General features: G+C 34.5%; 1 protein-coding gene and 1 long non-coding RNA gene across 2 annotated transcripts; both read left to right on the top strand.

Annotated features, from left to right (window-relative positions):
• The first annotated feature begins 4,913 nt into the window (after positions 1–4,913).
• LOC125682139 (uncharacterized) lies at positions 4,914–9,113 on the top strand. The gene is made up of 3 exons (XR_007372452.2): positions 4,914–5,244; positions 6,111–6,177; positions 8,780–9,113. It is a non-coding gene; the product is annotated as an uncharacterized LOC125682139 (long non-coding RNA).
• Positions 9,114–30,095: 20,982 nt separating this feature from the next.
• LOC125682107 (zinc finger protein sens-like) lies at positions 30,096–65,970 on the top strand. The gene is made up of 4 exons (XM_048922530.2): positions 30,096–30,317; positions 48,719–48,769; positions 63,998–64,495; positions 64,971–65,970. The coding sequence occupies exons 1-4, from the start codon at positions 30,224–30,226 to the stop codon at positions 65,147–65,149; spliced, it is 822 nt and encodes a 273-aa protein (XP_048778487.1). The 5' UTR covers positions 30,096–30,223; the 3' UTR covers positions 65,150–65,970.
• The last annotated feature ends 6,119 nt before the right edge of the window (positions 65,971–72,089 follow it).

The raw sequence follows: 72,089 nt of genomic DNA, 5'->3' as shown, positions 1-72,089 counted from the left end.
TGAATTTCAAACTTTTTTCTTTCAAATTGAAACCTATTTCGGTTTACTATATCTCGTTCTAATTCTCAAAAAATGTTGACCCCACCGGAAGTTGAATCTTCAACTTCCGGTTATATCAAAGAAAGCCTATTCATTCTCTCATTTTTCAGTGCCATAAATGTCGGTCATGAAACTAGTTAATGAGTTGAGTTTTACATATATTATAGTCACTATAAATGTCTAGAGTAACGTCAACTATTTTTGTATAATTTACTTCCGGTCGGCAAATACGACTTATTAGCTGTTTTCGTTGTCCAGGGTTTTTCTCAGAAACGGTAAAAGTCACCAAATTTTCAGAGTTAAAAGATCTCACTTTGTAGGCGTGCAGTAGGGGGTTAAGAATGTCGGCCGTCACTTCTGGTCGTCACCGGAGGTGATTAATGAATCATAAATTTCAAACATTTTTCTTTCCAATTGAAACCTATATCGGTTTACTAGGTCTCGTTCTAATTCTTAAAAAATGTTGACCCCACCGGAAGTTGAATCTCCAACTTCCGGTTATATCAAAGAATGACTATTCATTCTCTCATTTTTCAGTGGCATAAATCTCGGTCATAAAACAAGTTAATGATTTGAATTTCACATATATTATAGACACTATAAATGTCTAGAGTAAATTTAAATATTTTTGTAAAATTCACTTCCGGTCGTGAGATATGGGGTGGACATATTCAAACCTTGTTTTTTCAGTTTCTCAATAATGAATATAGATAGACGCTTGAAACTTGTAGAGTTGATCAACTACCATTAGTCCATTGTACACATACATTCAATTTTTTCGTCCGTCATTTCCGGTCTATACCGGAAGTATTTGAAAAAATGTCGATTTTCCAATTTCTTCGAGTGATTTCTCAGAGAAGGCTGGATATATTTTCTTGAAATTTTCAGGAATAATATCTTATGAAATGTCCTTCGTATAATTATTTTTGTTTTTACAAAATTCACTTCCGGTCGGAAAATATGGCCGATTTTCTGTTTCTCAAAAGGAATTTTCTCCAGTATTTTTCTTGGTAAAGGTAAAATATAGGTTCATCAAATATTCAGGGATGATCAATCTCCGTTTCTAAGCGTGCAGTAGGGAGTCGACCGTCACTTCCTGTCGTCACCGGAAGTGATGGAAAGAATCGCAAATTTCAAACTTTTTTCTTTAAATTGAAACCTAGACTAGTTTATTAAGTCTCTTTCAAAGTGTCAAAAGAATATTGACTCTGTCGGTAGTGAAAACGACTACTTCCGGTTTCTTGATAAAATACCTTTTTACTTTTCGTCTCTTTGTCCCCATAAATCTCGCTTATATTTGAAGTCTTTCATATGATTTTCACATGTCTTAATAAAAGTATCAACTTCTAGAGTTCTGATAATTTTGTTTTTCAAAATTGACTTCCGGTCGGTAGTAACCTACTACTTTTTCTTTCTTTAGTTTACTTCTTTTTGTTGAGAACTCTTTCAGATAGAGACGTGAAATTTTCAGAGAATATAGACAGTAAAGAGTCGCTGTTATTTATAGGAAAACGCATCTGAATAATACTTCCGGTCGTCACCGGAAGTTACGAGAAAGGAGTAAAAACTTCGATAATACATTTCTCATTCATTCTTAAGGCACATTTTCTGATACATTTAAATGATTTTCGTAGGAATAGAAAGCTCTTTACCGGAAGTGGTCTAACGGAAGACCTACTCATTACTAGTAATGAGTGTCTAGTTATTATTATTTTTTCCCCCTTTTTTGTCGGCACGATTTCTCAGAGATGGCTGGATGGATTTTCTTGAAATTTTCAGGGATGATAGAGAATGAAAATACTCCCAGGCATTTTTTTCATTTTTTCAAAATTTACTTCCGGTCGTTAGATATGTCCAATTTCCGTTTTTTTTAGAAGAGATTTTGTCCAGCGTTTTTCTCAGAAACGGTAAAAGATAGAGTCACCAAATTTTCAGAGTTGATAGATCTCACTTTGTATGCGTGCAGTTGGGGATTCAGAATGTCGGCCGTCACTTCCGGTCGTCACCGGAAGTGATAAGAAGAATCGAAAAATTAAAGTTGTAGTTGTTGAATCGAAACCTATACCACTTTATCAGGTATCTTTTGGAGTATTGAAAACCGTTGACCCCACCGGAAGTGGAAACGTCGACTTCCGGTAATTAAGGAAAAACTTTTCAAATTCTCCTTTTTCAATGCCTTAACACTTGTTTAGTAAACGAGATGTTTACTAAACAAGTGTTTGACTTGTATTTAACATATATTGTAGACACTATAAATGTCTAGAGTAACGTCAAATATTTTTTGAAAATTCACTTCCGGTCGTGAGATAGGGGGTGGACAAATTCAAACTTTGTTTTTTCAGTTTCTCAATAACGAAATATATAGACGCTTGAAACTTGTAGGGTTGATCAACTACCATTAGGCCATTGTACACATACTTTCAATTTTTTTGTCCGTCACTTCCGGTCTATACCGGAAGTATTTGAAAAAAATGACGATTTTCCGATTTCTTCGAGTGATTTCTCAGAGATGGCTGGATAGATTTTCTTGAAATTTTCAGGAATAATGTCTTATGAAATGACTTTGCTGTGATAATTTTTGTTTTTCTAAAATTCACTTCCGGTAGGAAAATATGGCCGATTTTCTGTTTCTCAAACGAGATTTTGTCCAGCATTTTTCTTGGAAAGGGTAAAAGATAGGTTCATCAAATATTCAGGGATGATCAATCTCTGTTTGTAAGCATGCAATAGGGTGTTGAGCATGTCGACTGTCACTTTCTGTCGTCACCGGAAGTGATTGAAATAATCGTAAATTTCAAACTTTTTCTTTTAAATTGAAACCTATACTAGTTTATTAAGTCTCCTTCAAAATGTCAAAAGAATATTGACCCTGTCGGTAGTCAAAACGACTACTTCCGGTTTTTTGATCAAATACTCTTTTACTTTTCGTCTCTTTGTCCCCACAAATCTCGCTTATATTTGAAGTGTTTGATATGATTTTCACATGTCTTAAGAATAGTATCAACTTTTAGAGTTTTGACAATTTCGTTTTTCAAAATTGACTTCCGGTCGGTAGTTACCTACTATTTTTTTCTCTTTAGTCTACTTCTTTTTGTTGAGAACTCTTCAGATAGAAACGTGAAATTTTCAGGGAATATAGACAGTAAAGAGTCACTGTCATTCATAGGAAAACACATCTGAATAGTACTTCCGGTCGTCACCGGAAGTTACAAGAAATGAGTAAAAAATTCGATAATACACTTCTCATTTATTGTTAAAGTACATTCTCTGATATATTTGAATGGTTTTTGTAGGATCAGAAAACTCTTTACCGGAAGTGAACAAACGGAAGACCTAGTTATTATTATTTTCTTCTTATTTTTCCTCTTCTTCAGTGAGAAATTTGTCCGCTCGATTATATGAAAGTGCTTCAACAGATTCACTTCAAACTGTGTGACCTGATAGGGGGTCATTAAGAGGGGTGCAATCAACTTTTCAAATTTTCAAAATGGCCGCCGTTTGAAAATGGCGGCGAAAAAACGTCAAAAACTCAAGGTTGTCCGATTTCAACCAAATTCTATTTCTATGGTAATTTGTTGACCCCGAGTCCATTTCCCACGTCAATTCTTTTTTTTTTTGCGCCGCCATTTTCAAAATGGCCGTCATATACCGAAATATTTCAAAGTGTTAAAATCTCTAGAACATTTGGGTTCTGGGGTAAATGGAGGGTCCAAAATTCATTTCTCGCATCAGTATTTCCTTCCAATCAAAATTCAAATGTTTCAAAATGGCCGCCATTAAAGAAAATGGCCGCCAAAAATCAAGTCCGTCGCATTTCAACCAAATTTAGTTTCTAGGTTTTTTTTTTAGGATCCTGAGTGCATATCTGCCATTAAAAAGCATTTCTGATATGGGGAGGTGTTCGGAGACATTTGTGTTGGCATCCCAACACAGTTATAGCTCGTTATTATTTTCTTATTCTTATTATTCCTCTTCTTTAGTGAGAAAATTGTCCGACCGATTTTGTGAAAGTGCTTCGACAGATCAACTTCAAACTTTGTGAACTGATAGGGGGTCATAAGGAGGGGTGCATTCAACTTTTCAAATTTTCAAAATGGCCGCCGTTTCAAGATGGCGGCCAGAAAACGTCAAAAACTCAAGGTTATCGGATTTCAACCAAATTCTATTTCTAGGGTAAGTTAGTGACCCCCAAGTCCATTTCCACCATGAAATTTTTTTGAGCCGCCATTTTCAAAATGGCCGCCATATACCGAAATATTTCAAAGTGTTAAGACTGATTCTATGTAACTATCAAAATTCAGTGGCCACGGTATGTCACAGATTTTGATGAAACTTTGTGTGTAACAATATTATGATAGATATAAAACAAAAAGGACATGCAAAGGTTTGACTTAGCAACGGTTGCCATGGAAACCGATCCTCTAACAACAGCTGGACAAGATATGTACATGTATGTTATATTTTGAATAATCAAAAATTAAACGCTATTGTTTATAAAAACAACAATTGTAAAAATTATTTTGAGCTAGGTTTTAGCTTTTAGAATTTTTTTTGTATTTATTTAATCCTTGAAAACAATAGAAATAATTATTTTTATGATGTATAATGGTTTGATATATGTAATTTTTAGAGAGGGATAAAATATATTTGCCCAGTCATTTGGTGTAAACTCACATGCTAGTAAAATGTATTGCATCTTACTTTAAAAAAGTACACAAACACATTTGTGGAGAAACCAAAGATAAACACATAAACCAGTAATTTCCTCTGGTGCACAAAGCAAAATACACCAGAAAGAGTTATTGCCCTTTGTAACACTCTCTTGTATTGGAGATATGAACAGCCTTCATTTGTTTTCAGTATGACAGGAGTTTTTATTCAATTTGTTCTTCAGAAGTTTATCAATATCAGATGCTCTTTGTTCACTTAATTCACTACCACCATCTTTATCTTCAATTGTGCTAAAGGATTCCGGTTTATTTCGTGGAATACAAATCCGTTTGATCTTTGCCATAGTCACCGGACGCGGACTCTAGCATCCAATCGTCTACGTATTCGTAGAAAAAGTAAATGTTGTGGAATTTAACGCTTTATTGAATCACATCCGACTAAAAAAAAATGCCCAGGGAAACAGAAGGCTGACAGACATATTCATAGAAAATATGAAAAAGCCCTGCCTGTTGCCGTGTTGGAACTTGTATTGACGTAAGTATTCTATTTGATTTAGAATCCAAATTCTAAAGTAAAGGCTGAATAAAATGTATTAGAAAATTTGGCTTATAGTAAACATATGAGAACCCCAATTTATTTTATACTGCCAGCCAGGCTAGTCAGCTATAGTGGTATACATGTAGACTGAACATTGTAAGTAGTCCTGTCATTTACTGCATGGGTGTACAATATAGAATACTAGTTAAGTATGTCCCCTACCTAACATTCACTCAGGGAGTTTCCTATCACATTTACACAGAGTTCAGGATCTATAAAAATTGGGGAATACTTATAAAATCATGTTTCATGTGGACATTTTCAAAAGGACTAGGCTTAATTTATGTAATCCTAAATGATGACCTCCCCCCCCCCCTCTCTCTCTCTCTCTCTCTCTCTCTGACTGTCAAGTTTACAATAAAAACAAAGATGTGAGTGTCCTGTGTGCATTCTAGATAAAGATTGTTAAAATCATATATATTGGTGAGCCAGGCTACCTTCAAGTTTGTTTACCTGTGGTAACCCCCACTAATATGTGATGGTTCTAATCTACAGAAGAAATCACACAAATACTATTATGATTTAAACTTTTCTCATCTCTGTAATTATGAACTTTAGGACACTTGATTTGGAAAAATTAAATGATGAAAAATTGATGATTTTGAATTGGGTCCTGTAACTGGGCCCTCAAATTTTAATACATGTAGGTCCTGTCAACTGAAGTAAATCAAAAAATATTAAATGTAAATTGTAAATATTCAAATACTTTTGAATTCTTACTTTTTCATCCAATAATCACATATTTTGGCCAAAGTACATGACCACTATTTTATGTAATTAACGTGTGCTTTTCTGTGTTTCAGCTGTATGAGCATCATACTGTGCAAATCACCTAAAGATGGAGTTGACCAAGTTGCTGACTTTGAGGAGGTAAATATTCAGCATTAATACATACACATTGAATACATAATTTGAAATTCAAATTTGTATCCCAGTATTATAAATCCTAAAACAAATTAATAGATGTGGGGAATGTGATACATTGGGTTTAGTTTCTTGGTTATAGAGCCTGCATGGAAACTGAATTCTCTAGAATAATCACATGAAACCATCCATTTTTTATTCGACATGATGACTTGAAACGTTTTCATCACAACTTCCTAAAAAAATTTATTACTTCACTTAATTAGCATACTCAAAAAGACTAGTTGTTTTGTTGCCAATGACGCACATATATATGTACACATGTGTATGAGCTCAGTATCATTTGTAAAAATGATTAATTCTAATTAGGTCAATGTTGAGAATCACTCAAGTGACCTACATGTTGCTATTTGTCTGCGTCAGTCATCATAAGACGTTAATTGAACATTAATATTTTTTCTTGATAACCACCCTTCCAATTCTTTTCAAATTTCTTTTAAGCATCTTTGGGACAAGGGGAATTAACATAGATTGTAAATCTAAGGACTCTGGATTGACGGTACTTTTTAAAATGCTCTATACCAAAATTGAGAATTTTGTTTTAGAACCAGGGTTTGATTTCTTCAATTTTATGGAGAAAACTTTTTAAGATATACACTTCGTCAAATTGTAGAGTTGGGGAGGGGGTGGTGGTTATAAGTGTATTTGACATTTATTTGTGTCCAAATTATGCAATTAATACTGAGGATTTCAGTAGTAGTCTGTTTTTAAAACAACAAACACCCAGAATTAAGAACACAATGAAAGCATACATGTGATAAGGAGGGGGAGGGGGGGGGTGTGACTTCATGATATTGCCTGAAAATTCTTGACAAGTAAATTTTTTTTTAAAAAATCCAAAGCTGAAGAAGGAAGGTGGCAAGGGTTGATCTTTCAGTTCTATTCATCTGTTAACTTTTAACATTCATGACAATGCTTTTTTTTTTTTTTAAAAGATGAGGGGAACAGCCTTATCTATAGATCGAACTATATGTAACCAACTTTGTAATAATAAAAGGGGGAAGATCCATTGTTCAAATGTTGTTATGTGCCTGCTGATTGTTTTTGTGCTCATTTGAGTTATTTAAGTGCAAGAAGAGCTGTAAGTTGATGTACACAAAATTTAACTTTCAAAATATTGAATCACATGCAAAACAAATATTTTAACAAAAATTGTACACTAGAGATGCCAATTCGAGATAATTAACATGCTTTGTTTATTGGCATCTGGTGTACATTTAGCAACAAGTAGTGTTGTTCATTGTGAAACGATAAACTGATAATGTACATGTATGTATTGGTTGTACATGTGTTTTAGGCATATTTTATTGCATGTTTTGTTGTGTTTGGTTGTCGAAAATATTGATAGAAATTAATAATGAAGAATTGCTGATATACTAAGGACATCATGATTCTGATCTAAAGAAATTGAGGACTATAGTTAATATTTACATACTTTGTTACATCATGACCATACATTGCTTGCAAGAAAAACACACAAGGGCCACATACATGTAATCAGTGACTAAGACATTTTGTTCAGTTATACTGTTTTCAAGTCATTACACTTAATTCTTAGAAAAATTCCTTAACTGGCAATTGATTGCAATCAGAAATTGCAAATTTTCTATTTATTCCTTACTTGACACCATCGAATGAGGACAGCAATGTGCTGCACGCTCCCTGTAATCAGGGGGAAATAACTCTTTTAGCATTGTGAAAATTTAGCTCATTGATTATTCATATACGTTTGAAATATTTTATGGTTATACAAGATTGTTTACAATAACTATTGAAAAAGACTCGAACACAATTTATGTTCATGTTATGCATAAATCTTATTAAATCATTGACTCCGCAAAATCTTATGACGTCACAGGAGGGTGGAACTACCTTAAATAAAGCTGAATGCTTATGACGGAAAAGCAGAAAGGGGTACCAAAATTGCGAATTTCAAAAACACAGGGTTGTGAATGTGGGTCCAAAAGAGTCATATAGTGTATAACATGGATTTCGTAGCCCTTAGAGCTATAGTGATACTTTGAATTTTTTTAAAATTTGATTAATACTCAGGTAACCAATAAGGTTTGTGGACATGTTGTTAATTTATGAGTATTAACACTATTAATAGCCCTTCAATACAGCATAAACACATGTATACAAACTGTATCAAAACATAACATCCTTTAGGCCAATTCAACTTAATTAGTAAGATTATCATCCAGGGTCACCAAAAAGTATGGGGCAAACTGTGGGAAGTTTTTATTTTTTAATATTTATTTTCTGAGAAATATTTTAATGACAAACAAGTTTTTGTCAACAGAAGTGCATAATTTAATGCCAGATATATAAATCTATGCTTATTTCACAGATTATTTTTGAGGGGCGGTCGGGCGGGCATGATAATCTATCAATTAAGTAATTAATTAAGTGGTAAAATTACTATTCTAGCATCATAAATGACCTTGTACATGTAAATTTAGTTTAATCAAATTGAATTAGGTGTGTACTGTATGAAAATGTGAAAAATAAGATGAACTTTTCAATATTTGTTCAACACATTTTTTAGAACTTGAAGAGCAGAATTATATGATATAGAAGACAAAGAAGAGCTCTTGAGAATGGAAAAAAAAACCTACGAGTTTTACAGTCAATGAACACACCTTACGACACAAGTCCATCCTGATTCAGTAAACTGGTAGTCTATTATTCTAAGGACACACCATGACTTAGTTAAGATCAAGTTTTGGTGTCAGAAGACTAATGTAACTAAAACATTGCAAAATTAACCTGCAAGTGTCTTATGTGAGCCTACTGAATAAGGATTCATTACTGAACAGTTGAAGGAAAATCACTATTATAATGATTTTAAAAAAAAAGATGATTCTGTTGTTTGGATAACATTGTGATCCATGTTTGTTGAATAAACAACTTTGCAAAAATGAGTTGTTCTTTGTTGATATTATAAATTTACTAATTACTGGTATGTCAACATAGATTACAGTAACACTGAACAAACTTCAATAAATTTTAAAGTTTCATGTGGTTTCTACAGTAGAAAATGACACATATTGATTTTCTGGTCCAAAGGTCACCGGGTGCAATACAAGAACCCTTTGATTGATAGTGATATTTCATACAGGGGTTGGTCACTGGTAGTATATGACCCCCATTGATTTTCAGGTCAAAAGATTAAAAATGGCAGGGGCCTCCGTGGCCGAGTGGTTGGAGCATAGCGTTCAAAATCACACGGCCTCAGTCGGCGTGGGTTCGAATCCCGCTCGCGCTGGTAAGTGAGAAAGTTTCCCAATTTACTTTCGGAAGGTCGGTGGTCTCTTCCCAGGTACATTGTATCTGGGTTCTCACTTTCACCAATAAACACAGGGCACCACCAGAAAACTGAAAAATTGTTGAGTGTGGCGGAAAATATCAATAAATCAATCAATTAAAAATGGCTAGGTGCAATGTAGCTAGTACTGTATGCAATGGTGTCCCCCCAATATCTTGGGCCTGTTGTTCAATTATGATATTTCATATGTTGGTTGGTTATGAATAGTAGATGACCCTAATGATTTCCAGGTCAAAGGTCAGCAAATACAAGGCAGTACAATGAACAATTTATTGGTATCTGCCCAATATCTTGAGAAGACTTTTTTTTATAGTTATTGATAATAGTTTACATGGCAATAGAGTACATGTAATATAGCTCGTTTATGGAAATGATTGCAAAATCTACTTGGTGTTTGGGGAGGGAGGGTACTACTGGATTACAGTTTATGTTTACATGGTTTTTTTTTAATCACTCTAATTTTTATTAATATGTTAAACTTCTCCATGTTTATTTTTTGAAATATCAATTGCTCATATTGTTCATTTTAACAATATTGCCCAAATCTACAGTTTTCGTACTACAATAGATCAATTGTATTACGTTTCACCATTAATCTTTTTATATACATTAGGAGTCTTTGATATGGACATCCTTTGATGACAGTTGATTATGCTGTATGTATTTTCCAAATTATCTAAATTCATCAACGAAATCCAACAAAAAATCCCTTTTTGGCAAAATGCCCAAATCTACAGTTTTCGTGCTACAATAGATCTATTGCACTACGTTTCACCATTAATCTTTTTATATACATTAGGAGTCTTTGATATGGACATCCTTTGATGACAGTTGATTATGCTGTATGTATTTTCCAAATTATCTAAATTCATCAACGAAATCCAACAAAAAATCCCTATTTGGCAAAATGCCCAAATCTACAGTTTTCGTGCTACAATAGATCTATTGCACTACGTTTCACCATTAATCTTTTTATATACATTAAGAGTCTTTGATATGGACATCCTTTAATGACAGTTGATTATGCTGTATGTATTTTCCAAATTATTTAAATTCATCAACGAAATCCAACAAAAAATCCCTTTTTGGCAAAATGCCCAAATCTACAGTTTTCGTGCTACAATAGATCTATTGCACTACGTTTCACCATTAATCTTTTTATATACATTAGGAGTCTTTGATATGGACATCCTTTGATGACAGTTGATTATGCTGTATGTATTTTCCAAATTATCTAAATTCATCAACGAAATCCAACAAAAAATCCCTATTTGGCAAAATGCCCAAATCTACAGTTTTCGTGCTACAATAGATCTATTGCACTACGTTTCACCATTAATCTTTTTATATACATTAAGAGTCTTTGATATGGACATCCTTTAATGACAGTTGATTATGCTGTATGTATTTTCCAAATTATCTAAATTCATCAACGAAATCCAACAAAAAATCCCTTTTTGGCAAAATGCCCAAATCTACAGTTTTCGTGCTACAATAGATCTATTGCACTACGTTTCACCATTAATCTTTTTATATACATTAGGAGTCTTTGATATGGATATCCTTTGATGACAGTTGATTATGCTGTATGTATTTTCCAAATTATTGAAATTCATCAACGAAATCCAACAAAAAATCCCTATTTGGCAAAATGCCCAAATCTACAGTTTTCGTGCTTCAATAGATCTATTGCACTGCGTTTCACCATTAATCTTTTTATATATATTAAAAGTCTTTGATATGGACATCCTTTGATGACAGTTGATTATGCTGCATGTATTTTCCAAATTATCTAAATTCATCAACGAAATCCAACAAAAAATCCCTTTTTGGCAAAATGTCCAAATCTACAGTTTTCGTGCTACTACAGATCAATTGCACTACGTTTCACCATTAATCTTTTTATATATATTAAGAGTCTTTGATATGGACATCCTTTGATGGCAGTTGATTATGCTGTATGTATTTTCGAAATTATCTAAATTCATCAATGAAATCCAACAAAAAATCACTTTTTGGCAAAGTGCCAAATTATAATACATTGGTACAGCGGTAAGTAACACGCTCTTTACCATAGGTGGATATAGATATCATAAATAAGGAGGGAATTTTATGGGGAATCGAGATTTATGGAGAAAATTAGTTGTCTTTTTTATTTTTTTATATACCACAAGGACAAAACATGGGCAAAACGGGCTGAATTTTGCAGTTCAATTAGCCCTCATTGACTGCTGTCGGTTTCCATGGCAACGGATGGTAGAAATTTGGTGGTGGGGTTGAAATTATGTAAGATGGTGCAAGTAAAGTCAATACTGTGAAAATCAAAGAAATCTGTGACATTGAGTGGCCAGACCCTATCTGATTTCTTTGATTTTTACATAGAATTGATCTAAAAAAAATCTTTACAGCATTTGGGTTCTGGGGTCAACTGAGGGTCCACAGTTCTTTTTTAGCATCGGTATTTCCTTCCAATCAATTTTCAAATGTTTCAAAATGGCCGCCATTAAACAAAATGGCGGCAAATGTCAAGTCCGTCGTATTTCAACCAAATTTTATTTCTAGGGTAATATTGTGACCCGCAGTCCATTTTCACGATCGAAATTTTTTTTTGAACCGCCATTTTCAAAATGGCCGCCATATACAGAAATATTTGAAAGTGTTAAAATCTCTACAGCATTTGGGTTCTGGGGTCAATTGAGGGTCCACAATTCTTTTCTAGCATCAGTGTTTCCTTCCTATCTATTTTCGAATGTTTCAAAATGGCCGCCATTGAACAAAATGGCGGCAAAAAATCAAGTCCGTCGCATTTCAACTTAATTTACTTCCTAGGGTTTTTGGAGGATTCTCAGTCCATATCTGGCATCAAAAACCATTTCTGACATGGGGAGGTGTTCGGAGACATTTGTGTTGGCATCCCAACACAGTTATATATCGTTATTAGGGCTTTTCGACTTTCGTCGGAAAGACCTATTGTTTTCGTCTTTTATTATTACGGTGAAATATAAGGATAAAGCTTTATAAGATTCGTGTAGATAAAATTACGGTGTAATGCAAATAAGTTTTTCGACTTCCGGATCTTTTACTTCCGGTTTCTACAAAGACTAAAAGCGTTTTTTATTGGGACCCGTTATCTTTGACAATTTTTATCACAGAATAACGAAACTTCAGATTTAGATTCACTACACTTTGAGCTAAAATAGTCATTACGAGTTTAAACTTGCAGCTCCTGTCGTTTTGGAGATATTAAGGTCTCCAGATTTTAAAAGGGGGGGGGGGTGTCAGTTTAAAAAAACTGCAAACAAATTTCAAAAAAATTTCAATGTCGTTCAGATTATTAACAGTGATATACTAAACATGTTTGCCAGGTTTCATCGAAATATATTGAGTACTTCCGGTTCTATGAATCTTTGAATTTCCCTATGAAAGTTTCAATGTTAAAGAATTCAAAACACCTGCTACGTTTTCTCAAAAACTTCTCAAGCAATTCTGGTGATATTTAACCCGAAATATGTCTATACCATGCTACACAGAGGAAAATATTTTGGAATGAATCCTGAAAGGAATTAGGGATTTTTAAGGGCCAAGGTAAGAAACAGTCTTTTATCCATAACTTTTTTATCTCGCTTCCGATTTCCAAACTCTTTCGTGATTGGAATTAAACAACAAAAGTGCAATCTAAAATTTACTAGCCGTGGGTCACTATTTTGACCCCTTAAGGGACTTTTTGAAGCTTATAAAAATTTTATTTTAAATAAAAGTTCTTAAGAGTTATCTCTCTTGATATTTTCAAAGAATATGTTGTATCCTTAAAAACATGTTCAGTTCTATTTATCATTGAAGTACTTCCGGTTCCTTTACTTCTGGTGTCAAAATCATGAAAGTGATTAAAAAATAATTTTAGAAAAAGTCCCAAAACGTTACTATTCTTCAATAAAAATGATTGAAACTTTTCAGTTATATTTGTTATGTATTGATGAACAAAAAAGTCATTGGTGACTTACTCCTGTTTCCAGTCCTTTCCGAGATACAGGGCGTCATAGATTAAGGGGGCTGATATTTACAAAAATTAGAAACAACAATTAGGACTTATTTCAGACATATTAGACTGTTAATCATGATAAATACAATCCGTTTTTCAAGTTTCAATTGAATATCTTCAGTGCTTTTGGTTTTATAAATCCTTGAATTTTGTCGATTGAGGTTTTCATCTGAAATTGTCAGAGCTTGTGTATTGAGTTATCTCTCTTTCACCATGGATAAAACGCCAGGTAGATATTTACTGTGATAAGTCTTCCGATTTCTTTTCTCATTTTATCTGTTCTTTTGCAAAATGTATTTGGACATTTTATGATTTACTCATCTAAATTCCGTGATTTTTGTTGTCGAAAAGCCCTTTGTTTTTGTTTTAACGACAAAATTTCTAGTTATTGTTCTTTTTCTTACCGATTTTGTGCACGCGATTTCTCTAAAACGGCTTGATAGATTTTCATGAAACTTTCAGGAAGGATGTAAAATAGAATTGTCTAGTAAAGCGTTTTTAGTTTTGCGGAAACCACTTCCGGTCGCAAGTTACGGATGAATTTCCGTTTTCCAAATGACATAAATGGATGATGGAATATTTGTAATCATGGTATCATTTTGAAGGGTCCTTCAAATAAAAATAATCCACCATAGGAATTTTCAAAATTTTGTTTACTGCCTGATTTATTTCACCTATAATTTAACATTGAAGTGTATGGGAAAATCATGTTTTATTACAATATTTTAAAAACAAATTATATTTTCATAATTATCTCTTGGTAGAAAGTTACATATACTTTCTTTCTAGGAAAATATGAAATAAAATTGATCATTGACCATACACATTTTTAGAAAATTAGATTTTTCTTATTTTTATAAAGGGCAGACAACTCTTCCAAAAAGTCTTAAGTACAAAACGGTCAACTTCTAATCATTTACCAGTCATGTGAATTTCATCTGCTTCACTTTCATAATTATTTAATAATAAATTTTATGTTGATCTAAATCCTTCATATTTGTTCATTATCCTTTCATTATACATGGAATACCTTAAATGGTTCATAAATAAACGAGATATACGAGGACAAAGAAAGACCGTTTCTTAAAAGTTTTTCTCTAAAAACCGGAAGTTGCTGGTTAAACTTCCGGTAAGTTTAACATTTTCTGAAACGCCGAAAGAGACCTAACTAATCTATACAAGTTTTGTTTCAAACGCATAATTTTCAAATTTGACGTTTCTTTTGTTCACTTCCGATGACGGCCGGAAGTGACGGATGGCAAAAATAATACCTTATTGCACAGCAACAAGTCACCGTCTATCATCCCTGAAAGTTTGAAGACTCAATCTTTAACCGTTTATGAGGAAACGCCCGGACAAAATGTCATTTGAAAAACGAAAAATCGGCCGTAACTTGCGACCAGAAGTGAATTTTAGAAAACTAAAAAAAGACCGTTCTAGACAATCATATGCTACATCTTTCCTGAAAGTTTCAAGAAAATCTCTCAAGCCATTTTTGAGAAATCGCGTGCACAAAATTGGTAAGAAAAAGAAAAATAATAATAACTAGACACTCATTACTAGTAATGAGTAGGTCTTCCGTTTGAACACTTCCGGTACACAGCTTTCTGTTCTTACAAGAATCATTCAAATATATCAGAGAATGTGCTTTTTCAAGACATGAGAGGTGTGTTAATGAAGTTTTAACCCAGTTCTCGTAACTTCCGGTGACGGCCGAAAGTAATATTCAGATGTGTTTTCCCATAAACCACAGCGACTCTCTATTGTCTATATTCCCTGAAAGTTTCACGTCTCTATTTGAAAGAGATCTCAAGAAAAAGAAGCAGACTAAAGAAAGAAAAAGTAGTGGCTTACTACCGACCGGAAGTGAATTTTGAAAAATAAAATTGTCTTAACTCTAGATGTTGATACTGTTCTTAAGATATTTGAAAATCATATCAAACACTTGAAATATAAACGAGATTTGTGGGGGGCACAAAGACGAAAGGTATAAGAGTATTTTATCGAGAAACTGGAAGTAGCCGTTTTGACTACCGATGGGGTCAACATTCTTTGAATACTTTGATAGAGACTTAATAAACTAGTGTAGGTTTCAATTTAAAAGAAAAAGTTTGAAATTAGTGATTCTTTCAATCACTTCCGGTTACGACCGGAAGTGATAACGAAAAACAAATTAATATGTGCATGCACTATACAATCGAGAGATCTATAATACCTGAAAGTTTCATTTGTTCCTCTTTAGTCGTTTTTGAGATTACCCCTGGACAAGATGATTTTTTGAAAAATGGAAATCGGACATATCTTACGAACGGAAGTAGATTTTGTAAAAATGAAAAATCGTGTCTAAGGGTACTACAATTCTCTATCATCTTCATAATTGGCAAGAAAATCCATTCATCCATCTCTGAGAAATCGTGTAGAAAAAATTTGAATATAGTAAATTTTTCAACCACTTCCTGTTGAAACCGGAAGTGACGTCTACTCATATACAAAATATGTTTAAAATGGACTATTGCTAATCTATAACCCCTGCAAGTTTCAAGTGTATATCTATACTCGTTCCGCAGATATCAGGGAAACAAAGTCTGAATTTGTCCACACCATATCTAACGACCGGAAGTGAATTTTACAAAAATATTTTACGTTACTCTAGACATATATAGTGACTATAACATCTGTAAAACTCAACTCATTAACTTCTTTCATGACGGAGATTTATGGCACTGAAAAATGAGAGAATGAATAGTCTTTCTTTGATATAACCGGAAGTTGGAGATTCAACTCCCGGTGGGGTCAACATTTTTTGAGAATTACAACGAAACCTAGTAAATTGATATAGGTTTCAATTTGAAAGAAAAAAGTTTGGAATTTATGATTCATTTAATCACTTCCGGTGACGACCGGAAGTGACGGCGACAAAAAATATTACGTGCATGCAGCATAGAGAAAATAGATCTATCATCCCTGAAAGTATCATTCGATTATCTTTAGTGGTTTTCAAGTTTACCCCCGGACAAAGTTGCTTTCAAAAACCGGAAAATCGGACGTATCTCACGAACGGAAGTGAATTTTGAAAAAATGAAAAAGTTCCTCGAGGTACCATCGTTGTCTATAATCTGTGAAAGTTTCAGGAAAATCCATCCAACCGTCTCGTAGACGAAAGGAAAAAAAAAAAAATAATAACTAGAATTTTTGTCGTTAAAACAAAAACAAAGGGCTTTTCGACAACAAAAATCACGGAATTTAGATGAGTAAATCATAAAATGTCCAAATACATTTTGCAAAAGAACAGATAAAACGTGAAAAGAAATCGGAAGACTTATCACGGTAAATATCTACCTGGCGTTTTATCCATGGTGAAAGAGAGATAACTCAATACACAAGCTCTGACAATTTCAGATGAAAACCTCAATCGACAAAATTCAAGGATTTGTAAAACCAAAAGCACTAAAGATATTCAATTGAAATTTGAAAGAGGGATTGTATTAATCATGATTAACAGTCTAACATGTCTGAAATAAATCCTAATCGTTGTTTCTAATTTTTGTAAATATCACCCTCCTTAATCTTTGACGCCCTGTATCTCGGAAAGAACTGGAAACAGGAGTAGGTCACCACTGACTTTTTTGTTCATCAAGACAAAATATATATAACTGAAAAGTTTCAATCATTTTTATGAAAGAATAGTAAGGTTTTGGGACTTTTTCTAAAATTATTTTTTAATCACTTTCGTGATTTTGACACCGGAAGTAAAGGAACCGGAAGTACTTCAATGATAAATAGAACTGAACATGTCTTTAAGGATACAACATATTCTTTGAATATATCAAGAGAGATAACTCTTAAGAACTTTTATTTAAAATAGCAATTTTTATAAGCTTTAAAAAGTCCCTTAACCGGTCAAAATAGTGACCCACGGCTATTAAGTTTTAGATTCCCTTTTGTTGTTTAATTCAAATCACTAAACAGTTTGGAAATCGGGAGAAAGATAAAAAAGTTATAGATAAAAGACTGTTTCTTACCTTGGCCCTTAGAAATCCCTAATTCCTTAGATAGAACCGGAAGTACTTAATATATATCAATGAAACTTGGCACACATGTTTGTTTTATCCATAGTAATGAGATGACCTAACAAGGTTTCTGAAATGCCAAGAGAGACAACTCTTAAGGATTGTTTTTCAAAGTGGCTTATTTTAAACTTTAAAAACTCCCTTAAGGGGTCAAAATAAGGACCAACGGCTATTAATTTTCAGATTGTCCTTTCGATATTAAACTCAAATCACGAAAGAGTTTTGAAATCCGAAGCTAAATAAACCAATTAGGGATAAAATACTGTTTTTTATTTTGGCCCCTACAGATCCCTAATCCCTTTCAGGATTCAATTCAAAATCATTTCCTCTGTGCAGCATGGTATAGGCATATCTCTTGTAAAATATCACAAGGATTGCTTGAGAGACTTTTGAGAAAACATAGCAGGTGTTTTGAATTCTTTAACATTGAAACTCTCATAGGGAAATATTCAAAGATTGATAGAACCGGAAGTACTTAATATATATCAATGAAACTTGGCACACATGTTTGTTTTATCCCTAGTAATGAGATGACCTAACAGGGTTTCTGAAATGTCAAGAGAAACAACTCTTAAGGATTTTTTTTTAAAAGTAGCATATTTTAAACTTTAAAAACCCCCTTAAGGGGTCAAAATAGGGACCCACGACTGGTAATTTTTAGATTGTACTTTCAATGTTAAACTCAAATCATGAAAGAGTTTGGAAATCGGAAGCCAAATAAAACAATTAGGGATAAAATACTGTTTTTTATTTTGGCCCCTACAGATCCCTAATCCCTCTCAGGATTCATTTCAAAATCCTTTCTTCTGTGCAGCATGGTATAGGCATATCCCTTGTAAAATATCACAAGGATTGCTTGAGAGGCTTGTGAGAAAACGTAGCAGGTGTTTTGAATTCTTTAACATTGAAACTCTCATAGGGAAATATTCAAAGATTGATAGAACCGGAAGTACTTAATATATATTAGTGAAACTTGGCACACATGTTTGTTTTATCCCTAGTAATGACATGTTTTAACACGGTTTCTGAAATATTAAGGGAGACAAGTCTTACGGACTTTTCTTCAAAGTAGCATATTTCAAGCTCCAAAAAATCCCTTAAGGGGTCAAAATATCAACCCACGGCTGGAATTTTTTAGATTGTTCTTTTGATATTGAACTCAAATCACAAAAGAGTTTGGAAATCCGAAGCCAAATAAAAAAGTTAAGGATAAAATACTGTTTCTTACTTTGACCCCTACAGATCCCTAATCCCTTTGAGGATTCATTTCAAAATCCTTTCCTCTGTGCAACATGGTATAGGCACATTTCACGTAAAATATCACAAGGATTGCTTGAGAGGCTTTTGAGAAAACGTAGCAGGTGTTTTGAATTCTTTAACATTGAAACTCTCATAGGGAAATTCAAAGATTCATAGAACCGGAAGTACTCAATATATTTCAATGAAACTTGGCACACCTGTTCAACATGTCATTGTTAACAATACGAAATACCTCCAATAATTTTTTTAATTTATTTGCAGTTTTTCAAACTGACACCCCCTTTTAAAAATCTTAGGACCTTAATATCTCGAAAACAACAGGAGGTGGAAATTTGAGCTCGTAATGACTATTGTAGCGCAAAGTGTAATGAATCAAAATCTAAAGTTTCGTTATACTGTGATGAAAATTGTCAAAGATATGGGGTCCCAATGAAAAACACTTTTCAGCCTTGTAGAAACCGGAAGTAAAAGATCCGGAAGTCCAAAAGCTTATTTGCATTACACCGTAATTTTATCTACACGAATCTTATAAAGTTTTATCCTTATAATTCACCGTTTTCTTGAAAACGCTGACAGAAATCTGTCGAGAATAAAAAGAATAATAACTAGAATTTTTGTCGTTAAAACAAAAACAAAGGGCTTTTCGACAATGAAAATCAGGGAATTAAGATGTGAATATCATAAAGTGTCCAAATACGTTTTGCAAAAGAACCGATCAAACGTTAAAAGAAATCGGAGGACTATCTACCTGGCGTTTTCTACATGGTGAAAGAGAGAACTCAATACACAATCATTGACAATTTCAGATGAAAACCTCAATCGACAAAATTCAAGGATTTATAAAACCAAAAGCACTGAAGATATTCAATTGAAACTTGAAAGACTGATTGTATTAATCATGATTAACAGTCTAATATGTCTGAAATAAATCCTAATCGTTGTTTCTAATTTTTGTAAATATCACCCTCTTTAATCTTTGACGCCCTGTATCTCGGAAAGAACTGGTAACAGGAGTAGGTCACCACTGACTTTTTTGTTCATCAAGACAAAATAAATATAACTGAACAGTTTCAATCATTTTTATGGAAGAATAGTAACGTTTTGGGACTTTTTCTAAAATTATTTCTGAATGACTTTCGTGATTTTGACACAGAAAGTAAAAGAACCGGAAGTACTTCAATGATAAATAGAACTGAAAATGTCTTGAAGGATACAACCTATTCTTTGAAAATATCAAGAGAGATAACTCTTAAGAAATTTTATTTAAAATAGCAACTTTTATAAGCTTCAAAAAGTCCCTTAAGGGGTCAAAATAGTGACGCACGGCTATTGATTTTTACATTGCATTTTTGTTGTTTAATTCAAATCACGAAAGAGTTTGGAAATCGGAAGCCAGATAAAAAAGTTATGCATAAAAGACTGTTTCTTACTTAGGCCCCTAGAAATCCCTAATTCCTTTCAGGATTCATTCCAAAATCCTTTCCTCTGTGTGGCATGGTATAGACATATTTCGGGTTAAATATCACCAGAATTGTTTGAGAAGTTTTTGAGAAAACGTAGCAGGTGTTTTGAATTCTTTAACATTGAAACTCTCATAGGGAAATTCAAAGATTCATAGAACCGGAAGTGTTCAATATATTTCAATGAAACTTGGCAAACCTGTTCAACATGTCATTGTTAACAATATGTAACACCTTCAAGAATTTTTTAAATTTATTTGCAGTTTTTCAAACTGACACCCCCCTTTTCAAAATATTAGGACCTTAATATCTCTAAAACGACAGGAGGTGGAAATTTGAGCTCGTAATGACTATTGTAGCTCAAAGTGTAATGAATCCAAATCTAAAGTTACGTTTTACTGTGATGAAAACTGTCAAAGATATAGTGTCCCAATGAAAAACGCTTTTTATCCTTGTAGAAACCGGAAGTGAAAGATCCGGAAGTCCAAAAACTTATTTGCATTAGAGCCTAATTCTATCTACACGAATCTTATAAAGCTTTATCCTTATATTTCACCGTTTTCTTGAAAACGCTGACAGAAATCTGTCGAGAATAAAAAGAATAATAACTAGAATTTTTGTCGTTAAAACAAAAACAAAGGGCTTTTCGACAATGAAAATCAAGGAATTAAGATGTGAATATCATAAAATGTCCAAATACGTTTTGCAAAAGAACCGATAAAACGTTAAAAGAAATCGGAGGACTTATGAGGGTAAATATCTACCTGGCGTTTTCTACATGGTGAAAGAGAGATAACTCAATACACAATCATTGACAATTTCAGATGAAAACCTCAATCGACAAAATTCAAGGATTTATAAAACCAAAAGCACTGAAGATATTCAATTGAAACTTGAAAAACGGATTGTATTAATCATGATTAACAGTCTAATATGTCTGAAATAAATCCTAATCGTTGTTTCTAATTTTTGTAAATATCACCCTCCTTAATCTTTGACGACCTGTATCTCGGAAAGAACTGGAAACAGAAGTAGGTCACCAATGATTTTTTGTTCATCAAGATAAAATAAATATAACTGAAAAGTTTCAATCATTTTTATGGAAGAATAGTAACGTTTTGGGACTTTTTCTAAAATTATTTCTGAATGACTTTCGTGATTTTGACACAGAAAGTAAAAGAACCGGAAGTACTTCAATGATAAATAGAACTGAAAATGTCTTGAAGGATACAACCTATTCTTTGAAAATATCAAGAGAGATAACTCTTAAGAAATTTTATTTAAAATAGCAACTTTTATAAGCTTCAAAAAGTCCCTTAAGGGGTCAAAATAGTGACGCACGGCTATTGATTTTTACATTGCATTTTTGTTGTTTAATTCAAATCACGAAAGAGTTTGGAAATCGGAAGCCAGATAAAAAAGTTATGCATAAAAGACTGTTTCTTACTTAGGCCCCTAGAAATCCCTAATTCCTTTCAGGATTCATTCCAAAATCCTTTCCTCTGTGTGGCATGGTATAGACATATTTCGGGTTAAATATCACCAGAATTGTTTGAGAAGTTTTTGAGAAAACGTAGCAGGTGTTTTGAATTCTTTAACATTGAAACTCTCATAGGGAAATTCAAAGATTCATAGAACCGGAAGTGTTCAATATATTTCAATGAAACTTGGCAAACCTGTTCAACATGTCATTGTTAACAATATGTAACACCTTCAAGAATTTTTTAAATTTATTTGCAGTTTTTCAAACTGACACCCCCCTTTTCAAAATATTAGGACCTTAATATCTCTAAAACGACAGGAGGTGGAAATTTGAGCTCGTAATGACTATTGTAGCTCAAAGTGTAATGAATCCAAATCTAAAGTTACGTTTTACTGTGATGAAAACTGTCAAAGATATAGTGTCCCAATGAAAAACGCTTTTTATCCTTGTAGAAACCGGAAGTGAAAGATCCGGAAGTCCAAAAACTTATTTGCATTAGAGCCTAATTCTATCTACACGAATCTTATAAAGCTTTATCCTTATATTTCACCGTTTTCTTGAAAACGCTGACAGAAATCTGTCGAGAATAAAAAGAATAATAACTAGAATTTTTGTCGTTAAAACAAAAACAAAGGGCTTTTCGACAATGAAAATCAAGGAATTAAGATGTGAATATCATAAAATGTCCAAATACGTTTTGCAAAAGAACCGATAAAACGTTAAAAGAAATCGGAGGACTTATGAGGGTAAATATCTACCTGGCGTTTTCTACATGGTGAAAGAGAGATAACTCAATACACAATCATTGACAATTTCAGATGAAAACCTCAATCGACAAAATTCAAGGATTTATAAAACCAAAAGCACTGAAGATATTCAATTGAAACTTGAAAAACGGATTGTATTAATCATGATTAACAGTCTAATATGTCTGAAATAAATCCTAATCGTTGTTTCTAATTTTTGTAAATATCACCCTCCTTAATCTTTGACGACCTGTATCTCGGAAAGAACTGGAAACAGAAGTAGGTCACCAATGATTTTTTGTTCATCAAGATAAAATAAATATAACTGAAAAGTTTCAATCATTTTTATGGAAGAATAGTAACGTTTTGGGACTTTTTCTAAAATTATTTTTTAATCACTTTTGTGATTTTGACACCGGAAGTAAAGGAACCGGAAGTACTTCAATGATAAATAGAACTGAACATGTTTTTAAGGATACAACTTATTCTTTGAAAATATCAAGAGAGATAACTCTTAAGAACTTTAATTTAAAATACTAATTTTTATAAGCTTTAAAAAGTCCCTCAACGGGTCAAAATAGTGACCCACGGCTATTAAGTTTTAGATTGCCCTTTTGTTGTTTAATTCAAATCACGAAAGAGTTTGGCAATCCGAAGCCAGATAAAAAATTTAGGGATAAAAGACTGTTTCTTACGTTGGCCCTTAGAAATCCCTAATTCCTTTCAGGATTCATTTCAAAATCCTTTCGTCTGTGCGGCATGGTATAGGCATATTTCAGGTCAAATATCACAAGAATTGCTTGAGAAGTTTTTGAGAAAACGTAGCAGGTGTTTTGAATTCTTTAACATTGAAACTCTCATAGGGAAATATTCTCAGATTGATAGAACCGGAAGTACTTAATATATATCAATTAAACTTGGCACACATGTTTGTTTTATCCCTAGTAATGAAATGACCTAACAGGGTTTCTGAAATGTCAAGAGAGGCAACTCTTAAAGACTTTTTTTTCAAAGTAGCATATTTTAAGCTCCATAAACTCCCTTAAGGGGTCAAAATAGGGACCCACGGCTAGTAATTTTTAGATTGCCCGTTTGTTGTTTAATTCAAATCACGAAACAGTTTGGAAATCGGAAGCCAGATAAAAAAGTTAGGGATAAAAGACTGTTTCATACCTTAGCCCTGAGAAATCCCTAATTCCTTTCAGGATTCATTCCAAAATCCTTTCTTCTGTGCGGCATGGTATAGACATATTTTGGTGAAAATATCACCAGAATTGTTTGAGAAGTTTTTGAGAAAACGTAGCAGGTGTTTTAAATTCTTTAACATTGAAACTCTCATAGGGAAATATTCAAAGATTGATAGAACCGGAAGTACTTAATATATATCAATTAAACTTGGCACACATGTTTGTTTTATCCCTAGTAATGAAATGACCTAACAGGGTTTCTGAAATGTCAAGAGAGACAACTCTTAAGGACTTTTTTTCAAAGTAGCATATTTTAAGCTCCAAAAACTCCCTTAAGGGGTCAAAATAGGGACCCACGGCTAGTGATTTTTAGATTGTCCTTTTGATGTTAAACCCAAGTCACGAAAGAGTTTGGAAATCCGAAACTAAATAAAAAAGTTATGGATAAAATACTGTTTCTTACTTTGGCCCCTACTGATCCCTAATCCCTTTCAGGATTCATTCCAAGATTCTTTCCTCTGTGCGGCATGGCAAAGACATATTTTGGGTAAAATATTACAGGGATTACTTTAGAGACTTTGGAGAAAACGTAGCAGGTGTTTCGAATTCTTTAACATTGAAACTCTCATAGGGAAATTCAAAGATTCATAGAACCGGAAGTACTCAATATATTTCGATGAAACTTGGCAAACATGTTTAGTATATCACTGTTAATAATCTCAACGACCTTGAAATATTTTTGAAATTTGTTTGCAGTTTTTTAAACTGACACCCCCTTTTTTAAAATCTGGGGACCTTAATATCTCCAAAACGACAGGAGCTGCAAGTTTGAGCTCGTAATGACTATTGTTGCTTAATGTCTAATGAATCTAAATCTGAAGTTTCGTTATTCTGTGATAAATATTGTCAAAGATATTGGGTTCCAATAAAAAACGCTTTTTATCCTTGTAGAAACCGGAAGTAAAAGATCCGGAAGTCCAAAAGCTTATTTGCATTACACCGTAATTTTATCTACACGAATCTTATAAAGTTTTATCCTTATAATTCACCGTTTTCTTGAAAACGCTGACAGAAATCTGTCGAGAATAAAAAGAATAATAAAAAAACACAATAACAATAGGTCTTTCCGACGAAAGTGGAAAAGCCCTAATAATAATAAAAAAAACACAATAACAATAGGTCTTTCCGACGAAAGTCGAAAAGCCCTAATAATAATAAAAAAACACAATAACAATAAGTCTTTCCGACGAAAGTCGAAAAGCCCTAATCAAAAAACACAATAACAATAGGTCTTTCCGACGAAAGTCGAAAAGCCCTAATAATAAAAAAGACGAAAACAATAGGTCTTTCCGACGAAAGTGGAAAAGCCCTAATAAAAAAAACAGAAAAACAATAGGTCTTTCCGACGAAAGTCGAAAAGCCCTAATAAAAAAAACACAATAACAATAGGTCTTTCCGACGAAAGTCGAAAAGCCCTAATAATAATAATAATAATAATAATAAAAAAACAGAAAAACAATAGGTCTTTCCGACGAAAGTCGAAAAGCCCTAATAATAAAAAAACAGAAAAACAATAGGTCTTTCCGACGAAAGTGGAAAAGCCCTAATAATAATAAAAAAAACACAATAACAATAGGTCTTTCCGACGAAAGTCGAAAAGCCCTAATAATAATAATAATAATAATAAAAAAACAGAAAAACAATAGGTCTTTCCGACGAAAGTCGAAAAGCCCTAATAATAAAAAAAAACAGAAAAACAATAGGTCTTTCCGACGAAAGTCGAAAAGCCCTAATAATAAAAAAACAGAAAAACAATAGGTCTTTCCGACGAAAGTTGAAAAGCCCTAAAAAGACGAAAACAATAGGTCTTTCCGACGAAAGTCGAAAAGCCCTAATAAAAATAATAATAATAAAAAAAACACAATAACAATAGGTCTTTCCGACGAAAGTCGAAAAGCCCTAATAATAATAATAATAATAATAAAACAGAAAAACAATAGGTCTTTCCGACGAAAGTCGAAAAGCCCTAATAACGAGCTATAACTGTGTTGGGATGCCAACATAAATGTCTCTGAACACCTCCCCATGTCAGAAGTGGTTTTTGATGCCAGATCAGGATTCTCAAAAAATCCTAGAAACTAAATTTGGTTGAAATCCGACGGACTTGTACAGATTTTAACACTTTCAAATATTTCAGTATATGGCGGCCATTTTGGAAATGGCGGCTCAAAATATTTTTTTATGGTGGAAATGGACTCGGGGTCACTAAAGTACCCTAGAAATAGAATTTGGTTGAAATCCGACAACCTTGATTTTTTGACGCTTTTTGGCCGCCATTTTGAAACGGCGGCCATTTTGAAAATTTGAAAAGTTGATTGCACCCTTCCTAATGACCCTCTATCAGCTCACAAAGTTTGAAGTGGATCAGTCGAAGCATGTTCATAAAATCGCGCGGACAAATTTCTCACTAAAGAAGAGGAAAAATAAGAAGAAAATAATAATAAGAATAAGAATAATAATAATAACGAGCTATAACTGTGTTGGGATGCCAACACAAATGTCTCCGAACACCTCCCCATGTCATAAATGGTTTTTGATGCCAGATATGCACTCAGGATCCTCAAAAAACCCAAGAAACTAAATTTGGTTGAAATCCGACGGACTTGAATTTTGGCCGCCATTTTCTTCAAAGGCGGCCATTTTGAAACATTTGAAAATTGATTGGAAGGAAATACTGATGCTATAAATGAACTCTGGACCCTCCAATTACCCCAGAACCCAAATGTTGTAGAGATTTTATCAATTTCAAATATTTCGGTATATGGCGGCCATTTTGAAAATGGTGGCTCAAAAATAAATTTGATGATGGAAATGGACTTGGGGTCACTAAATTACCCTAGAAATGGAATTTGGTTGAAATCCGACAACCTTGAGTTTTTGACGTTTTTTGGCCGCCATCTTGAAACGGCGGCCATTTTGAAAATTTAAAAAGTTGAATGCGCCCCTCCTAATGACCCTCTATCAGCTCACAAAGTTTGAAGCGGATCAGTCGAAGCATGTTCATAAAATCGCGCGGACAAATTTCTCACTAAAGAAGAGGAAAAATAAGAAGAAAATAATAATAAGAAGAAGAATAAGAATAATAAGAAACGGAGCAAAAACAATATGTCTCCGACACTTTGTGTTCGGAGACATAATAAGAAACGGAGCAAAAACAATATGTCTCCGACACTTTGTGTTCGGAGACATAAGAATAATAAGAAACGGAGCAAAAACAATGTCTCCGACACTTTGTGTTCGGAAAGTGTTCGGAGACATAATAAGAATAATAAGAAACGGAGCAAAAACAATATGTCTCCGACACTTTGTGTTCGGAGACATAATAAGAAACGGAACAAAAACAATATGTCTCCGACACTTTGTGTTCGGAGACATAATAATAAGAAACGGAGCAAAAACAATATGTCTCCGACACTTTGTGTTCGGAGACATAATAATAATAAGAAACGGAGCAAAAACAATATGTCTCCGACACTTTGTGTTCGGAGACATAAGAATAATAAGAAACGGAGGAAAAACAATATGTCTCCGACACTTTGTGTTCGGAGACATAATAATAATAAGAAACGGAGCAAAAACAATATGTCTCCGACACTTTGTGTTCGGAGACATATTAAGAATAATAAGAAACGGAGCAAAAACAATATGTCTCCGACACTTTGTGTTCGGAGACATAAGAATAATAAGAAACGGAGCAAAAACAATATGTCTCCGACACTTTGTGTTCGGAGACATAATAAGAAACGGAGCAAAAACAATATGTCTCCGACACTTTGTGTTCGGAGACATAATAAGAATAATAAGAAACGGAGCAAAAACAATATGTCTCCGACACTTTGTGTTCGGAGACATAATAATAAGAAACGGAGCAAAAACAATATGTCTCCGACACTTAGTGTTCGGAGACATAATAAACAGTAGAATCACTATAAGATCTTCCGTCTGGAACGGAAGATCTTAATAAACAGTAGAATCACTATAAGAATAATAAGAAACGGAGCAAAAACAATATGTCTCCGACACTATGTGTTCGGAGACATAATAATAAGAAATGGAGCAAAAACAATATGTGTCCGACACTTTGTGTTCGGAGACATAATAATAAGAAATGGAGCAAAAACAATATGTGTCCGACACTATGTGTTCGAAGACATGTCTCCGACACTATGTGTTCGGGGACATAATAAGAATTAGAAAAAATGATCTCGTTGCGAGCAACGAATAGGTCTTCCGTCCAAATTCTGACGAGATAGGATTTTGACTGGGAAAATTCAATTAGTGAAGAACTACTATATGTTAAAGGAATAAACACCCTTTTTCTTTTTTTTTTTTAAAATAGTGATAAACATGTACATGTAAGACGTGATGTATCAATTACAAACAATTTGGTTTTGTTTTATTCACTTTCGGGTATCTTGGGAGTCCATCAAACAACTAAAAATTCCACATTGACTGCGTAGGAACCCACACTAAAAAATTCCATAAAAAATACTGAGTTTTCGGACAACTTCCGGTTTCGAACAACCAACTTCTGGTGGAAATGGTATGACTTATCACACTCTATTAGATAATGCTATGAGGATTAGAATTTTAAATAAATGAAAAATTACATATTTTAAGGTACTTCCGGTGGATGACGGAAGTGACGACAACAAAATTGAAACACGTATTTCACATCTACAAGTCACCATCTAACTTTCCGGAAAGTTTCAAGACTCAATCTTTAATTATTTATGAGAAAACACCTGGAGAAAAAAACCCGGAAATCGTATATATTTAACGAACGGAAGTGAATTTTGAAAAAAAAACAAAAAAAAAAACAATAATTCACTATACTCTGAAGATGGATAATGTCAATTATATATGTGAAAATCATAACAGACACTTGATTTATAAGCGAGAGATATGATAGCAAAAGAAAGAACAATTTTTGAAGTTTTTCTCTAAAAAATGGAAGTTGTTGTTTAAACTTCCGGAAAGTGTAACATTTTCTGAAACTCCGAAACACAATTAATTATTCCAAGCACATTTTGTTTCAAATCGATGCATTTCTTCGCCGGAAGCGCGCCTGTGGATGGGGTTAAAAGGCTGGAACCGAATCCCTGTATAATGTGTTATTTATATTTTCACAACAAACATTAACGTCTTATTCATTCTAATACATAAACAGGTAAGTGGAAAATTATAGTGGTAGAATACCTTAGATGTGTATGATATCTTAGATGCATTTGAAAGCTCGCGTTTCATACTGTAACGTACGACTGTGGTGTCATAGTTGCATTTGTGTACACATGGCAATATACTTTGATGGTGTCGATCCACATACATGTACATGTACGAGGTTCATTTGCGGTTACGAAAATAGCCGAGTAGTTACGATTGGCGCGGATCATCAGATCAAACTCGACGCTTCGTGTCTCGTGTGATCTGATGATCCGCGCCTGTCAACTCGACGTGATCCAACTCTTCGGATCAATTTACTGTAGTAATAATATATATGTATTAATAAGCGAATTGTAAATGTTTGCATTTGAGCGCTTACTAAATTCATTACCGGAACCTTTCATATACTGTCCACAGGAAAAATAACTCTTACAAGCAAACATAACGAAAAGAGGCAATTGCAAGATGTTTTAAAGAGTCTTCGCTGGTCTCAACGGTCACATAAAACATATAATTTCCCGCATTAAATGAATAGGCGGATCTTCTAAAGTCGTATTGCAAGATGTTTTACAGATGTTTTGACAACTGTCCGAATAACTTAGGAATTTTCTGATTCTAAGTGTCTGTTTTTAAAAAGTATACGGTAGCGTTGTTCTAATAATCACATCAGATCTACACACTTTTGGCAACTGTTACGTTCCTGTAGAGCAAAGAAAAACAATATTTTTGAATATTTTTTTCACAACCTAGCATCCACATTGTAACTACAATTCGTTTAATTCATTCTTTACGTTATTAAAATTTGTTTAGATTCTTAAATCTGACATAAAAGTACTAAAACTTCTTGTTGTAGCTGGCATAATAACCGACATTGCATTAATGATACACTAATATTTTTCCTTTTTTAACGATGCCTAATCATATATCAATTGTTTCTATTTCTTGTAGAGCATATTTGATTACATATCGACTTGGTCTGTTGTTTGCCAACTTTACATTGTGTCCCATGTGAATAGTCCAGACGTGATACAAAACAATCCATGTGCATCATTCCGTTACTCATTGCAAATACGGTTCTACATTGATTTGGAACCTTAATGCAAGGTTGCGCTTCACACTTCACCAAAGATACTCTGTTTTAGAAACGTTCAGTGTTTAGATTCCAAACAAGTTTTTAGCTGATTTCTTGAAGAAATATGCCGAAATCTTTCATGGTGAAAAATTCTAGGAGATGGAACCCGACAAGAAGTCCAGAAAGTGTAAAAGAGGTAGAAGATACCTCCAGCATCGGTAAGCAATGTTTACTATCTTTTTAATTTTTTGTTTTATTCGCAAATTACAAAAACATTATAGAATCAGGATAAATTAACTGTATAAAGATTTGGAAATCTCTGTTCCGTGTTTCATAATTTCTTTTATTTTGATGCTGTTATAGGTAAAATCAATGGTATAAAGATGATAAAAAAGGGGTAGAATTATTCATAAAATTCTTCTATAGAAAAACATCTCCACCTTGCAGCTCCAAAGCATGTTCAAACTCCTCAGTCAACTAGAATTCAATCTAATAACCGTAAAGTCGCTTTGTTACTAAATATAAAGCTTCTGAAGATTTGAAATGAAAGCGTTTTAATTTCATATTCAAAATTCATTTTGTACTTACATGTACGTTCATCGATTTCTCATACATGAATAATTCGCTGGTCATATTTCTCTCACTTATGTATAAACCTCTTATGTAAAATTGTGCTAGCCAACACATGTAATTATTCTAATTATCAATTGAAAAATATTTCTAAAACACGATTTCTTGTGAAAGTGGTTTAGTATGCTATGTTCATTAAGCAAAATTAAGGTAGTAATATGCAAACGATATTATATCGATTCCTTAGGTTTGTATATACGTAGTTTCATTAGAATATGTATGATCCCACTTTAATAGTTAGGTCATCACTATTTTAGAATTCAAATACATACTGAGATGTACTTGTGCAATCCTTTGTATATCCATGCAGGGAGTTCGCATTTGTTATTTTCTTGTTCCGGAATCTAACATTTTATCAACATTTCAGGACCTTGTATACTATATTAGATATTAGTGTTTTCCCCTTATTGATTTAGAATTCCAGCCGAAATATTCATCACACATCTTTTTTTTCGGGAGAATGCATGTTATAATTTCAATTTCACCAGATCTTTTGTGTTGGCCCACTCTGGACTTCTTACATAGCGCCTTGTTGACACAATCCATTTCATTGAATCAAATGATTCTTTGCTCAGTACGGAGACTAAACACAAGGATTTATGCACCAGCCTGGGAATCTAATCCCAACTGTTCTCATCCAGATGAAAAATGTTACTGTTATCTTGATTTAATTATGACACTTGCATAAAATGAAATGAGCATCAAAATGGAACGATTTGACGTTTGTTTCATGAAATATTTATGCAAGTCGAAATATCGATGCTGTTTACTTATAGATATAGCATGTGTGCTTGGCATTTTGAAACGCGATCGCGGACAGATTTTATTAGAAATTAAACAACTAGTACTTTATCACTTACTGACTGTAATCAAAATAATTACACACTTGCAAGAGTTTGGATGTTTCCTGTCTGCTTTTAAATTCCATGTATGGTTTCCCTTATTTCCCTTACAAAAGTATTTTGGAAACATAGGTCTGCTAATATATATATATATAGATATATAAAGTCTCTTTTTTCGAAGTAAAATATAAAAAAAAAACAACTTCTAAACACTTTGTAGAAATATTTCGACCGTGTTACAGGTCTTCTTCAGTCGTGTTTATCTCTCATAGCAACGTAACGCAAGACTACATATATAATGTCAAAAAATTAATGAAGAAATCGGCACAGTTGTTAAATAATTTAAAAGAATAAAATCCAGAATGATCACACAATAATCAATGATAATTCCTGCTAGTACTTATATATATATATATATATATATATATATATATATATATATGAAAGTACATTGTACTCTTTTTGTAAAACTTGTCAGCTGCTTGTTACACTCTGAAGAACCTACATGTAACTACACGGCGAAAGCGCTAAGTGTAATTAATTAAATGTGGATCATGTGTACTTAGTCATCGTTGGATATATTTTTTTTCTCTATATATATATATATTGTGTGTGTGTGGGGGGGGGGGGGTATGTACAGTTGTATGTATGTACATGTATGTATATGCGCGCACATATTTCTTTATTCCATGAAAAGGGATTGACTCCATCGTTTTGTCTATGTCATTTTAACATTCACATTCACATTTCTCAAAGCTGGGATATGTTCGATTTTTCGGACTAAATCATCAAAGATAGGAAAAGATCAATCATGATCACGATTTCCTATGACTGTTCGTGAATATTGTAATGGATGTACGTGTTAATTTCCCAGTTTTTTCAACGATTTTATATGTCATATGCTCAGAAAATCTCCGCAAAATCTTATGTCTAACGATTTTGATATTTTGTGTACTAGTAAAATATCCGAAAATCTTACTCGACCGGTCGCGGTAGTTTAGTAGTTAAAGGATGCTCGCTTCGCAAACGGGAGACCCGGGTTTGTCGCGTCAAACAAAAATGTTCAGCATACATGTTGGTAGTGATCGTTCCTTCGCCAATCGCCCATTATTAGAAATGAAAGTTACTGGTCGTATGACCTTAAAAACGGAGGTCCCATGTCACGGTAGGTGTTGCCACGATGAAGAAACCTAGCTACTAAGGCTGTGGGAGTCATCCTGTAGGTCAAAAGGATCAATTCAGGGTTACGAAAGAAAAGACCTAAAAAAAAAAAAAAGAATTTCCGAGAATTTATCCAGCGACCATACAGGCTCTATATGATAGTTTTTAATGTAAACATTACACGACCTTGCACTATAAATACAGTGTTATACAGTTGTCGTCGTTATAGCCCTGGGTGAGAAGACGTGGTGGAGAAAGGACAACAATAAGTTGCAAGAAATAAAGTAATGTAATGAGTAAGTCGGTATTTAATTCCGTACGTTATAACGGTATTAGAGTGGAGGCATTGATGCTGTCCTTTCAATAGACTTTAGTCGCAAGAGGTCTGTTACTGTTGAGGGCTAGCCACAAAATCTGTCTATACTAATTTCTGTGGAAACGAGGGAGTTATTTATATTCGGTGTTAACTGCATGCTATGTACAATATTGTATTATATATTACGAATTACTTCTCTACAATACACATGTATTTATTTGAGAATAAATGATTTTGTTCTTTGTTGTCTTTCCTATCCCCCTCGTTTCTTCATGAAGTATGTGGGAAATCAGTCGCGTTTCGGTTTGAATTTATTTCAGCTTACATTTGATGTGAATCTTTCGAAAACTTACATAAATCGATCCATAAATGATTTTTCCGCAAGGGAATACAATTGAAACCCTTCAATTCCACACTAAAGCAACGATAATCGTTGTCATTTCAAACAATACATCCTTTCGCTGTCAAATTCGCCTCCATGATAAAAAATGACTTGAGCTCATGTGTCACCTCATTTTATTAAAACATCTAGAGGCCCGGAAGGGGTGAAATGTCTTACTTTTATTAAATCGCACAGATATCTAACTTTTTGCAGTTTATTTCTCATCACACGCATTGCATTTCATATCTATGCTCTTATTCTAATAATGAATTACCGAAAAGAAAATGAATAAAATTGGGAATAAAAACTTATTCTAAAGAGATGATTCAAAGTGCGCAGTGTATACTGCATTCCTGAAATGTGATTAAATATCATTAAAGGAACCACCTCTCGTGTGTTTTATATTGATTCATTTTTATTTTCATATTTTATCATTATTATATTTATTCATTCTATCTTCCGATTTGGGGGGGGGGGGGTCTCTTCTTATAGGGAATTCCATACCATTCCAAGGCGTTTTTAACCTCCATAATAACGGTCCATAGGACCTCACTGCGCTTAGAGACGAACTTAGAAAACGCAATGCAAGACTTTCTGTGCGGAAAGGAGAGCACCTTGAAAGTTTCAGTTGCAACCGAATTTTCTCTGTCATATCGATTAAATAAATGATATTCAATACAATTGAATATTGTATGGCTACCCATGTGGCTACCCATGTCCTAAATCATAATGTATTGGTTATGCAAGAAAATTCGTTTGGAGTCTTTCCGGTTATGAGTTAAAAGAGAACAACACGCTGCTTCGACAGGTAGGTAGACCTGAGTTTTTCTTGTTTATAATAATTTAACCACTGTTGATGAAAATCGGGGAATGTAGTCAGCTGTAGAAATGATTAAAGCACACGAAATAACCACAATTACCAATATTTAAAGCGAAAAGACGACACGAGCTGATTTTCCGAGAGCAGGAGGTTGAATTTTGAATATTTTTCACGACTCTTGATTGTCGGGGTCAATATCGGCTCAATCAGCTCACAAGTCGAAATAAGTTGACCACTCTAGGGACGATTTGTGCATGTTGCAATTAAAATATTCTACTTTTTATGTTGGTGTTTGTATTTTGGCAAAATTCCTATCCAAACGGGTCAGGTAATGCTTTTGGGGATAAGTTATGACTAAATGGATTGGTTATGATTTAGAGGAAAAGTTGGTTAATTTTTTTTATACACACCCCGCTGATAGATACTGTAGTATTACGTGACGTAATTTAGATTAGTATGTACGGTTCTGGATCTGCAATAACCATTAATGTATAAAGTAGAATTTATTGAAATTATTTTTTTCTTTTATCATTTGTATCAAAGGTACTTGAAAACATTAGTCGTGTTACGGACAAAAATTTATACCGTTTTCGATTTGTGAATTTCACCTCTACTCTTTTCCATGCCAAACAAATAAAACCCCGTCCAAGCGTTTGATATTTTTCTTCAATGTACATGCATGCATTGTACTCGTATATGTATATTTATTCAGGAACATATTCATCAAAACTAAAAAAAAAAAAAAGAGAGAGAGAGAGAGAAAGATGCTGCTGCTTATCCAAATCCAAAGACCCAGGTATATTGTAAACTGTATGTGTAGCAAGTGCAGAGAATTGAAGAAGATAGAGTGTATAATTCCAAGGTGTGTATAAGCAACTTATTTATGCTATAAATCATGACTACCGGTATGTAGTAAATAAATGGATGATGTAAATGTCGAATACTTATGCATGACGTTTAATTGTCAAATACAATGTACTTAGTTAACGCTTATAATGCTTTCTTGATGAAAAGTGAAGATACATGTACAATGAACAGTGATCAATCTCATAACTCCTATCAGCAATACAAAATAGAGAGTTGGGTAAACACCAGACACACCAGAGGTGGGATCAGGTGCTTAGGAGGAGCAAGCATCCCCCGTCGACTGGCCAGTGGCCACACCCGCAGTGAGCGCCACATTCCGGTCAGGCAAATGGAGCTATCCGCAGCCAAAATCAGTGCGCCAAGAACAGTCCAACAATCGGTATGACATTGCACAGAATATGTTACTTTGCATTTTCTGGTCTAGTACTTTACTTCAAGTTCAGAACACCAAATGTTAAAGTCTATAGGGAATTTAGTTCATATTAGGATATAGAAATCTATTGATTTCCTAGTAAAATAGTTAAGGGGTCATAGGCCACAGTCAGACTACTTGAGGTGGTGGTGGTGGGGGGGGGGGGGGGGGTATGTTGCACTATACATGTAGGTGTCGATCTTGTGTCAATTTACTCTTTAGGGTGAATCTATAAGCATGGAAGGTATCATTATATGGTCTTCTGATTATGATTAACATGCTTTCTTTACTTCACAGGGACCATTTAGACAGAGCTCGCCTCCAAAATATACATTTGCCGAATGCAGCAAATCGACATGCCAGAAAACAACCCATCAGGCAACATGATGGTTACAGAATGAACGACTCTAAGCTGTTGCAGCCGTAGAGACTTGGCCTAAACTTTAATTACATGTCAGAAACTAATGTGTAATAAAAATACTAGTTAATTTTGAGTGTGGCAGAATAATTTATAAACTAACAAAAATGGACATTCGGAATACTCATCATCTGACCTACAAAATCAAAATAGTTGTTGTCAACATTTGGCGTCTGTTGTCCGGTAATTAAATTCCACATAAGAATCACTGAATGAAAATTAACAAAACGTAGCAGAGTTCTTCCAGAATTGCTGTTTCCCCAATGCAGATTCGTTAAGATGATTGTAAGAGTAGATACCGTACAAAACATACTTCTTTCTGGAAAATTATTAAATATAGCTATAAAACAAAGCAAACCTTTTCTCTTTGAACTGCTATTAGTAAAGGTAGCTGCAATTTGATACTGGTTTTTCCCATTAAAATAAGTGTTTTGTATTGCAAAGAAATAACAGCCCTTAAAACAGTATGTTGACACCAGCATCACTCGAAACATCCGTGTATACAAAGTGAAATTTCTTCCCTCCTGTAAAGTTTGCTTTGAAATATTTCAGAAGAAAGCTTAAAGAAGGGACAACTCTCAGATTGTAAAATGCTGATAAACCTGAAGTAGGTATAACCAGAACAAATACTCAAGTAATCTCTCTTTAATGTTAAATACCAAACAAAAACAGCAAAAGCAAAACAAGTAAGTCACCAATGTCAATAAAGCTATGTTGAATTTTCATATGCAAAATCAGTTTCCTCTTCTGTTGGTAAACTTTGTCGCATCCTTTATATTCACACCTGTGCTGAAAAGCGAAGATAACGAACAGTGGTCAGTCTCATAAGTCCTATAAGCAATACAAAACAGCGAGTTGGGCAAATACGGACCCCTAGATATACCAGAGGTGGGATTAGGTGCCTGTAAAATACAAAATAATACAATAAATATGTTGTATTAGGACGAAAATGAAAACACTCGATGAATCTTTTCATAGGAACAGCTGAAGTTAGCTGTAAAAAAAACAAAAAAACAAAAAAAAACTTTAGTATAGTATTAGTACTTGTAGTTTTTTGCATGTATTTTTTCTGCTCAGATAGAAAATGGGTCCAAGAAGTAATTGACAAACAGTGCTCTCCGCACACAAAAATAAATACTGACGCAGTGTAACATGAAATACTACTTGATTTTCAAATGTTTCCGGTGAAGAGTAATATAAACAGTCCTAGTCGCATGACGGTTGGTTTTCTTGAGAAACCAGACCATTGGAAATAGCAAAAAAAATTCGACACTACACAAGATAATAACAAAATAACAAAAGATGCAGCGGGGGGTGTATTAAACAACTTTTCCTCTAAACCATTACCAATCCATTAAATCATAACTTATCCCCTAAAGCATTATCTGACTCGTTTGGATAGGATTTTTGGCAAAATACAAACACCAACATCAAAAAGGTAGAATATCCCTAGAGTGGTCAAAGTATTTCTACTGGTTAGCTGATTGAGCCGATATTGACCTTGACAATCGAAAGTCGTGAGAAATATTCAAAATTCAACCTCCTTCTGCTCTCGAAAAATCAGCTACCGTAGTGTCGTCTTTTCGCTAGCCGTGAACGTTTTTCACTATAAACTAATCTTGATTAAGTTTACATGTTTAAACCGTAGTTTAGGTTGAATATATAATATACAATACATCATAATTCTTTATATTAAAGTGGTTGAATTGCATATGTTTAAAACAATAAGATGCGGACTCCCCCCTCCAGTATATCATTTTAATTCTAGGATAAAGATATATATTTACGATATTTTCGTTAGATACAAGTATCACTTAAGAATTCTTAAAACGTATGTGTATTGTGTAACATATTTGTTTGAGAAGTAGACAATTTCAAAGTGGAAAAAAAGTACAAGGAAATGCTCAGAATGCAGGATTTTGCACCATTTACCCTAGAGCTTCTCGGGGCCTAGGCAGCCCCCAGATGATTGGGAATAACCTTTAAATCAGCTTTTTAAAAACCATTAATTATCATTTCATTGCGAAAATAAGGTCTGAGTATGGCGATTAGAATGATTACAACTTTGGAAACAAGTAATGAGCATTTTCATGCAAAAAAAGCAAATTTAAAAAACTGTCTCAAGATCTCCCTAAGATGTTATGCACACCAGCAAAAGGTATGAATTAGATAGGGGTGGAGGTTGGGAAAAATACATAAAAGATCAAGTGTTAGCCCCCACCCCCTTCACAAATCCTGGATCCGCCTATGCTACATGTTGTAGCCGACGATGATATACGCCGAGACAAGGCATATTTTTTTGCATCACGGTACATACTGTCGTCGGAGACAATAGATCATTGGAATTTATTGTCGCCAGCCGCGATAGATGGGAAGGGAGGGGGGGGGGGGTAAGGTAACTATAGGTATCTCTGTATTTAGAATATTTGAGAATATTTAGCTGTGGTTAGATGCTGAATCGTTTAATGCGAATAAATATTTGGAATTTTTGTGCGATTCCAATACCATTTTCAATGGAGGCCGTGATCGCCTGTTTGTTACTATAATCTTATTAAATGCTTACGTGTTTGACTTTTTCATTTTATGTATTGATAAATTTCAATTTAGAATATCTATGATATGAAAATATCATTATTTTAACTAACCACTATCTAGTGCTTTAAGTGTATGCATCTTTTGTTTTTACTTTCTTAGTAGCATGCATGTACAGGACTAGTACCATCTCTCTCTCTCTCTCTCTCTCTCTCTCTCTCTCTCTCTCTCTCATACTCAATATCTTTTAAAGTAACCAGTACGAAATGATTGCATTAATCAATAAAAAAGAAAAATATTGCATACATTTGTGTATATAGTCTAGATTTAAAATAAATGATAAATAAAAATCCAAAAATCTCATTCCTACTTGAGATATGTGGATCAGCACCTGATGTTACATGTACATGTAAATTTAATAATGGTGAGGGTTTGTATCAGTACATATTGCAGAAGGAGTCACATAACAACTCTACATGTATCTATACAGATTTCACACCTCCAGCAATCTGACTGTAACGTATTTCCTTATACGCAAGAAGGCTATCAAAGTTCGTGCCTTGTCAATTCAAGGATTCGAGGTGTAATTAGAATAGCAACTTTCATTGATAAAATAAAATTGGGAATGTTATTAGAAATTGGTCCTACAGATATATACAAATATGGCCTAACCCTACCCAGGTTAATAATTACTATGAAAACAAGGAAAGTCAATCAACATACAAAGGTTCACCAAATGATTTATAATATCAAAATAATTTAACAATGGGTATGACCACCCTCAGCCAACGACTGGCTGACCTCGGACTAACGCTTGTACTGCAACCTTATTCAGGACACACAGTAAAAGTGACAGTCCTTTAACCGCTGCACACTCTGTAGAGCCTTATTCAGGCAGACAATGTGAACAACAGCCTGGTCGTCAGTACACAGGACAGACGTATTATGTGCTAGCCTTTATCTGGTCGACCTCGACAGTGGTAGGCCTCTTACTATTACTCTTACTCTTACTCAGCCTATTAAAAAGGACAACATCAATGCCTCCACTCTAACACCGTTACAACATACGGAATTAAACACTGGCTTTCTCAGTAAATCACTTTTTTGCTTGCAAATTACTGTTAAACTTGTCCACCACGTCTTCTCGCTCTGGGCTTCGACAATAACTGACTGACGACAACTGTTTCGCGCTTTATTTATAGTGTTAGGTCATGTGACTAAATTACGGATGTTTACATTGAAAACTACAATGTAGAACCTGGTCGATGGATAAATTTCCGGAATATTACATAACTAAGTACATACCTATAATTATATATATATATGATTGATTGATTGTATCTTGCTTAACGTCTCACTAGAGAATTTTTCACTCATATGGAGACGTCACCAAGACCATTGTATGCTCGGCGCTTACGGCCATTGAGCAGTGAGGGTTCTTTAGCGTGCCACACCTACTGTGACATATATATATATATATATATATATATATAGCACAAACAAACAATTATAACACCCAACCTTACGTTTACCCCTAGGATCTAAACGATACATGTGATAATCAATTAATTAATATATAAAGCACTAATAATTACAACTAGGTACTGAAAATTTTCGCCCCAGCCCGGGGTCGAACTAGCGACCTACGGCACCCACCGCCTAGCAAGACTGTCAAACCAGTGCGTAAGTCCACTCGGCCACAACGACCTCCTAGTCGTTGTGGCCGAGTGGACTTACTAGTCGTTGTGGCCGAGTGGACTTACGCACTGGTTTGACAGTCTTGCTAGGCGGTGGGTGCCGTAGGTCGCTGGTTCGACCCCGGGCTGGGGCGAAAATTTTCAGTACCTAGTTGTGATTATTTAGTGCTTTATATATATATATATATATATATATATATACAGAAATATCTTTAGGAAAATTACAGGCTAATCCAAAAATACATAAAGAGAACCATCCACTGAGGACTATAGTCAATGGTCGTCAATATCCCACGGAAAAGTTAGCTGAGTATGTCGAATCGCAGCTTGAGGACGCTAATAAATCATTGAAAAGTTATATACAGGATACAACTGATTTCTTAAAGAAACTATCTAACATAAATCAACCATTGACAAATTCTATTTTGTTCTGTATGGATGTTAAAGCACTTTATCCAAGTATACCAAGAAAAAAGGCAAGAGAAGTCATCAAAAACGTCTTAAATGAACGGCAGAAAAAGGAAGTTGACACCAATACGATATTAAATATGATGGATGCTGTCCTTGACAATAATAATTTTAGCTTTAACAACAAGTACTACATTCAAACCGAAGGCACCGCTATTGGGTCTAAACTTGGAAGGAACTATGCCTGTGTTTATATGGGGGAATGGGAACGAATTCTTTTTGAAAAGTGTGCAATACAACCCTTTCTTTACTTGAGATACATTGATGACATTTTTGGGATCTGGACAGGGACAGAAGACGAACTACACAACTTTCATGCAACTACCAATAGTATACACTCCAATATTCAACTCGACTTACGTTTTTCAAAAATCAAAATAGAATTTCTTGATGTTTTAATTTCTTTTGATAAAGGATTCCTTTCAATAGACGTTTACTGCAAACCTACCGACAAGCATATGTATCTCAACAAAGACTCCAGCCATCCCGAATCCACCAAAAGCGCGATTCCATTCGGTCTTGGCCTACGAGCACGCCGAATATGCTCCACCGACAGACAGTATCGTCACCAACGAGAAAAAGTAAAAACAAATTTTAAAAAAAGCGGTTACTCAAACAAAGAAGTGGAAAAACAACTTTTAAAAGTAGATAAACTAAATCGTTCAGATCTGCTGAAATACAATAAAACAATATAAAGAAACAATGTGATCATGTTCCCTTAGTACTTACCTATTCAAAAGGACTTCCAAATATTCACAACATCTTAAAGAAGCGTCACCAAATCCTGGAAAATTCTGATCGTCTAAAAGACGCGTTTAAATTCAAACCTATTGTTGCCTTTAGAAGAGACAAAAATCTGAAAGACATTCTAGTTCATAAAAAACATAATAATTTATTTTTTAAGAAAGGAAATCTGTGCGAGCCGTGTGGTGCTAAGAAGTGTATTCTTTGTAAATACATTGTCAAAACAAGCCAGTTTGAGAATGATAATGGAAACAATTATCGCATCAAAAATTATATTAATTGTAAATCTTGCAATGTAGTGTATGGAGTTTTTGTAAAAAATGTAACAAGATCGTGTATGTGGGAGAAACTAGTGGGACTTTATATCAGAGACATGTCTTGAATTTATCACTCATCAGAAGGGAAACTAATTACCCTGTGGCTGTTCATTTTTCTTCCGATTTTCACACCATAGATGATTATAGCATAATAGGCATTGAAAAACTGTACAAGAGCGATATTTACTGGAAATATAGAGAAAATCTATGGAAGAAAAAGCTTAATACATATGTACCAGATGGTATAAACAAAAGGGAACATTACTGTCTATAAACTATCTTAATGAACATTTTTGGGTGTAGTATATGTGTACTATCTATTTTTTAAAACATTTTAAAAAATATATGTTTATGTATATGCAAGAATTTACTTTACACCAATATAGAGTCCATTTACAGGTATGATTTAAAAGGTTATTACAGTAGATCTCGCAATTTTTCAGATGTTTTTGGCGCAATTTTGATACATGACGTTGCCTTTCAGATGTATGTACATTGTGACGTCATAATACGTTGTTCAACGTTAGTTGCTATGCATTTTTAAAATGAACACGACTGATGAAGGCTGGTAAAACGGCTGAAATATTTTGAAAAGTGTTTTAATGTTTATATATATATATATACATATATCAAAGTCTCTGTTTTGGGAGTAAAATATAGATAAAACTCTAATGCCTCGTTCACACGAAGAATCTAATTCGCATTAAACGTAAGTTAATGCGAATTAAATCTGAACCGCGTTCACACGGAGATTTTAATGCGCATTAGTTTACTTCGAATTAAAACTGACGTCGCGATTTAATGCGAATTAAATTTACTTCGCATTAGCTCCGTGTGAACACTAAGCGAAGTTAATTCGCATTAAATGTACACGCATGCGTAATGGCAAATTTGGGTCACATGCATCATACCCATGGTCAGCTATATATATTAATGTCAGTTTTGTACGAAAAACTAAGCAAAATGATAATAATCACTAAAAATATGTACAAACAGCATGTCATTAGATAATGTCAGACGTAAAGCTGTGCTCTGCATAGGCATACATGTGGAAGGAATTGTTTTTAAATACGACAAAAATGTTTGAAAATAGTGATACTATGATTTTCTTTTTTACATTTTTTAAAACAAATATGCCGCTCATTGTTAATTTTTTATACCATATGACGTCATAGTAGACTTATAATACGTATTAGTAATTAAAAATTACGTCACAACAGTAGTCAGCGGAATGGTGAAAAAGACGTTCCGAAGTTTTAAAATTGGGCCCATGAAGAAACAATATATTGTCTAGATTGAATGCTGGTCGTCAGAGGAAATAACAAGTAATTTCTTGGGAACATATAAATAAACACGACAAACTCCTTATGTGTAGATCAGCATGTAAATTGTAAACATGTAGTATACTACATGTATATAGCGTTTTGAACAAAGAATTCTGTATCTACACAATATTCATTAAAATATCTATAAAAATAATTTTCAATAACATAGTCTATTCTTTAATTTATTTCGCGCACCCTTTGATAGAGATGCATACGGATTTAATGCGCATTAGTTTACTTCGCATTAAATATTACGGCCGTGTGAACGCTATTTAATTCGAATTAATTTAATGCGCATTATTTTACTTCGCATCAAATTTGATGCGAAGTAAAATTTAATGCGCATCCGTGTGAACGAGGCATAAACACTTTGTAGAAATATTTCGACCGTGTTACCGGTCTTCTTCGTGTTTATCTCTCATAGCAACGTAACGCACGACCTACGTGCGTTACGTTGCTATGAGAGATAAGTCTTCTTCAGTCGTGTTTATCTCTCATAGCAACGTAACGCACGACCTACGTGCGTTACGTTGCTATGAGAGATAAACACGACTGAAGAAGACCGGTAACACGGTCGAAATATTTCTACAAAGTGTTTAGAGTTATATATATATATATATATATATATATATATATATATATATATATAAATTTCGAAAAATTTACATATAGTTGAATATTGTCATTCTTTTAAGCCTGTCTTGAATAGACGGTACCTATTTTTGTAACCAATTTCTCTTACAGCATTTATTTGACATTCTTCAGACCCTGTACAGCTGTTATGTAAGCATTGAAGATGTTCATGTGTCTTTTTGGAAGTAATCGGACATTCTTTGAAAAAATTATATGTACATGATACATGTATAGTTGAACTTTGCTATCTTTAGCTCACCTGAGCCGAAAGCTCAAGTGAGCTTTTTTGATCACCCGTTGTCCGTTTGTCTGTAAACTTTCACATTTTCGACTTCTTCTCTAGAACCACTAAGCCAATTTCAACCAAACTTGGCAAAACACATCCTTGTGTAAAGGGCTTTCAGGTTTGTACAAATGAAGGGTCACGTCCTTTTCAAAGGGGAGATAATCACTAAAATGCAAAAATAGGGTAGGGTCATTCACAAATCATCTTCTCAAGAACCAATGGACCAGAACAGTTGAAATTTACACGAAAGCTGTCTGGCATAGTGCAGATTCAAGTTTCTTAAAATTATGACCTTTGGGGGTAGGATGGGTCACAATAGGGGATCAAAGTTTTACATACAAATATATAGGGAGCATGTTTAAAAATGTTCAAGAACCACTGGGCCAAAAAAGTCTACATTTACATGAAAACTTCCTGACATAGTGCAAATTCAAGTTTGTTAAAATTATGGCCTCCAGGAGGTAGGGTGGGCCACAATAGGGGATCAAAGTTTTACATACAAATATATAGAGACAATCTTTAAAACTCTTTTCAAGAACCATTAGACCAGAGAAGTTTACAATTACACGAAAGTTTCCAGACATAGTGCAGCTTCAAAATTGTAAAAATCATGGCCCCTGGGAGTAAGGTTGGGGCCACAATAGAGATCAAAGTTTTACATGCAAATATATTGGGAAAATATGGGCCAAGGTTACTTAGGTGAGCGATGTGATCCATGAGCCTCTTTTTTAAGCATTGTACCTACTTTTTGTAACAAACTCCTCTCACAGCTTTTAATTTTACAATTTTCAGACTCTACATTATATGCGTTATGAGAACATTGAAGACAGACATGCGACATTTTTAAATTCTACATTTGAGCTGTCATTTTTCCAGTATCTTTTGTACCGCTATCTCTATGATAGACAACATCTTTTAAAGCAACCCGGCCATTTCTGGGTGGGTTTTAAAAAAAAAAAATATTCATATTTCATTGAATGTGGATTGGATGAATAGAAAAAACTTCAATGATGCCAATAGAAAATAATTTATCAAAATAATTTGCTAAATCATCTTATCCAGGAATAAAGAAATTGAAAATTGAAAATTTTAACAAAACATCAAACTGACAAGATTATATTCTTATAACAGTAATAACATTTTCGAAAGCTACCACAAATAAAAAGTCGGTCATTCTTCAGGTTTGACCTATCTAAAATAAAACCAGTCTATAAATATATTTTGGGTTATTACTAGGGCAATTTTTAATACCAGCTTTAGAGGCCTCTTCATACAATCAGTGCAAGTTTTTTACCTTGCTACCGAAGGGTTAACAAATTTTGCACAATGGGTCATAACTGGTATAAGAGGGGAAATCGAAGAAAACAAGTCAAATCTGGTATTTCTTCACTTGAACTCTGACTGTATAAGTCTCATACAACATATCACTTGAAAATGTGTAGAAATGGAAGTGGGGGCAGGTTAATCAGCCGAGGAGGAAATCTACCCCTCTCCCCCTCCAGTTTACAATACTTTCACCTGAAATAGACCCTGCATGGTTAGATTGAGAGAGGAGCTCCCAAACACTGTGGGAAGAACGAGAATCATTTCTATGCAAGAATTTCTACATATAGGTCCCGGAGGCTTCGTCTATACCAGGCAAATTTATTTTATCCCAACCTTTGGGAGATATATGTATAGCATCAAAGTATAGGTTCCTGAGATTTTACAGTGTATACCTTCCACTCTAACCTTTGTTAAAACCACAGAGGCTAAGCCTGTATTGGGCCCGAATTCTGTGACACCATCTCTATTGGCTCAAAACGGACTTACCCAAAACAAGACAGAAATGTCATATCTGGTATACTGAAAAGTCAAAATTTATTCCAGTATTTGTAATGAACGGGAACTTAATTGTTGTTAATTTGTTTAAGGTATATCAAAGATATTTGTAATAAATATGCTTACTTTCTCCCTCGTTTCCCTCCTCCGAAAATACATCTTTTCTTGATTAATTTGAAATAAAAACAAGAAATGTATTAGGTTAGGTGCGTTAGTTACAAGATCGCCTTTAAATGATATTTTTCTCAATACAAATCAATCATATCTAAATGACCGCTCATTTTGATATATTAAACAAAATATTAACAACATATATACATATGCATAAAGTACTTTTCAAATTGTTAGGGCGGGGTTGGGAGGGATTATAGTATGTCCTTCCACTTCGCAATGCCCGAACACACACCTGTCTCACTATTTATAGTGAGCGCCAAATCGGTCGTGCGTAAAATGATTACCAAGAATAGCTCGAGGCTATTTCTTTAAATATAACTTCAAAACAGGTTAAGAAATACATATACTGGTATAAACAACAAACACAGAAAGGTCTATTTTATGCGGGAATGAAAATGTGCTCACCTATATCTGAAAATTCGTTATTCTAAAATCCGTAATGCCCGTCAAGAATTTAGAGAATTTTCGTTATGCTATTTTCATTTTCAGTATCTACATGCTTAATGTTTTAACCAACAATTTGATCGATAGAGGGGTAATGATAAATAAGCTCATCGACCAGGGTTTGAATCTGTTAAAATATCTGTACAGTAGATCAATCATTAATCGTCTCCTTTTTGCTGATATTTCTAACAAACTTTGTCATCATTAATTGACCTTTATTATTTCTCAATGATGGAAGGTTTGCTTTCAAAAGGAAAGAAATGTACATAATGTTTTCAATTCCAATTATCATTTTAAAAATTATGTCATGCCATATCACCGTCAGTTCAAAATAATGTGCCTTTAAGAGTTACACACTCTTTTTTAACAGACTAAGCAAGTTGACTGCACTACGGTGGTTGTAGTAATGAGAATCATAAATATTTACTTTAGTATATATTTTTAAGGAGATTTTTTTCAGATATTCCTATTATTATTGTGCATGTCATATAAAATCATTCATAGATGAGATACATAATTCTCTTTCGCGACACTGGAGAGCAGTTTGCTAATGTTGTTAATTGATGCAGAGCGGATTGCCACATAATTATGCACGAAGACATTTCGTTCGAAAGCAATTTACCCATCTTTTATTTTGAAATCGAATCTGAAACTACAAATCTGCCATTACAAGCAGCTCCCCAGAGATCGGTTTGTTGGAAGCTATTTTTGAATAAAACATTATCCTGTTTCTTTTTTCGCACATGAATTATAGTGTTTGTTAATATTTAATTCATGTTGGGTAGTTTCCTGTTCTTTTCAATGACAAGCTTTTCTCGACTGATAACCCTCCGGAGAATTGGTAAAACCATGACACAATATGTTTATATACAACGAATTTCTGAAAAAAATAAGCCAAGTATGAAGATATGACTTTTCATCATTTTCAAGCGATGAACTGGGTTTTTTGTTTTTGTTTTATAAAAAAAAAAACCTTGAGCTGACGTAACTGAACCATAACGGTGTCACATCACTGACTTTCAATGGAAAATAATTCTCAGTCTCTAAACTTCTTTCTGTAGAGTGGAATGGAAGGGATACACAGACATGTGTTATATATATATATATATATATATATATATATATATATATATATATATATATATATGTAAAACTTATACGGTACCAATTTTGATGCACCAGATGCGCATTTCGACAAATAATGTCTCTTCAGTGATGCTCAACCGAAATGTTTGAAATCCGAAATAACTATGAAGTTTTAGAGCTAAATATAGCCAAAAACAGCGTGCCAAAAAAGTGGAGCCAAATTCGTCCATGGATAAGAGCTATGCATGAGGGAGATAATCCTTAATTTTGAAATGAATTTCTAAATTTTATAACAGCAATTAAATATACATCCGTATTTTCAAGCTAGTAACGAAGTTCTTAGCTACTTATATATATATATATATATATATATATATATATATATATATATAAGACTTTAAAGTGCGATGGTCGCTCCAAAGTGCGAAGGTCACGCCAAAGGCTGATGGTGCCGAGTTCAGTAACGTTTGTGACGTCATTCTTAGCGTCTTTCAAAATAAAACCAAAAAAATGCCACATGGACGAAAGTAACGGCAAGGTTTAACACTGTTGGGGGTAGTAAGAACGGCAAAGTACATTTGTTGTCGAACTCTCTACTTCGCTCACACAATCTTTAATTCATGATCATTTATTACTTTGACGTACACGTATTAAATTCCTTGAGGTATGTTATAATACACGAATTTATATGATTTCGCGTTGGAAAATTTTGTGTTTGATAACACGACAACTAAATGGTAATGAAATAAGTTCTTATTCTTATTTTTTGTGCATGGATTTTGCACTGATATTTTGGTGAAACAACACACGGTACCAAAACACTGTGTCGTTTACAAACCAATGGATTTCGGCGTGTCACATCATCGCACTTTGGCGTATCAGACCATCGCACTTTGGCGCATGAGTGTGAACCATCGCACTTTGGCGTGTGACACCATCGGGGTTTCGCGCAGACCATCGCACTTTGGTATGACCATCGCACTTTGGAGTCCTATAATATATATATATATATATATATATATATATATAATAGCTAAAAATAATACATTATAATATTACTAAATTTTGTGAATTCGAAAAATAGATTATTTAAAAATCGATTCAAAAGATTATACGTCGTGACTTTGCTTTTTTTTCTAAATGATCCTCGTCTTTGGACTAAAATAATCACATAATTCTATTTTCATTTACTTATATATTTTTTCAATATATTTATTGATTGTATGTTGTTTTTATCATTTTAGGTGAAGATATTAGACAGAGCTCTATACCGGAAGATAAAGACTTTGATGAAGGTAATGAAGCAATTTGAAGATATAGTATCAACTCCCTGCATAGAGAAGAGACGCGTAAAACCTGCGGTGTCTTAAATAATGAAGAAAAAGGCTCCATTTTAAATTTTGCTGTTCATCTAATATTTGTTCTCAGCATGTAAAAATATTTTCATGAAATATACTTGCAGGTCAGAATTTGAAATGCGCAACATAGTACGATTCAAAACTGATACTTGAATGATTATCAACTGATATTAATAATTCATATCATCTTTTACTGAAACGTATTTAATAGAAATGTTTAGAAGTGTGTTTGTACTTTGCAAATACATGATTTTGCATTTCAAACAGTTTATTTTCTTTAATGCATTTCGATTGGTTTTATTCTTTACAAACTTTTTGTCTATGCATTGTTATAGACTTTAGGAACAGATTGTAAGCATTGCTGGCAATACAATGAATATCTGCTATTATGAATATCATCATACTATGTTGTTAAATCATATTATTAGACATATCAAAGAACCCGAAGCTAACAGATACCAGTTACTCAATCATTTTTATGGTAGTGAATAATTTAAGATTCCCGGGGTGACCATTCGAATGTTCTATTGCACAAGATCTATCGCTAGCTTCCGTGTCACTCGCCATCACTTCTCGCGATTTCTTTTTTATTATTATTATTACTTTGCTTAATTGGAACTTAATTAGCCCTGTATCGCCCTCGGAGTTATACCAGTCTCCCTATGTTGTATAACTGCATCGTTAGATATGACAGTTATAACAATGTATGCTGTGTAGAGACAACATCTCTCTCGCAACGTTACATCACGACCCACGACATAACTGTCTTCCTCCGATAAACTTCCGATCGCATGGGTAATTAAGCGGCAAGATTTTGTTCCTCTTGGCGGAGCAATTTGCTGCTGTTTTGGCTGCTCCGCCGATTGTATAGGGGGGAGATATGATCGTTATGACTCCTCAATTCACTAAGCTTTAGACTGTTCCTGTTTCTCACGGGGTTTGAGATATTTTAATACAGTAGCAATTTGTTGTACGTCTACATGCAGATCGAATATTTTCTTTCGACGGTGTCAAATCTAAAATAAATGAATGAATTCGCCGACTCTATGCTCCACGCGCATAAATGGAATCCCAATATGACGTACATAAATCTAAATTTCTAAATGTCTAAATTTAGGTTTGAAAGAGCGTATAACAATGAAACTATTTTAAGGAATTATTAAGAGATATTTGATATTTATATTTCTCTTAAACAAAAACGTGAAACACGTATGGCACGATGTTTTAGTGTAACGTGTAGCGGTCACCCAGCCAAGTGCTGATCACGCTCGCCGTTGCTTAACTTGCGTGATCAAGAGAGACACTCTACCACATCACTAGAAAAGCTAGCTCTCTGGCGAGGCCTGCTCAGTAACAGCACCCGCCGTTCCCGACGACAACCACCGTCGTCGTCCCCGGACGAATCCACGTCCGTACCCAGAGCTCCGAAGAGACTCTACCTGAAGCAGGCCTCCCGCCAAACACAAGAGTCACAACGCTGCCACCAATTTTTAACGTGTAGCGGTCACCCAGCCAAGTGCTGATCACGCTCGCTGCGTGATCAAGAGAGACAGTCTACCACATCATTAGAAAAGCTAGCTCTCTAGCGAGGCAGTATAAGTTCCCTCTTATACTGACCGCTAAAGTAGTAACAAATACACAGCTTTACACAGATAAGACCACCGATAATTTTACCTCTGGAAGTCTGAACTGGACACATGACTGTCACTTGATTTGTCTTGTCTTCTGAATATGCATTAGACATGGCCTAGTGACCGTTGTTTGTTAATACCGATTTAAAACCAAATAATTCTCGTTAAAACAGATGAAATAATGTATTAAGGTAGCTCACTACACTAAGGCTTATACTCTTATACTACAGTGAGCCACCTTGATTATACAGTGTTTTTACAAAGGTGGACAAAATTTGTCGGAAGTCGGACCATACAGGTCACTTTGAACAGTTATGCTTATTTGAGAGTTTAATGCAATTTTTGTGCTTTATATAAAGTGTTTCAAATGCAGTGTGTATCTAGTATGATCCTCTTAGATTTACGTCTAGAAAATGTATCCCATTTCCATCCAATCATTGGATCGTGTAGCGAATGACAACGTGGCGAGAATTCCATCGTCATCGATTGATTGATTGATGTTTTCCGCCACACTCAACAATTTTTCAGTTATATGATGACGCCCAATTTTTATTGGTGGAGGAGAGAACCAAGATACAAAATACCTGGGAAGAGACTACCGACCTTCCGCAAGTAAACTGGGAAACTTTCTCACTTACCGGCGCGAGCGGGATTCGAACACGCGCCGAGCAGCGGTGACAGGCCGTGTGATTTCTCACCTCTGCTCGGCGCGTGTTCGAATCCCGCTCATCGTCATCAAAAGCAAGTTTTTAACTTGCCTAGATGATCGAGCGGTTTAGCGCGCTGTTCACACACTCCTATGAGATTTGGTTCCACATTTGGTGAGTTCAACCCCGGGCAGGGGAAGAAGTGGGTATCCAAAAAATATATAGCGAATATATATATATATATGTATATATACATACATGTATATATAAATATTTAAGGACTATGTTATACGATATGATGTAACTTGGTGCAGTTTACGCTTTATAATCCGCGAAGTGATTATATCGTATAACATAGGTCAAAATTAGCTTTATTCCCTTATAATTTAATGTAAAAAGACAAAACTACACTGTACAAGTCTTCATTTCTACAAAAAAAGTAAACTATCACTGAGAAATAGAAAACACTTGCACCGCGCAAGGATTCACTTAGCAACGGACTGAGTAAGCGTCGAGCGAGAAAACCGCCATCTTGGTTCTATGCATTACTTTATTAATCAAATTTGAAAACGCAAGGTGGTGTTTTCAACGAATCCTGATAGAGAAGATATGTGTAGGTTACGTATGTAGGCCTAATGTTTACTGCACGGCACAAGATCGACTTTTGAGACGCTCCAACAGAAAGTACCGGAGAGTTGTTTATTCTTTTTATAAATCTAAACCCAACATCACACAGAATACGTCATGCATCAGAAAATGCTACATGGATTGCGGTTTCTTGATTTTATAAATTATAACTTACCATTACATATGCAGCATTGTCGTCTATTAAATCCGACACAGTAAAATGTAAACAATATTCACAGAATGCGATTCACATGTCATCGATTTTGGCGTGACGTCATCTAGTATATGTACATTTTGTAATACATGTATATGTTTTGATAGGCGGATCAAGCAATCCCTCAAGTGAAAATATGGTTATAAAAAACACCATTATTTTGCAACTGATATCGTTGTCTCAGAATTAGTGTCCGACGAGTTTTTGCCGTTATTGTTTTGTGCACTTACAAGTAAAAAAAAAAATGTACGCCTTGTTTAACATCGAGAAAAAAGTCAAACAAAGGTATTTTATTCTGCACGGTTTGTTCTGTTGATTTTCTATTTCATAGAAGTCCTACAACTTTATGGTACTACAATATGAAATTTAAAAAAAAAAAGTAGTGCCATTTTGGGTTGTCAAGGGGGCGTGTCCCCATACCAAATTTACATTATACAATATAAACTAAAAAATTTCCAGTGTGTTCAGCCAATCAAATTGCGTGTTACAAGTAAAATTATAAATAAATATATATATATATATATATAAAGCACTAAATAATCACAACTAGGTACTGAAAATTTTCGCCCCAGCCCGGGGTCGAGCCAGCGACGTACGGCACCCACCGCCTAGAAAGATTGTCAAACCAGTGCGTAAATCCACTCGACCACAACGACTTCCCTAAAAAAGGAAGTTTTGTTATGCTCCTAAAGCGCTACTTATACACACTGATGCAACCTCACACAGTCGCTGTGTCATTCAGTGTTTAAGATATTTTATAAGGAGAGTGGATCTCTCGATGTAATTGTATAGAATATTTAATATAAAGCACAAACAAACAATTATAACACCCAACCTTACGTTTACCCCTAGGATCTAAACGATACACTGAATGACACAGCGACTGTGTGAGGTTGCATCAGTGTGTATAAGTAGCGCTTTAGGAGCATAACAAAACTTCCTTTTTTAGGGAAGTCGTTGTGGCCGAGTGGACTTACGCACTGGTTTGACAATCTTGCTAGGCGGTGGGTGCCGTACGTCGCTGGTTCGACCCCGGGCTGGGGCAAAAATTTTCAGTACCTAGTTGTGATTATTTAGTGCTTTATATATTAATTAATTGATTATCACATGTATCGTTTAGATCCTAGGGGTAGTTATAATTGTTTGTTTGTGCTTTATATATATATATATATATATATTAGAAACCGCTTTTTCTTCTATGAACTAACAAATTTCAGTACGCGACACAATCCATTCATATTGACTATAAACAGATTATGAACTAGTTCAAAGCACGCGACTGAGAGAGTGTGATGATTTGAAAAAATAGACCGTGTTACAAAGATTTCGCAAAGTCACACCTCGGATTAAGATTGTGAACTTAAGTGGATTAATTATCCTAATCTTGTGGTCTACTAGCTCCAAAATACAGTGCACCGTGTAATGTTGATAAAAGACAGAGTAAGACGAAGTGTGACTTCATGACTATGTTTTGATGTACGTGACAATACGACTGTGACATAGGCGGATCTAAGGAGCTCGTTTTATGCAACAAAATATTTCATGACTTATAGAAGCAATTTAAACAAACGGCGATTTAATAAATATAAAACTTGAACAGCACTTTTGAGCTGTTCATGGTCAATATGAACGGATTTGGAATTGAAGTTATTCCCTGTATATATATATATAATTCAATAAAAAAGCAGGAAAATATACAGTTCCAAAATATATTTAAATCACTAGCGCTTTCTGGATTTTAACACCCATCCTCAGGTGAATACAAATTAATAATGAATACAAAGTTGTTTATCTTAGAGACGTCTATTGTGACGTCATGATATTCTTTGCGAGGAGGGAATAGATACATGACGTCATAATACAAAAGTTCGGGAAAGGTGACTTGGACAAAATAAGCATGAACATTTACATGATAAAAGTTGATGAATACGGGACTTTCGAGATACGGATCCACTCTGACTTTTATCGCGCGTTGAACGTAATTGTAGGACATGTCACTTCCGGATTACAATAACAACAAAGTAAACAAACATGGAATATTTCAATTGCTATCAATTTCCTGCATTTAAATGCTATCTTTGAAAGAAAGGAATCACTACAACCATTTTATAGGAAAATACAATTGATTAAATTATGCGAGTCGGCGCGGGAAATAAATCTAGGGAATATCTTGAAGATATCGGTAAAACTTCACGCCTTGCATCCAATGGTACGCGTCTAAATGCGCCTTTTCCCTTCCATCTAATTTACACCCAGGTACTAAGCACCAATAATGACTTGGATCGTCATCGTGGGACTGCGCATAGCTCTTTACGGACCGTCTGTTAGCAAAACACCATATGTATCGATATCAACTTTGCCCTACAATTGGTTATTATCACGTGACCGTGGTGTATAAACGTCAAATATAATCGGTCGTTCCGGCATATCCCGAAAGTTCCGTATTAAGAATATATATATATATATATATATATATATATATATATATATATATATATATATATATATATATATATATATATAACAAAGCTTCCTTTCTGGGAAGTCGTTGTGGCCGAGTGGACTTACGCACTGGTTTGACAATCTTGCTAGGCGGTGGGTGCCGTACGTCGCTGGTTCGACCCCGGGCTGGGGCGAAAATTTTCAGTACCTAGTTGTGATTATTTAGTGCTTTATATATTAATTAATTGATTTTCACATGTATCGTTTAGATCCTAGGGGTAAACGTAAGGTTGGGTGTTATAATTGTTTGTTTGTGCTTTATATATATATATATGAAGAATGTTCTAATTTTAGTTATATCTGTTTCCAAATTCATAAACTGTATTGTGACTAAACTGGTTCCCTGTTGATCTCGCGTCTCTACGGGTACAACAGGTAAACGCCAATTTTTGACGGCCAGTATTCGGGCTGTATCGTTATTTCACGCGTATAACGAGAGTTCCTTTCAAAACAACAACGACGCTAACTTTGACGTCACAGTCGACTACACTACGTTACGAATACAGTGAAGTAGGCCTATGCAGCGCGAAACTTCGTAACGTAGCACAGTAGACTTTGACGTCATAACTAGACTACAACGACTCCAATCGTAACTACTCGGCTATTTCCGTAACCGCAAATGAACCTCGTATGTGGATCGACGCCATCAGAGTTGGTTGTTACGTATGCATAAACGTAACTTTGACGTCACAGTCGTACGTTACACTATGAAACGTGAACTTTCAAATGCATCTAAGATATTATACACATCTAAGGTATTGTACCACTATCAATTTCCACTTACATGTTATGTATTAGAGCGAATAAGACGTTAATGATACCAAAACTGAATCTGTGGTGAAAATATAAATAACATATTATTCAGGGATTCGGTTCTGGCCTTTTAACTCTCATCCACGGGCGCGCTTCCGGCGAAGAAATGTATCGATTTGATGCAATTCTTGCGCCGATCCACGTCCGAGTCTTCTTACCGGTTACGGAAAAAGACGAGCGCGTGATCCGATTGCAACGACTCTACCATTTGGAATCTCTCTAGTGAGACATAAAAATCAAGTGACCAATGAAATCGGCTTATTTGGGCTAACCAAAGTACCGCTTACCCGTTGTTTGTGTGTAGCACCAATCAGCGGGGAACCAGTTTATATTGTGACTAGTTCATGTATGGAGAGTCTATATAATACCGTATAGCGGTTTTTTTCGGCCGGTCTGAAATTTGGCGATTTGTTGACTTGACTCAATAATTTTAGTGGAATAAATTTTGGCGGACTAGGAAGAGTTATCTCTCTTGCAAATACCGAAGTCACAGTTGGGTGCATATTTGGCGATTGAAATTTTGGCGGAAAGATATCTAACCGCTAAAATAAGCCAAATTTACCACCCCGCGGAAAAGCTATACGGTATGTACAGGTATATGTATTACATATACATTACGATTTTCAATCTCTTTTTTCCCACTTTTTTTCTTTTGGGTAATTACAAATGTACATAATGTATGGATATTCTTGAACCCCAACTTTTGGTACGAGGTGGAATAAATATGTTTATCTTTTTATGAATTACACTTTCATGAATGAAAGGTGCATGGATAAATAGAAATGATATATCTATGACTATATATTTATCTTACAAATCGCATTTTCCTCTTTGAACCAATCAATTTCAGCACGCGACACTATCCGTTCATATCCACTGTCATAATTTGTACATAGTCGTTTATTTTATCCTTAATTGTGCGCCATAACCTGTATGAAAAAGTAACTATATTTACGCAAGAGTGGGTCACGTGTTTTGTTAAACCAGTTCTATAGGGTGCGTCAGTTCAGCACGAGTCATCGATAAGGTGTGTCCTTCAAACAGAGAGCGCTTAAGTCATGTCTGTGTGGACCTGTGTGGTCATATAAATGACCTGTGTGGTCATAGAACTGTCCTGTGTTGTGGTACCTATCTGTGTGTTGGTGGTGCCGTTTATTCTGTGTGAAAACCTGTGTGGTCATAGAACTGTCCTGTGTGGTGGTGCTATTCTGGGTGTTGATGATGCTGGGTTTTTTCCTGTGTGAAATCCTGTGTGGAATGACAGTGACCTCTGATGTGTACTCATTGAGGCGTCTACGAAAGCAAAGAAAGAGCTTAGTCTTGAAATATCTATGAGAGAGTCTGAGAGTCAGTTGGCCATACTAAGCAGACAAATTCAGTTAGAAAAAGCTAAATCAGAAGTCTATGCACTAGAACTTGGTACTAGACAGTAATTTCATACTTTATCAGCTAGGAGTATTCAAGCGCAAAGTCGTGCTATGTTGCCATATCTACCCAGTTTGATGATAAGAAAGATTGCATTGATGCTTACCTTCAGAGGTTTGAAAGATTTGCTAACAATGCTAATTGGTATAGAGATACTTGGTCAATTAACTTGAATGCTTTGTTAACTGGTACTTCTCTTGATGTTTATTCTAGGTTATCTTCTGCAGATGCATCAGACTATGATAAGCTTAAATTGTCTCTGTTGCAGAGGTTTAGGTTGTCTGAAGAGGCATTTCATGATAAGTTTAGAGGGAGTAATCCCGAGAAAGGTGAAAATCCTCCTCAATATTCTGCTTGTCTTCAAAACTATTTGCATAGATGGATGGAACTTTCAGAGTCTCTTCAAAAATTTGAAGGTTTGGAAGATCTTATTTTACGTGAACAATTTATTTCGAGCTGTAGTAGGTCATTAGCTACATTTTTGCGTGAACGTCACCCCAAGAATGTTAAGGAAATGACATGACTGGCAGAACAATTCATTGAAGCTCATGGTAGTGGGTCATTTACACACAAGAAAATTAGTCAAAAATATGAAATCAGAGTTGAAGATCCGAATTTATCAGGTAATCAAAAGGGTAAATGCTCTGGTTCAGGTAAGAGTGAAAGGAAATGTTATGAGTGTGAACTTGTTGGGTACATAACCAAATGTTGCTTTGACAGACTCAATAAATCGAGTAGGGAAATTAAGGACGCTGCTTTGGTCGAAAGTAAGAAAAAGAATGATCATTCAAATGAAGGGAGTAAAAACTCGAATAGAGATAGTGAAAGGGACAGGACATACAATAGGCAAGGTTGAACCACGGTAATCATGTAGGTTCTTTGTGCATCCTTTCGGATAAAATGGGTGATTGTTGCATACGAGATAATTATGCGAGATGATTACGCTGTGGTCACATTTTACCTGTCATTGGGGGTGCATGTCGTGTAAGTCATAATATGCCGGTTTCTAGTGGATATGCTGGTTTAAACGCTGTCCGAGTGTTGCGAGATAGTGGATGCAGCGGAGTAGTTGTAAAAAGTAACTTAATTTCACCAGATCAGTTCACTGGTTAAGTCTATGAAATGTATTCTTATTGACGGCACTGTTAGAACGGTTCCAGAAGCATGCATTTCTGTGAACACACCTTATTTATCAGGTAAAGTCGAGACACTGTGCATGAAAACTCCTGTATACGATTTGATCGTTGGAAATGTAGATGGTGCACGAGACGCTGAAAATCCTGATCCAGATTGGAAATCTAATCTGGTATGTGATGTAGATTACAGATTCAGTTCAGATATAGTTCGCGGATAGCACATGGTCAGGCGAAGAAGGAACAGGGAAGCTTCAAAGCACTGAAGGTAGTAGAAATTTCAGGAAAACCTATTTCTGTTGATAAAATGCTATCAGCCCAAGAGAATGACTTACCCTGAATAAATATCGCGATTTAGCCGAATCAGGTAAACGCAAATTTACAGGGCAGCAAAATGTGTCTTGGTTTATCCTAGAGCACGGTTTACTATTTCGGTATTTCCAATCTCATAAGGTGAGTAACAACACAATTTTCAAGCAATTGATTGTTTCTCTACATCATAGGATTTATGAGATTGATCACTGTTCGTTACCTTGACCTTTCATCATAGGAATACTGTTATGACATTGGCACATGATGGTGTACTGGCTGGACACTTAGGAGTGCGCAAAACTACAGATCGTGTCCCATCTAACTTTTACTGGCCTGGAGTTCAGGGAGACATCAACAGATTTTGTCGATCATGTGACATATGTCAGAGAAGCCTGGCAAAAGGTAAAGTAAATGCCTTTCATCGCCATTCCGTTTGATAGGGTTGCTGTTGACCTTGTTAGACCAATTTTCCCTGCAACAGAACGTGGAAACAGATATACCCTTACACTTGTATATTACAGTATCAGATATCCAGAAGCTTTACCACTCGAAAGCATAAATACGGAGCGTGTGGCGAAAGCTTTGTTTGAGATATTTAACAGAGTTGGGATACCAAAAGAAGTTCTCTCAGATATGGGAACTCAATTCACCTCATATCTGATGAAAGAGGTAGGTAGATTACTTTCGCTCAAACAAATTACAACTACCCCTTACCATCCTGCATGTAATGATTTAGTGGAAAACTTTAACGGTACGCTCAACCAGATGTTAAAGCGCATGATTTCTGAGAGACCAAAGGACTGGGATTGATACGTTGCTCCACTGCTATTTCCTTATAGAGAGGCCCCACAAGAGAGTATGGGATTTTCCCTCTGAACTGTTATATGGTAGATCCGTGCGTGGTCCGATGTCTTATCTTCGAGAAATGTGGACAAATGAAGTGAGAGATCCAGAAATCAAAAGCACATACCAGTACGTCTTGGATTTAAAGGATCGTATTACAGATACATGCGAGTTGGCAAAGAGGACCCTTTAGAATTCCAGTACACGCTACAAGAAGTATTATGATCGCAAGACCAAGGTCATTGAAACTTCAGGATAAGGTTCGTATACTCCTTCCAACCGATAAAAACGAACTCCTCATGCAATGGAAAGGCCCTTACGCCATTGTCGGTAAAGTTGGAGGATCTTACTATTGAGTTGACATCAAAGGAAAATCAAGACTTTCCTCATCAATCTTCTGAAGAAGTACATAGAGAGAGAACCAACTCAGATATGTAGCACTGTAGTAGGGTCATGTTCGGTGATTGAATCAGAGGAGCAAAACTTGACAAACAATGAGTGCGAGTTTACATTGGAGTGGCCTTCCTTGAATGCGTCTGAAACCGATAAAGATGTCCACATCAGTAAGTATTTGTCAGACTAACAGCAGGCAGAAGTTAGACAGCTTCTACTTGAATTCAGAGATGTTTTGACAGACATCCCAAGTCGTACACATCTGGCACATCATGAGATTCGTCTTACAACAACAGAACCAATCCGCAATAATCCATATCAGATTCCATTTGCTCTCCGAGATGCAGTTCGAGATGAAATCAGGAAAACGATAGAGATGAATATAACAGAACCATCAGAATCTCCATATGCTAGTTCTATTGTCGTTGTGAACAAATCTGATGGATCGAAAAGGATATGTATTGACTTCAGGAAACTCAATAAGGTAACTATATTTGATGCAGAACCTATGACCGACTCAGAAGAGATTTTCGCCAAGATAGGTCAAAGCAAGTTTTTCTCTAAAGTAGACCCGTGTAAAGGATATTGACAAATCCCAATGAGAGATGAGGACAAAGACCTGCCATCATATCTAACGCCTGATGGTTTGTTTAAATTCAAGGTAATGTCTTTCGGTTTATCAAATGCGGCCGCAACATTCAATTGAATGATGCGAGCCTTGTTAAAAGATCTTAAAGACATTGACAGTTTCATCGATGATATTTTGATTTATTCTGAAACTTGGGAACAGCACACTTTGTCACTTAGAGGTTTGTTAGATAGACTTAGATCTGGGAAGTTGTCAGCAAAACCATCAAAATGCTATGTTGGGTTTAGTTCAATAAAATTTCTAGGTCATACAGTTGGTGATGGTGTGTTGAAACCTAACAATGCAATATTGTAACGTGATTTTCTCAATATCAGCAACAAGTAAATGGTACATGTTATATATGAATGAAACGAGAAAATTATCACCTTTCTACCTGCAAAATATGGTCGGCTTTTGACCCAATGATAGGTTGTATTGGCAAACTAGATCGCTATAACGACCATAGAATTTGCGAAATGCTGATTTTGAAACGAGAATGTTGGAACCCCTGCACTATCAACTTGTTTGTCAGTAGCCTGCTTCGATTTAAAAACTGACCATACGCAGAACAAGCTCTTGCGTTTCGGACCAGTTGAGAGATGTAAACACCATATGCAGGTGATAATGGAATATTGCTACATCAATATGGGAAGTTGACGACGGAGATATTTTTTCTTGGGATATTCAGTTTTAGGGACCATCCCCTGAATTCCTTAAAAGGAAACTAAAGACAAAATTTCAAGATGGCATATTGTTCAGCGTCACATTCTGACCAATTCATAGCATATAACGCTTTGCAAGAGATTTTTCGCTTAAGAGGTAGAAGGCATGAAAGTTTCGTGCATTATTCCCCTTATAATCTCTTATCATGCAATCAATGTTTATTTCGCTGACATCAGCAATTGCAAAACGTCGAAACAAACAACTTTGCTTCAATAATGCTTAACAAATTCTTTTTAGTTTTTGTTGATATTTAGAAAATACGTTTGTCCCCTGTCGGCCCTTGATTTGACAGAGTGGTCTCTAAAACTTAATATGGTCGAATAGGTCTTATTATTTACAACTTTTGTTCTATAGCATTTATCAAAATGTTTTTAGTTTCCAAGATATATAGGATATTCAGTTTTAGGGGCCATCCCCTGAATTCCTTAAAAGGAAACTAAAGGTTAGAATAGATAGTTGGACAAACACGGACCCCTGGACACACCAGAGGTGGGATTAGGTGCCTAGGAGGAGTAAGCATCCTCTGTCGACCGGTCACACCCGCCGTGAGTCCTATATTTTGATCAGAGTATCTATCATCCCTGGAAGTTTGATGACAATCAGCCAACGCATATCCGAGAAATCGTGTGAACAAAATCTGTAAGAAAAAAATAACAACTAGACACGATCTCACTGTGAGCAACGAGTAGGTCAGATTTCTGATAAGAAAGGATAAAATCTCGACTGGGATAATTCACGTCATTAGTTACAGATCATCAGAACAAACGGCTTTACTTCAATAATGCTTAACAAATTCTTTTTATTTTTTTTTATATTAAGAAAATATTTTTGACCCCTATTGGCCCTTTATATGAGGGGCTCACCCCAAAACTTGATATTATCGAATACATAGATAGCTTTGATAGTAACTACAACTTGTTCCTTAATGTTTAACAAAACGTTTTCAATTTTCTAAATATAAACGATATTCAGTTTTAGCGGCCATTCCCTGAATTTCTTAAGGGGATATGTAAGTCAATATTTGAAGATTGGATATTATATAGAGTCACATTCTGATCAATTTATATTGCATACTGCTTTTCAAAAGTCGCATTCCGACCATTTATAATATATAGTGCTTTACAAAATATTTTTCGTTTAAGAGATAGAAGGCGTCAAAGTTTCGTACATTATTCCCATTAAAAATCCCTTAATACGAAATTAATGTTCATTTCGTTGCCATCAGCAATTGCAAACTGTCATAACGAACAACTCTGCTTCAATAATGGTTAACATTTTTTTTTAAATATTTGGAAAATACTTTTGACCCCTCTCGGCCCTTTATTTGAGGGGTTGGCCCCAAAAACTTGATATGATGGAATAGGTCTCCTCATTATCTACAACGTTTGTTCTACATGTTTTTTTCAAATTATTTTTCTTTAAGATGTTGACGAAAACATTTACAAAATTGCACGTAAAAATTGTGACGTTTTTCCGAGACACACCGAGCTTCCGCACTTTTTGCGTTTAAAAAATTGAATGCGATCATGCACAGCTATGAATTCTCCTCTATAATACCTGAACATTTGAAGTCCAAGAACACTCCTGGACTAACTGACCCCTATAACTATAACGTCAATATCTTACGTAATAATTGATGTAGAGAAAATGCCAAAAAACGTATCGAGTTAAAGTGAATATCTATCATCCCTGAAAATTTGTCGAAAATCTGTGGAATCATTAGAATTCGTGGTGGCTCAATTTTCATGGAATTCGTGGGTACCCCTCACCCACAAATTTACATCACCAACGAATAAAGACGTTCCAGAGTTATCTTTCTTACAAATATATAAATCCCCGTCATTACGTCCCCACGAACCCGTAAAAATTCAGCAATCCACGAAAATTGCCCCCCCCCCCCCCCCCCCCCCCCCCCCCCCCCACGAATTTAAATGATTCTACAGTATTCGAGAAATCGCGTGCACAAAATTTGTGAGAAAAAATAATAATAAAGGAAAAAAACTTAAGAATAACAATAGGGTTTTCCGTTGGAAACCGAAGACGACAACTAGACACTTATTTCCAAGACAATATCAAGGTTTTCCGTCAACGATATCTCCTGACAGGAAACGGACTTTTCAAAAATGGCTTTTTCAATGATGTTCATATATATATATATAAAAATATATATATATATATATATAGTTATTTTTTGATATTTCAAAAGAGACCTATAAAACTAGTATAGGTTTCAATTTAAAAGAAAAAGTTCGAAATTTGCGATTTCTTTTATCACTTCCGGTGACGACAAAAAAAAAAAACATTAGACAATTGAGAGATATACTATCCCTGAAAGTTTTATTCGATTTTCTATAGTCGTTATTGAGATTATTCCCGAACAAATGTTAATTTTGAAAAATCAAACTTAGAGGGATTGTTTTAGCAACACTGCAACTGATGTCTCATCTCCTGTTGCCCAAATATTCTATAATTTGACCTTTACATAAGAGGTCTAGGTCATAGGTTATCACAAATGGCACACGACAGACTGTCTTATCACGGTATACCTACATATCAAATTTCAAAAACCTATGTCAAAAGGCAAAAAAAGTCATGGTCCCGACAAAAAAATACCTCCCAAATATTCTATAATTTGACCTGTACATAAATGTCAAGGTAAAACGTCATCAAAAACACCCACATACCACATATTAAAAGCCCCAGACAAACTTTGTATGAGAAGCGGAAGAGGAAGAATTCACACAAATTGGTACCGTTTTACACTAAACCAATTTGTCCAAGGGGAGACATAATTAGCACTAAAACTATAAAGGCTGAGAAAGAAAAAAAAGTCAACATATTGAAATTATCAGGTATTTCACAGAGCAATAAAATATCTGTTCTCAACGAGAGACAAGTGTTCAATCTTGACTCTCGTTGAGAACATACATATGATATATATATATATATATATATATATATATATATATATATATATATAATTCAATAAAAAAAGCAGGAAAATATACAGTTCCAAAATATATTTAAATCACTAGCGCTTTCTGGATTTTAACATCCATCCTCAGGTGAATACAAATTTTAAATAATGAATACAAAGTTGTTTATCTTAGATTGTTTATATATATTCATAAAGACGCGGGTTGCGTCGAAAATTTGAGTTTTAAATAACCAACAGTGTCGTGGCCTTTTCAGTGCTTATATATATATATATATATATATATATATATATATATATATATACATACATATATATTTCCTTTATTTTTTTTTTCAGAATCGAAAGACTTGACTTTCCAGGCTCTTTTCCATCACTACTTATCTGCTCTAGAAAGAAGACATCGCCAGATTGATTACAGATCTTGCTCGGATATGCTTCATTCAATTCCCAAACAATTGTTTTTGTTTGAATCGGAGGGGCGACTTACAGACGTTGGTAACTGCTTTCGATGTCACTTGCTCACACCATTCCTTGAAATACATTCCCAGAATTCCATTTCTCAACCAGTATTAGACGTAGACGAGGATTCGTCCCACTCGTCATCAAACTGGGCGGAGCGACAGTTGCTATTTGATACAACTTTACAGGATACATGTATGTCTGATTTTCACAGGACATTCCGTTGCCCGGAGTGCGGAAAGGCTTTCAAACGATCGTCAACTCTCAACACACACATGCTGATTCATAGTGATACAAGACCATATCCATGTCAATACTGTGGGAAAAGATTTCACCAAAAGTCTGATATGAAAAAGCATACGTTTATTCATACAGGTAGCCATCTATAAACAAATGATTTTAATTGAAATAATGTGTATTGAGGTCGATAGTTTGCTTACTAAAGATTCTTCGGGAAAAATATAAAAAAAATTATTGGTTCCAACATAGTGAAAGGGCATTTTTATCAAAGAAGACGTTTTGCAAATGATATTCATCAAATGTTCAAAAAGTAAGGTCACTTCTGTGAGGCTGAAATTCATTCGACTCTATCTTTTTTAAATCAATTGTATTGTAATTTAGAAAAGAGTTACTATTTGAAGACCGCAGATTTATTTTTCCCTCAGAAAGTACATATATTTACAATCTTACCAATTTGATTTTTCCCATTTTGCTTATTATTGAATGAAAATTAGTAAAAGCAAATATTTTCTCTCTTTTTTGTTTGTTTGCATATTTGCAGTTGAGGTACATGCGATGCCAATAGAAGTTAGGTATGTAATGTAATATAGCTATTCTTTTCTATTTACAGGTGAGAAACCTCACAAGTGTAACGTATGTGGAAAAGCCTTCAGCCAGTCCTCTAACCTTATCACACACAGTCGTAAACATACCGGATTCAAGCCATTTAAGTGCGACAAGTGCAGTCGAAATTTTCAGCGAAAGGTTGACCTTCGTCGCCACCTAGAAACCAACCATAAGACTGACTGAACTTTCACACTGTAAGGATCTAGAGAGCGTCCGTAACTTTGCTTAGAATGATAAGCTATAACACGGATTGCTACGAATTGTGCAAACTACGATTAGGTAATTCCTACGCCATCAAGACACTCCGCGATAAACTAGCTCCCATCAATTAATTGGGATAAGACAGAAAATAGTTTTCCGTGTTTTTGATTAATGATTGGTAATAATCAGTACATGTGAAAAAAAAATCAATTTAGCCTTTAGATTTAGTCTGACATTTATATATCATCAATAATTTTATTTGTTACTGTTTTAGAGAGCAAGAGAACACGTAGTTCTGTATACTCAACTGTATGGTTATAGTAAATATTATGATATTAACATCACTATGTGTACTTTCAATCGAAATAATTCGATTTAAATTCGTTTTATGGATGTGTCTGTCAAATCACTATTTTACAACGCAGCACTTGATACATGTACATTTGTTTAGGGGTTTCATCAGGGTTTTTGCGTCAAACTTTCCAACAACCGTAACAAAAAATTCTTCATAAAAGAACGCTAAAGACTGAATCAAGTAATTCAAATAAAAATTTCAATAAAATATATCAAAAGTTTTGGTATACATGTACACTATAAATGTCAAAAGATAGAAAATATTCTACCTTTCGACAATATCGAGCAAAGAGATACATGTATACCATATTCAAATTGGAATTTTTGATCACTAGCATGTTTGACAATAATAGAGTTTATACAAAATGCATGTCATTGTTTTAACCGTTATCTAACCTGTTTAAAAGAAGCAAATAAACAAGCATTCACAGCAATGACCTCATATTGATTACACTGTTTTGTTTTTTTATTGGAAATATTTCTATTATGTATTTGTATTTTGACAAAACGTATGGAATAGGATCTGAAAGATGAAAATGGTCTATATCATTTCCGCGATTACTAAAAATTGACCTTAGGTATTGTGGATATTATGCAAATATCAATATAATTGATGGCAATTTGTTAACGTAAAACAAACACAAAATCCTGATTTATTCAGATTATTAATATCGGGGTTATTCCCAAGCGTCTATTCTTTATTTCTTAAGTACGACTCCTCACGAAATTTCTTGGACTGGAACACTGCAATTTTAATTTCAAGTTCCTTAATGGTAGAAAACCAGTCGAAAATCCGAGAAAATAATCAATTAACAAGTTACTAACAATGCTATTTGTGATTTGAATTGTCTTTAAATCAGTTCATTTGAGTATGTTTACCTCAAGGGCATCATATCCCCAAATCCCTTCCAGATCTTGTATGCAAATGTTTTGTCAATATATATCTAATTTTTCGGCTAACCATATCCCGAATTATTCAGTTGTAACAGCATTTTGACACCCAGCGAGACACCAAGCCCTAGTGGGATCTGAATAATTAAGTATGGCAAATATCCATAAAAGCCGCTATATATTCATTTTGCTCCGAAGCGTCCTTGGAGACACTATCTATCTGATTTCTAAATTAAATCTCTTTCGTTATGCCCAGCGATTTGTGGTTTCCCTTTACTAGAATTATATTTTGCAACAGTTTTATTGTCTATAGAAGGCTAAATGTCAATCGTGAAATAGATATTTTTCGACGTGCCTATATTTGTTGAAAGAAATGTTACGTTTTTGGTGTTTCATAGGATTTCTTTATCATAAATTAATGTTTAATGAATGGTTCAAAAGCCACTCTGTGGTGTGTAATCGAGCAGTCATTTGAAGGGGAAAGAAAAAAGTACAAATTAATGTCAAGATCTTTTCTTTTCTTTTTCTATCAACATTATACCTTCAAAATAGCTATGCTTTACTGTGACACTTTAAACATTCAATGTATCAGTGCTTTACTATTTAAATTTAATTCACTTTACATCAAGTTCGCCGATTTAATATTTCGAATTGACTATTACGAAATCACTTTAACTTTCTTCTGAATGATGAAACATTATAAAATTCATACTGTAACGTTCAGTGTATATGAAACAAATGCTTGCTGAATGACACCAATAATAGTGTTGAGTAATAGTCATATGCGCATGAATGCACGTGTATTGTATTTCTCTTAACTTCACGGTACTAAAATTACCACAAAGGATAAAGTGAAATACATTATAGCTATATTTGATTCGGACCCTTTTCCCGTTGTCAACAAAAACAATTATATTGTACAGAAGTTAAAATCTTATACTTAGGCGCCAGAGACGATGTTTTCTAAATTGTTTTGATATTTTGTTTTATGTCATGAGTAATGCCAAAACATCTGTTGGATTTTAAACCATAATGATAAATAGTTTACGTCATAGTTTGTAATCTTTCACTCCTCCATGAATAATGATAACAAATTGGGAGAGTCTAGACATAAACGACAACATTCAGTTTAGGAATATGAATAGACCTATAATCTCAATCGTTTATGGTAGGTTTTTACAAACAAAAATTGATATTTTAAAAAGTGTTAATTCTTGATTGATTGATTGCGTATTATGATCAAGGACTCCAAAATTTTGGCCTTTGCTCGCCGCTTACTGCCTTTGATCAGAGAGGGATCTTTATCATGCAACACCTGCTGTAACACGGTACCTCGGTTTTTGCGGTCTCCTCCGAAGGACAGTCTCAATTGGTCGCATCTAACGACAAGCAAGGGGTACTGAGGACCTATTCTAACCCACGGGACGTCTCAATTATTTTGTAGAATATATATCAAACATCATTATGAGATCTACCTCAACTGGCATGGACAATATGATTATAAACAAGGGACGTTATTGGCAAAAATTAGCCGCGCTTCAAAAGCCGATTCAAAAGTGATTCTACTGTTTATTATTATTATTATTATTATTATTATTTTCCCCTCGATTTCTGAGAGGTGGCTGGATGGATTTTCTTGAAATTTTCAGGGATGATAGAGAATGAAAATACCTCGAACAGCCTTTTTCATTTCTTCAAAATTGACTTCCGGTCGTTAGATATGTCCAATTTCCGTTTTTGTAGAAGAGATTTTGTCCATCGTTTTTCTCAGAAACGGTAAAAGATAGAGTCACCAAATTTTCAGAGTTAATAGATCTCACTTTGTAGGCGTGCAGTTGGGGGTTCAGAATGTCGGCCGTGACGGTCACCGTAAGTGATAAGAAGAATCGAAAAATTAGAGTTGTAGTTGTTGAATCCAAACCTATACCACTTTATCAGGTATCTTTTGGAGTATTGAAAACCGTTGACCCCACCGGAAGTGGAAACGTCCACTTCCGGTAATTAAGGAAAAACTTTTCAAATTCTCCTTTTTGAATGCCTTAAATCTCGTTTACTAAACAAGTGTTAGACTTGTATTTAACATATATTGTAGACACTATAAATGTCTAGAGTAACGTCAAATATTTTTCGAAAATTCACTTCCGGTCGTGAGATAGGGGGTGGACAAATTCAAAGTTTGATTTTTCAGTTTCTCAATAACGAAAATATATAGACGCTTGAAACTTGTAGGGTTGATCAACTAGCATTAGGCCATTGTACACATTCTTTCAATTTTAGTTGTTAGTTGATCAACTCTACAAGTTTCAAGCGTCTATCTACATTCATTATTGAGAAACTGAAAAAACAAGGTTTGAATATTTCCACCTCATATCTCACGACCGGAAGTGAATTTTACAAAAACATTTGAGGCTACTCTAGACATTTATAGTTTCTATAACATATGTAAAATTCAAATCATTAACTTGTTTCATGACCGAGATTTATGACACTGAAAATTGAGACAATGAATATTCTTTCTTCGATATAACCGGAAGTTGTTGATTCAACTTCCGGTGGGATCAACATTTTTTTTAGAATTAGAAAGAGACCTAGTATACCGATATAAATTTCAATTTCAAACGCTTACAAACGGAGATTGATCATCCCTGAATATTTGATGAACCTATATTTTACCTTTTCCAAGAAAAATGCTGGACAAAATTCCTTTGAGAAACAGAAAATCGGCCATATTTTCCGACCGGAAGTGAATTTTGTAAAAACAAAAATAATTATAGCAAGGCAATTTCGTAAGACATTATTCCTGAAAATTTCAAAAAAAAATATCCAGCCATCTCTGAGAAATCACTCGAAGAAATCGGAAAATCGACATTTATTTAAATACTTCCGGTATAGACCGGAAGTGACGGACACAAAAATTGAATGTATGTGTACAATGGACTAATGTTAGTTGATCAACTCTACAAGTTTCAAGCGTCTATCTATATTCATTATTGAGAAACTGAAAAAACAAGGTTTGAATATTTCCACCCCATATCTCACGGCCGGAAGTGAATTTTACAAAAACATTTAAATATACTTTAGACATTTATAGTGTCTATAACATATGTAAAATTCAAATCATTAACTTGTTTTATGACCGAGATTTATGGCACTGAAAAATGAGAGAATGAATAGTTTTCTTTGATATGACCGGAAGTTGGAGATTCAACTTCAGGTGGGGTCAATAGTTTTTGAGAATTAGAACGAGAACTAATAAACTGATATAGGTTTCAATTTGAAAGAAAAAAGTTTGATTTTTATGATTCATTTAATCACTTCCGGTGACGACCGGAAGTGACGGCCGACATTCTTAACCCCTTACTGCACGCATACATACTGAGATCTATTAACTCTGAAAATTTGGTGACTCTATCTTTTACCGTTTCTGAGAAAAACGCTGGACAACGAAAACAGCTAATAAGCCGTATTTGCCGACCGGAAGTGAATTTTTCAAAAATATTTGAGGTTACTTTAGACATTTATAGTGGTTATAACATATGTAAAACTCAACTCATTAACTAGTTTTGTGACCGAGATTTATGGCACTGAAAAATGAGAGAATGAATAGTCTTTCTTTGATATAACCGGAAGTTGGAGATTCAACTTCCGGTGGGGTCAACATTTTTGGAGAATTAGAACGAGATATAGTAAACCGAAATAGGTCTCAATTTGAAAGAAAAAAGTTTGAAATTGATGATTCATTTAATGACTTCCGGTGACGACCGGAAGTGACGGCCAAAATTCTTAACCCCCTACTGCACGCCTACAAAGTGAGAACTATTAACTCTGAAAATTTGGTGCCTCTATCTTTTACCGTTTCTCAGAAAATGCTGGACAAAACATCTTGTACAAAGACGGAAATTGGACATATCTTGTTACCGGAAGTGAATTTTGGAAAAATGAAAAAAAAAAGGCCTTGAGGTACCATCGTTCTCTATAGTCTGTGAAAGTTTCAGGAAAATCCATCTAACGGTGTCGGAGACGAAAGGGAAAAAAAAAATAATAACTAGAAATGATCTCGTTGCGAGCAACGAATAGGTCTTCCGTCCAATTTCTAACGAGATAGGATATTGACTGGGAGAATTCAATTAGTTAAGAACGACTATACATGAAAGAAATAAACATGTATATGTAAGACATGATTTATCAATTATAAAAAAATTCAGTTTTGTTATATTCACTTTCTAGTATTTCAGGAGTTCATAAAACGACTAAAAATTCCAAATGGAAAACGTAGGAACCCACACTAAAAATTTCCATGAAAAATACTGAGTTTTCGAACAACTTCCGGTTTTTAACCACCGACTTCCGGTGGAATGGTATGACTTATTACACTCTAACAAATAATGTTATGAGCATTAGAATTTAAAAAAATGAAAAATTACATATTTTTAAGATACTTCCGGTGGATGACAGAAGAGACGGCAACAAAATTGAAACACGTATGTCACATTTACAAGTCACCACCTAACATTCCTGAAAGTTTCAAGACCCAATCTTTGATTATTTATGAGAAAACACTTGGAGAAAAAAACCCAGAAATCGTAGATATTTATCGAACCGAAGTGAATTTTGAAAAAAACAATTCACTATACTCTAAAGATGGTAATGTCATTTACATCTGTATCATATGAAACACTTGATTTATAAGCGAGAGATATGATAGCAAAGAAAGAACAATTTTTGAAAGTTTTTCTTTAAAAACCGGAAGTTATTGTTTAAACTTCCGTTAAGTGTTACATTTTCTGAAACTCCAAAAGACACTTAATTATTCCATCCACATTTTGTTTCAAAAGCATAAAATTGATATTTGACGTTTCTTTTGTTCACTTCCGGTGACGGCCGGAATTGACGGATGACAATGATGAACCTTATTACAAAGCTACAGGTCACTATGTATATCTTCCCTGAAAGTTTCAAGACTCAATCGTTAACAGTTTATGAGAAAACGCCCGGACAAAATGTCATTTGAAAAACAGAAATTCGGCCGTAACTTGCAACCGGAAGTGAATTTTGAAATAGTATTAACGGGTTCTTTTGATATGGATAATGTCAATAATATCTGTAAATATCGTATTAAAAGGTTGATAAATAAGCGAGATATACGAGGACAAATAAAGACCATTTTCCCGAAGTTTTTCTGTAAAACCGGAAGTTGCTGGTTAAACTTCCGGTAAGTCTTACATTTTCTAAAATGCCGAAAGAGACCTAATTCATCTACGCAAGTTTTGTTTCAAAAGCATCATTTTGAAATTTGACTGTTTTTTTTTTATTCACTTCCGGTGACGACCGAAAGTGACGGATGGCAATGATAAACCTTATTACAGAGCTACAAGTCACTATTTAACATCCCTGAAAGTTTGAAGACTCAATCTTTAACCGTTTATGAGAAAACGCCTGGACAATATGTCATTTGAAAAAAGGAAATTCGGCCGTAACTTGCGACCGGAAGTGAATTTTGAAATAGTATTAACGGGTTCTCTTGAGACGCATAATGTCAATAATATCTGTAAATATCGTATAAAAAAGTTGATAAATAAGCGAGATATACGAGGACAAAGAAAGACCATTTTTTCGAAGTTATTCTCTAAAAACCGGAAGTTGCTGTTTAAACTTCCGGTACGTCTAACATTTTCTA

The sequence above is a fragment of the Ostrea edulis genome, chromosome 2, assembly GCF_947568905.1.
Source record: "Ostrea edulis chromosome 2, xbOstEdul1.1, whole genome shotgun sequence".
NCBI classification, from domain to species: Eukaryota; Metazoa; Mollusca; class Bivalvia; order Ostreida; family Ostreidae; genus Ostrea; species Ostrea edulis.
The sequence above is the reverse complement of the archived record's forward strand: the minus strand, read 5'-3'. Positions and strand labels throughout refer to the sequence as shown.

Bases quoted from the DNA above. Each gene is read 5' to 3' on its own strand.
- LOC125682107 (XM_048922530.2), top strand. From the start codon at position 30,224: ATGCCGAAATCTTTCATGGTGAAAAATTCTAGGAGATGGAACCCGACA. The intron at 48,770-63,997 runs GTAATGAAGCAA...TTTTTTTTTCAG, and splicing joins AGATAAAGACTTTGATGAAG to AATCGAAAGACTTGACTTTC. The intron at 64,496-64,970 runs GTAGCCATCTAT...TTCTATTTACAG, and splicing joins GCATACGTTTATTCATACAG to GTGAGAAACCTCACAAGTGT.